This window comes from Polypterus senegalus, chromosome 3 (assembly GCF_016835505.1).
Source record: "Polypterus senegalus isolate Bchr_013 chromosome 3, ASM1683550v1, whole genome shotgun sequence".
NCBI lineage: Eukaryota > Metazoa > Chordata > Cladistia > Polypteriformes > Polypteridae > Polypterus > Polypterus senegalus.
Genome location: NC_053156.1, coordinates 22,101,826 through 22,173,907, shown reverse-complemented (window position 1 = coordinate 22,173,907; position 72,082 = coordinate 22,101,826). Strand labels below are relative to the sequence as shown.

At 44.5% G+C, this 72,082-nt stretch overlaps 1 protein-coding gene across 1 annotated transcript; it reads left to right on the top strand.

Annotated features, from left to right (window-relative positions):
- Window positions 1-11,402: 11,402 nt before the first annotated feature.
- Window positions 11,403-60,059, top strand: gpd1b (glycerol-3-phosphate dehydrogenase 1b). Its single transcript, XM_039746781.1, has 8 exons — window positions 11,403-11,548; window positions 37,949-38,126; window positions 43,014-43,154; window positions 43,241-43,379; window positions 43,499-43,611; window positions 43,687-43,923; window positions 56,906-57,012; window positions 59,465-60,059. The coding sequence occupies exons 1-8, from the start codon at window positions 11,505-11,507 to the stop codon at window positions 59,559-59,561; spliced, it is 1,056 nt and encodes a 351-aa protein (XP_039602715.1). The 5' UTR covers window positions 11,403-11,504; the 3' UTR covers window positions 59,562-60,059.
- The last annotated feature ends 12,023 nt before the right edge of the window (window positions 60,060-72,082 follow it).

Below are 72,082 nucleotides of genomic sequence, written 5' to 3'. Positions count from 1 at the left end.
TGGTTCGCTGGAGTCCCAAAGCTTTAGAAATGGCTTTATAACCTTTACCAGACTGATAGATCTCAATTACTTCTGTTCTCATTTGTTCCTGAATTTCTTTGGATCTTGGCATGATGTCTAGCTTTTGAGGTGCTTTTGGTCGACTTCTCTGTGTCAGGCAGCTCCTATTGAAGTGATTTCTTGATTGAAACAGGTGTGGCAGTAATCAGGCCTGGGGTGGCTGAAATTGAACTCAGGTGTGATACACCACAGTTAGGTTTTTTTGAACAAGGGGCAATTACTTTTTCACACAGGGCCATGTAGGTTTGGATTTTTTCTCCCTAAATAATAAAACCATCATTTAAAAACTGCATTTTGTGTTTACTTGTGTTATATTTGACTAATGGTTAAATGTGTTTGATGATCAGAAACATTTTGTGTGACAAACATGCAAAAGAATAAGAAATCAAGAAGGGGGCAAATAGTTTTTCACACCACTGTATATATATAGTGACAGATTGGGTCCGCTATCGCTCCCTTAAACCCTTGTCTTATAGTTTGATTTAGTTAATTCAGAAAATGAATGGGGGCGGCGCAGTGGATGAGTAGGCAAACTCAGGTTTGCTTCCCGGGTCCTCCCTGTGTGGAGTTTGCATGTTCTCCCCGTGTCTGTGTGGGTTTCCTCTCACAGTCGAAAGACATGCAGGTTAGGTGCATTGGCGATTCTAAATTGTCCCTGGTGTGAGCTTGGTATGTGGATGTGCCCTGCGGTGGGCTGGCACCCTACCCGGGGTTTGTTTCCTGCCTTGCGCCCTGTGTTGGCTGGGATTGGCTCCAGCAGACCCCCATGACCCTGTAGTTAGGATATAGCGGGTTGGATAATGGATGGATTTAAAATGAATGGAGGGTATTATTTCACTTTGATCTCCATCCAGTTTTAAACCAACCTGAACCCATGTCCGGGTTCGCTGTATGTATTCGCTGCATGTCGCGTAGTGTGAATGGCGCTGTACAGAGTGATCTACTGATTGAAAATGTTTAAGCGACTCGCTTAGGAAGCGACGCAGACACAGAACGGGCGGCTTATGACGGCTCAAGCCCCGCCCCTTCACCCTCATTGGTTCAGGCGCCCCGTTCTCTCGTTAGAAACTAATTAATCACTTCTGATGACGTCCGTTAAAGCTCGTTAGTTGGCACTGATTGTTATTGCTGTTTATTCCACTGAATGCAAAATAAATATTAGTGTGTATAGTGTTTGATGTTATGACATGGAAGACAGAGAGCTGTAATGTCCGCCCAGATCAATGTGGTAGCTTCTCTAGTTGTCTTTTTATGGCTATGGCTATTCGCTGCTGCAGATTCAAGATTTACAGCAGTAGAGTATTGTACCGTGTTAGCCATAGATTGATACAGGAGAAAGTAGGTTGAAATGACACCTTTTATTGGCGAACTAAATAGATTGCAAATGCAAGCTTTCGAGGGCAGCTTCAGGTCACACCTTGCCTGATGAAGGGGCCATAGCTGCCATGAAAGCTTGCATTCGTAATCTATTTAGTTAGCCAATAAAACGTGTCATTTCACCCTACTTTCTCACGATTCCGGATTTAAAAAGTGAACGTTTCTCGCAGTGCAAAGCATTTCTCAGCCCAAGCGCATTGCCGCAAAGCCGCGGGTCCGTCTGTAAGGGCGCAGCTCCTGGAGAGCTCACGGAGTTTCGTTCTGCACGCACCTGCCCGAGGGACAGCAATGGTGGGATATTCGAAGAGTTTGCCGCTAGCCGAGTGTTTCCATCTGCTGATGACCTGGCACAATGAAGATTTTGCTTCCTAAAGACCTTCGGGTGCATCTTATGGGTTATCTGACGTGTGTGGTGATATTATTAGGTTCGTAGTTTAATTATTATACAGGACTGAAAGAGATTCAAAGTTTTAATAAACGGTCCTTGGACGTATTACCTTTAATAGAAGCTCTTTGGTCAAACACTACTGATCTCTCTTACTTTTGCGTCTGCACGCCAAGGTATTACTAATCATATTGTACGTGTTCATTAATAGACCTTGCTAATCAACTACCATTACATCGTGCTGATTACAAGAATCGCCTTTAAGGTTTCTTGTCACGTACCGATTTATTATTTTCTCGCCATATTATAAGCATATATTTACAGCACAGGAACTGCAACTGGAACATCTGTGGTGACTTGAAAGTAGGAGATGGGTCCAGCTGCAGACCACCGCGATTCAGTAGCTCCACTGGACATCCCATTGGATTGCAGGCTTTTGTCACTTGGTGGATTTGACTTGACCCCAATCCTAATCTTAACCATGTAGTCAGGTGTCATCACTGCCGTTTAACAAAATGCGACAACCTCCTCAAAAGAGTGGAAATCTAAAGGGTCTGCAGCTTAAAGTCTATTGAAAAGTACAGGGTGAGCCAGAAAGGAGTGCCACATTTCAAACGTTTATTCTACAAAACCGCTACAAGAAAAAATAAAATTCATTACGACACAAGAAAGGGCATACAAAATAGATTTTTTTTCACTGTGTTTTAAAAATGCTATCTTCATTAGCGATACACTCTTCGAGACAATTTCTGAATGCTCGCCTGACTCGTTTGGCCATTTCAAGGAGAGTAGCGGCGATTTCATGGTGAATAGCCTCACTGAGGGCTTCAAGGTTTTCAGGTCGGTGCCTGTGTATCTCTTCAACTTGAGAAGAAATTGCACAGAGCAAGATCAGGTGAACGTGAAGGCCACCCGACATTGTTTCCCCGCTACACTTGCATGGATCTCCGTGCAGGCAATATGAGCTGTTGCTCTATCCTGTTGCTCCAGGCATCCACCACATCAATTTCTTCCAGTTCTCTGGCATTTCAATGGAGCGTTGTGATGTGATGCTGACTGTTGCTCCCTCCTAGGGGCCTACAATGCCAAATTCTGCAATGACGCACCAAACTGTAACACACTTACTGTGCGCGGGTCTCTCATGAACTTCATGAGGGTTGGTTTCAGCCCAATAGCGAAAGTTTGGCTTATTTACGCAACCATTCAAATGGAAAGGTGCCTCGTCACTGACGTCACATGACAATGGCCTCTCGATGAACGGTTTGCTGAATGTTGGCGCACAAACTCTCTTGCGGACTCCCAGTCTCTCTCAATGAGTTCCTGTACTGCCATCATTCTGTGTGGATGGAAATTAAGGTCCTCATGCAAAATCAAAGACGTATTGGAAATGCAGAAGCTCACTGAACATCTAGGAGACTGCAAAACTGATGGCCTTGGATGTTTTCAGGCATTCATACCGTCCAAGGATGGCCTGGAGATTTTCTCTCCAATGTTGTACCCGTCTGTCTAAATTTAGCCACCCACTGAAGAATTATGTTCTGATTTTAACATCATTATTCAGAAGTGAAATTGGTCTGTATGATGCACATTGTAATAAATCCTTATTTTGTTTAGGACAGATGGTGATTAATGCTTGGTGAAAAGTCTGAGGTAGAATTTGATTGTCTCTAGCTTCTGTGAATGCTCGTAATAAAAGGGGAGCTAGCTGAGTTGAGAATTTCTTATAAAATTCGGCAGGGTAGCCATCAGGGCCTGCTGCTTTCCCACTCTTAAGTCACTGGGAATGGGCTTCCAATTAAGAAACTGTTTGGAGTGAAAATGGTTGCAGTCTGTTGGTCACCTGATGGCTTACTTCACATCTCTTCTCTGGTTGGCTGTCATTTAATGAAGAAAATATTCAGAGGACTGAATAATTAAAAACATGGCAATTAAAATGAAGGGAAAATGAGTTAATTAGCAGGGAAAACTGCTCACAGATTAGGAAAAGGGTTAGAATGAAAACCTGCAGCCACTGTAGTCCACCAGGACCGGAGTTGGACACCCCTGCCGTATGGCATCGCTCTGAAGAACCACTCTGGCACTTTAATTTTCAAGAGTGCAGTCGCTCTTCTCCGGACCTTTTCTAGCGCAATTATATCCTTTTTGTAGCCTCAAAACCAAAACTGCACCCAGGACTCCAGATGAGGCCTCACCAGTGTGTTATAAAGCAGAACCTCCTGTGACTTGTACTGCACATATCAAGGCGCTATATAACCTGACATTATGTTAGCCTTCTTAATGGCTTCTGAACACTGTCTGCCAGTTGATAGTGTCGAGTCCACTACGACTCCTAATTCCTCTCATAAGGTGTACTCTCGATTTTTCCGACTGCCCATTGTATATTCAAACCTAACATTTTTACTTCCTTTACATTTACTGACATTAAATTTCATCTGCCATGAATGAGCCCAAGCCTGTGTGTTGTCCAAGTCCTTCTGTGATGATTTAACAAATTCCAAATGATCTGCTGATCCACCTAACTTGGTATCATCTGCAAACTTCACCAGCTTGTTCTTTCTATTCCTATCCAAATCATTTCTATATATTAAAAATAGCTCCGGCCCCAGTACTGCCTCCTGCTGTACGCCACTCTTGACGTCAGCCAGTTCTGATAAGTTCAGTCAGTCTGTTTCTGACCTGCTTTATCCTGAGCAGGGTCACCAGGGGGTGCTGGAGCCTCACCCAGCTAGCTTAGGGCCAACCTTGGGCAGGGCGCCAGTCCATCTCAGATTCAGATAAGGTTCCCCTTGCCATCACCCTCTGAATTCTTGTGTTTGACCCAATTCTGCCCTCCACCTACACACCACGCCCTGCACTCCCACTTCTTTCCATCTGATCACTGATTGACTATTCTTGTGGTATGTTATCAAGAGCCTCCTGAGGATCGAGATAATTATTATCATATGCCCCTCTCTTATCGTATCCTTTTGTTACTTCCTCATAGAATTGCAGCATCAGAGAAGCAACGACAGGACAGGTAAGGCAGGCAATCACCTGGAGCCCCCAACTGGTTTCTGCTACCCCCCAAAGAGAAGTGTGCCCACTTACAATAGTACTTAGTGCAATGACAAATCTGTCGGTCGGAACTCCTCTTGAAGCCTAGCAATCGACACTGCACAACAAATTCAGAAAATCCATTGTGTATGTGACTGGGGGCAGGAACAAAAATGATTTACCTGTCTGGGAGCCAAAACTGGATTGTCTCTGTTTATTTAGACAATTCGGCCATTTTTGACTCAGCTTCAGTCAGTCTCCCACTGAAGTCAGGGCACCAATTCAGCCACAAGGTGAGGGAAACACTTTTAAAAATGAAGCTGGCCTTTATGAGTCTTCAGAGTGATGCCATAGGGCAAGGGTGTCCAACTCCGGCCCTGGTGGGCCGCAGAGGCTGCAGGATTTCATTCTCACCCTTTTCTTAATCGGTTTTCACTGCTAATGAACTCCTTTCCCTTCACTTTAATAGCCATGCTTTAAAGGATTCAGTCCTCTGAATTGATTCCTTTCTTCATTAAATGGCAGCCAAACAGAAATGAGATGTGAAATAACCAACAGATGGCCAGCTAAACTGGAACATCAAACTCCAGCCAATTTCACTCCAACCAGTTCCTTAATGAGAAGCCAATTCTTGCTGTTAAGTAAAATATCCTAACTTGTTGCTGCTCTCGTTCTGCCACAGCAGACTGTTGGTTTTCTGTTTTTCTAAGACCACCGTCAAGATGTTTTGGTGACCTGAGCAGATCAACATGACCGAGACCTTCACCATTCTTTATTTTCAGGTCAGCTGATCTTGTTTTGTGTCTCGTTATTGTTTGGCTGCTCATTAAGGAAAAAGAAACAACTAAGGGGTCCGAGTCACCAAAACCAAGGTAAAACTAGTTCATCAGCAGCAAAAACAGCTCACTGATTAAGAGGATGGTTAGAATGAAAACCTGCAGCCCCTGTGGCTCACCAGGACTGGAGTTGAACACCACCTATGGTCTAGCGACCCACGTCCTGCTTACAGAGGAACTGAAGCATTACGCACATCCGAATCTGTTCCTCGGAGAGTTGCAGTCAGGGCGGCTGATGGAACGGTCCTTACGGATGACACTGCAGTTGCACCCGCTGGGCTGGCTACTTTGTTCAAAGCTGATCCCCCGTCTAGGATGTTGGACATCTCTGAGTCTGCAGTTCTTGAGACGGATCCTCCAATTAGCTGTGAACCACCCAATCTCACTGAGACTGCACAGGCTGGTGGCACAGCTGTCTGCCTGGCATTGTAAGCAATCTCTGTCTCCATTTGGGAGACTGGCATCATCCCATCTGACTGGGAAGTGGGAATTGTCCCTATCTGGTGAGGGAAAGGTGATCACCTGGATTGGGGGAGCAACAGGGGGGTGACACTGCTCTCGGTGCTGGGTAGGGTCCTTGCTAGGGTCATCCTCAATTGGATCCGTGATCACTTGCTCACCTACCAGTCTGGTTTTACACCTAAGAGGTCTACCATCGACCACATCCTGGCACTGAGGTTTCTCATGGAGCGCAAACGCGAATATCGGCAGAGTTTCTTTGCAGCCTTTGTCGATTTTCATAGAGGGTTCGACTCAGTTGATCAAGCTGCCCTGTGGGACATCCTGAGGATTCACAGGATCCCCTCGAGGTTACTGGATATCATGGCCAGCCTGTCTACTGGTACTGTGAGTGCTGTGCAGAGTGGAGGCAGACCCTCTGCGTCTTTCCCAGTTGACTCTGGGGTTCGTCAGGGGTCTGTTTTTGCTCCTATTCTGTTCATTGCTTGTATGGAGTGGGTGTTGGGCAGGGTCATGGGGTCCTGCGACTGTGGCACATCTGTTGGCAAAGTCAATGGAGGCTCTGATCAGGGTTCTTGAGAGACTGAGTGAGGTGTCTGAGGGTCTGGGCTTGTGAGGGTCCTGATAAAAACCAACATCCAGGCCTTTAATGACCTCTTAGACACTTCAGCAGTGTGTCTGTCTGTGGAGAGAGTGTCGACCTCGTCGAGAGGTTTACTTACCTCGGCAGTGACATTCCTGTGAAGTCAGTAGATGGTTTGGGAGAGCATGAGGAGTCATGAGGTGGCTGTAAAGGAGGGTGTGGTGCTCCTGATATCTCTATTAAAGGAAGAAGGTCCAAGTCTTTAGAGTCCTGGTGCTTCCTGTTTGTGAGACATGGACGCTATCCAGTGACCTGAGATGAAGACTGGACTCCTTGTGTCTCTTCAGAGAATCCTTGGGTACCGTTGGTTTGACTTTGTGTTGCTCACGGAGTCCTGAATGAGGTACATGACCTGCATTGTGAGGGGCACTAAAGACATGTGGCGCGATTCCCAGAGGGTGATGCAGCTCATTGTTGAGGACCTGAGTGGCTGGACCAGGCCAAGGGGAAGCCCACTTAACACCTGGCTGTGGCAAATAAATGGCCACTTCCAGAGAGTGGGACTGGACCATGTGTCTGCCAACCAGGATCCTGAACTGGTTTGTCGTTTGGTGTGTACTGGTTGTACCAGTGGCTGCTCCCCAACCTGACCTGACCTGTATCACTTGTTTATCATCTTTCATGTTACATTTTTATAGATTCGGGTTAAGTAACACGCCAAAATCACAAATGAACTCATTCCCAGGGAGTGGGCGTCCCCTCTTGGACAACCTTTGCTGCATACAATCACACAGACTAAGTTGAGGTCTTCTTGATCTGATTGTGTCCTGCTAGGTAGTCTTCCATACATTAAACATGTCAGGTTTTTCTACATATTAGGAAGTTTTTCAAAGCACAAAGAACCAACTTCACATGCGGAAGACCCTTCCCAGAAGTCAAGCACTGGAGCGACAAGGGACCACACAACCCAGTAAAGAACCATAAAGTGCCATTAAAGAACCAGTATCTTTAAGAGTGTGGGTAACAGCAGAACTCAGAATGGAGTCCCTCAGCAGACCTGAGTGTTCTTATCACTGTTGCCTCTGGTGAGAGACGTTTTTCATCTTTAAAGTTGATTCAGTCACACTTGAGGTCTTTGGACCATGGAGGACTGTAGCCAAAGCTCACAGAGTGTGATTTTGAAGGTTTCAGCAATACCTTTATGAGCCATATGAGGTGAATGTATGAATAAAAAAAATAAAATGATTACAGTAAAATACACTTAATCCCCCTCAAAATCCTCCCACTCTCTTGAAACACACTTAGCCTATCATCCTTGCCGCTTTCTGAAGCCGTTCTGGAAGTCCTCTGTCATGAGTGTCTTTAGTTGTGGCTGTCATGGCTGCCTCGGTGTCCTGCGTGTCAATCAAGATCCAACATCAAGATGATAATGAATGTGTTTTATGACCTTGATGGAATTGTGAAAAGCTGGGTTTGTACCTGGGAACGCTACAGTGAACTCTGAATATTATAAGGGCTTGTAAGAGCGTTTAGGAAATTATGTGAGTAGAAAATGAGAAATGGGCAGACGCACTCATCCTCCATCGTGGCATCTCCGTGTCACACATTGCTTCTGGTACAGCAATTTCTGTCAAATAAAAACATCGGGAGTGGTCTCAGATATGGGGATGGATATTTGAGGAGTAAAACGCAAGACGATGATTATATTTTTACTAGCCATCTCCTGCGGCTCCAACCCGCGTATTAGTGAAAGGGGATAGTGAGGAGGCCCCGCCCAGCTCTCTACTCCTGACGTCACGCTTCCCCCTCCCCTCTCAACGGGAATGTTCAAGCAAATTATAAAAAAAAAAAAGATCTAAAACCATTAAGTTGTTCTCTCGTTTGCTAACTAAGCGGAGTTAACGTTACGCCCCGACGCGTGAGTGAGGAGGGCCCGCACCCCAATGAGTCTCTCTCGGATTCACGCTAATAAATCGGTACCGCAGTCCGCAAGCGAACTATGATACTTCATACAATGAGAGAAGTCGCAAAATCAACCGGAATGTTCAAGCAAATTAGAGAAGAAACCCAATCTAGATCCGTTAAGTAGGCCTAGTTCTCTCGTGAAAAGCGGACAGACAGACATAAAAATGGGTATAAAAAACTCGAACAAGAAATTTTTAAAACCGTTTCTTAGCGAGCAACAATGGGCCAAGGGTAACCTACATTCCAAATTACCCAAAAAAGTCCCAAGTCCTGAGAATTCGGGAGATCGCGTCACTCAGTGGTATTTGGCTTTATAGATACAGGGTGACTCAAATTTATGTTAACACTAATGGTGTATATACGTATATACAATTTTTGTGGGCAATTTTGTGTTGAATATGATGACGAACAGGTTGAGACATTCCTGTAAATCATCTTGCCCATATGAAGTATGTTTTTTGAATATTTATTTTTTTAAAGTAAATTTCCAGCATTCAAATGTTAACATAATTTTGAATCACCCAGTATTATGTACATTAAAGGACCATCAACAACAAAGCGAATGGAATTAATAATATATTGAACAATTATTATAAAAGTAAAGTTGAATAAACCGGACTCTGAAGCTGCATGACTAAAACAACTTGCCATGATAATTGTTTTTTGGCGAACCACTTTCAGTAAGCGGAAGGTGGTCAAAAGTTGCAGGAGACGTTAGTAACGCGTGTAATACTTGTACACAAAATTTCGTTTACGGAAAGCAAAAACGTTCTCAAATATGTATGGAGCAACATCCATCCATCCATCCATCCATTTTCTAACCCGCTGAATCCGAACACAGGGTCACGGGGGTCTGCTTGAGCCAATCCCAGCCAACACAGAGCACAAGGCAGGAACCAATCCTGGGCAGGGTGCCAACCCACCGCAGGACGCACACAAACACACCCACACACTTGGGCCAATTTAGAATCGCCAATCCACCTAAAACATTTAAACGTCAAACGGAAAGTTGCGATTATCTCGAAAACCGGTCTTTTTTTTTTTGAAAAAATGCGTAGAATATGGTGGTTTATCATAATACGGTGTTAAATTATGAAGATTTTAATATTTTGGGGAAAATGCTTCGGGTAAAGTACCTCTCCCGGTTAGCGGACCGAAGTGAAAGCGCACGAAAGTTATCGTGTTTACACACGCACAGACACAATTCCAAAAATTGTATTTTCGGACTCCAGGAGGTCTAAAACGTCGGGATTCATCAAAATCTCGAAATCGAATTTTTGGACGATTCCAATACTTTCCTTGTATTGTAAACGAGAAAGTAAAAACATGACGGTGTGTCCTCATCCACCTTATTCTCCGGATCCGGTGCTGCGTGCGACTTCTGGCTCCTCCCCAAAGTCAAAATGACCAGGAAAGGTAAACGTTTATCAATGAATTTAAGACATGGAGGAGATCACGACAGCGCCACTAAAGACACTGGCAAGGAATTTGTGTGTTCAAAATGAGGGGGAGTATTTTGAGGGGGATTAAGTCTTTTACTGTAATATATATATATTTTTTACTTAAACTTGTACCGTATTTCTGATCGCACCCCATATTTCTATTGTCTTCAATTTTTACTTCTTATTTAAAATATTGCAATGTATGGTTTGTATTTATTTTATATTACCATGTGCACCTTACATTATTTGCATTTTATTTACTTTTTCACTCATTTTGATTTTTAAAATTGATTTTATTATGATTGTTTTCTATTTCTATACACACGTGGTTTTATTTATATAATAGGTGGTTGTTAGATTTTCCCCGTTGATCTTACTACTTTGCCCTAAAATAATGGCAATAAATTTGAACACGTCGGGACTCGGGGGACGGTGAGTTGGGGGATCCTCTTGGACGTTTTTGTCACAGGCCCCAGCAGAATCGCCAATGTGACCAGCATATTAGTGAAACATGACTCACCTCATGTGAACCCAGCCCCCTAAAACTTCTCTTCTTCACGTATGCTGCTCCATCTTTTCCTTAATAATTCCTCCAATGAATTGTGGCTGTATTTTTTTTTTTTGTCCATCCAACATGATCAAACAACGTAGACAAAAGTCTGCCCCTGAAGTTACATACAAAATAAATAAAAATCACACAAGTAAAATTATAAGGCGCACATTTGAGTCCAGCATCAAAATGTAACAAATGCTGCCCCCGTATAGTACCGCAGCCCACCAGAAGGTCTGTGCCAGTCACTGTGACCCATCGACAGAGACATTGAACTCTCGAGCTCGTGGTCTGCAGTCACTTTTAGTCCCTATGACATTACGTACCTCATTACTAAGACTTATAATTGTTTTCTCCTTTCTCTGCTATTCTATTCATCCATTCTTTCGCGAGTTCAACGTGTGCACGTTGCATGTTTCACTGTCGGTCGATTTCAGTTTTGCACCCATTCATACAATTAAATTTACCGTAATGATTCGAAGCAATCATTGCATGGCATACTAACACACATTTATTTGCCGGCTTTTTGTTTTTAATGATTTTTTTTCGTCAGCGTTTTCCATTTCCCTCGGCTGAAGTTCCCTTTAACAGAAGCAGGTTGCCGTTCTCGGCGCCTCTGTCGGGGGCGTGCGTCCAAACAACTCGACAGCCAATCATACGCTGGGAGGCGTGGCCACCGCCCGCCCCACGTGTTGATTAAATAGCCGCGACTGCAGTCCAGGCGCTGCACTCACTGGGATCGCTTTCGCCAGCCTTTCTGGTCTTCCCAAAAAGTGAGTGACCACGAAGGCGGGCAATCTTGGCACCTGTAAGGATGGCAACGCCGAAGAAAGTGTGCATTGTCGGCTCCGGGAACTGGTGAGTAGAGATCGGCCTTCGGCGGGACGTGCAAGAAGGACGAGCGGCGATCTCCTTGGCCACTGGGGCGCTTGTGACAGTCTGTATCTGCTGGTGTAAAAGTTGATTGCACTTGGCGGTGAAAGAAAAAGCTGCGTGGTGCAGATCCTCGGCGCTGGCCACCTACTTACCAAGCAGCTGACATTTAAACGCTGCCAGCGGCTTCCCCTTATAGACACTGTCCATTTATAGGGCCTAGGCGAAACATATTTAATGATTAACAAGAACCCTCGCCCTCCACCCTGCGATCTTCTGTGATCCGATTATTTATTGCACTCAAATCAGCTGTCCAGCGAACGTGTGACTGCGAATATGACGAGGCGTGCGGGAGTGAGCGCCTGTCACCTCATCCTCTCTCTCAGTTTCTGTGACTTCTGGTGTCGAAACGCTGCGGCTCCCTCAGGAAATCTGCTGATCGGCATTTCTTGTTTGGGAGAAATGTCAAGTATGTCAACAAACACTTTTGTTTCAGAGGTCCTTGTGTTAAAGAATACAATCGGGCGAGGTTGTTTGTCTTGGCTGACGGGGGAGGTCCAGTCCTGACGGGAATAAACCAGAACCGTCACGTGCTGCCCTCCAGGTGGCAAGCGCCCACCAGCTCCACAACTGGAATGCCAGTCCTGACTTTTCAAGGTGGCAGTCGACAGGGAGTCATTATATAGCGCCCTTTGCTGCGCATGGTCGGCACCATGCTCTTAATAAAACACTCTCTCTCCAATATTGTATATACTGTATACTGTATGTATGACATGTGTCTGTTGGGTGTAAATTTTATTTCAAGGGGAAGACCACCTTTTCAGGAGTCTCAGTAGGTGAAAGGTGTCCAGGTTCATGTCCTCCATACTTCCCATGGCCGTTAGTCAGTCAGATTAGGAATTTGTGTCAACAAGATCACAGGAGCAATAAGGGGCACAGATGAACATTTATTAAGGAGACATTTCCCCACAAATAAGAATTTGCATGGAGAACCACAGAAACATGGAATGCGGTTTATGGAGTAGAATGTACTTTTGGGGGCGGCATGGTTGCACAGTGGGTGACGTTTGTATGTTCTCCCCGTGGCTGTGTGGGTTTGCTCCCACAGTCCAAAGACATGCAGGTTAGGTGCATTGGTGATCCTAAATTGTCCCTGATGTGTGTGGGTGTTGGTGTGTGTGCCCTGCGCCCGGGGGTTTTGTTTCCTGCCTTGCACCCTGTGTTGGCTGGGATTAGCTCCAGCAGACCCCCATGACCCTGTAGTTAGGATATAGCGAGTTGGATAATGGCTGGATGGATGGATGTACTTTTGGAGACGTTAGACAAGTCGGATTGACGTGCTTGTTGGGCTCCATGGTTTGTTCTCATTTAAAGTGGTCTGAAGTTTTAATGTCCTGTCCAATTTAATAACAATAATATATTTTAATGTAGCACACAAAGCACTTCACAATGCACAGTACCTTCAGAACAGTACAATAAGAAGAAAAGAGCAGAAAAAGATCAAAGGAGAAACACAAGATAAAAATGAGTATCAACCACTAAACACCAAATACAGAAAGAGAATAAAGAACAATAAACAAGAATAAAAATACAAAATGTGGGAAGACCATGGAAAATAAGGAAGTTTGTGAGCACCTGGACTGAGAGAAAGGCTGAGAATGTCAGCAGATGTTAAATACCACGTCCACACCATTAAATAAATCTAATAAATAAGTAAAGTATATAGTCGGAACCCACAGGGCATGTGCAAACCAGTGTGTTCTTTGTGCTGGTCCCAAGCCTGGATAAATGGGGAGGGTTACGTCAGGAAGGGCACCCGGTGTAAAATTTTGCCAAGTCAATATGTGGACAACGTAGATGATCCTCTGTGGCAACCCCTAATGGGAGCAGCCGAAAGAAGAAGAAGAAGAAAGTGTATAGTCGGACTGTGGCCTTCAGGTGCCCAAGGGCAAACCGCGACACATTTCAGGACTTTTGTATTCCCAGTGTGATAAGCATTTTGTATTCAAGTCGTTGTGGTGATCCTGCTGAATTATTACTGTGTGCTGTTAAAGGTCTTTATTGATACTTGCAGCCTCACGGAGATGTTGGTACTGATCGTAACAGTTACTGTCATACAGTATATTGTGCCTTGGGTTGTTTTCTTGCATCTACAGGGTCCAGGGTTTGTTGTACTTTTCTACTGCAAACACATTTTCCTCTTGGATTATAAAGTCTACATGAAATGATATCATATGGTATTATATTTATATAATGCATTACTAGAAAAGTTTGTAATGCACCATTTGTTGGAATGAGAAACACAATGCATATATCTCTTTTTAATGCCATTTGGTGTGGGATATGGAAAAGCAATGTCAATGTTTGTGATGCACCATCTGTTGGAATGAGAGATGCAATGCATTTTATCATTGCATGCATTAAAAAATACATCCCAGTAGATGGGGCACTGCAAACATTAATGCTGCTAAATCTAAGTAATCTTTTAATGACCTCAGCATTAATATTAAAATGCATTAGTAGAAATGTTTGTGATGCTCCACTTATTGGGATGACAAGTGCAATGCATATGTTTCTTATCAATGCCATTTGGTATGAGATATGTAGAAACAGTGTTAATGTTTCTGATGCGCCATCTGTTGGAATATGCAATGCATTTTATTACTACAAATGTTTGTGATGTTGCACCTGCTAGAATGACAAATGCAATTCATTTTATCACTACGTGCATTACAAAATACATTGCAAACGTGAATGCTGCTAAATCTACATCCTGAAATTGACCTCCACATTAGTATTAACATGCATTACTAGAAATATTTATGATGCACCAATTGTTGGATTAACAAATGCAATGCATATGTCTCTTTTCAGTACCATTTGGTATAGGATACAGTATGGAAAAACAGTGTTAATGTTTCTGATACGCCATCTGTTGGAGTAACAAATGTAATGCATTTTATTAATAAAAAATATTTTACCGCTTTATTCTTTTGGAGCCTAAAGGGTTTGAACACTTGTGAAAACAGGGGTTTTCTCTTTCATTTCTTTAGAAACTTTTAACAGATTGTAACCTTTTGTACTTTTCGTGCCCAACATCCTCAAGTGGGCACCGTGGAACTCGATTGCCATTTTCCATAGAATACCAGAATTGGCAGGTCCACCATTGGCACCCTGTGCTTTTCACAAATGTCAATTGTTCAGCATGACCAGTGGTGGGTCAGTGATGGTCTGGGGAGGCGTATCCATGGTGGGACACATAGACCTCTACAGGCTAGACAACGGCACCTTGATTACCATTAGGTATCATGATTAAATCCTTTGACCCATTGTCAGACCCTATGCTGGTGCAGTTGCTCCTGGGTTCCTCCTGACACATGACAATGCCCGGCCTCATGTGGCGAAAGGATGAAGGAATTGATCCCATTGACTGGCATCCCCTCACGCTCACTCGCATGACTTCAGTCCAATAGAACACCTCTGGGTGGGACATTATGTTTCTGGCCATCCGATGCCTCAGCCTGTTCAGGAGATCAGTGATGCCCTGGTCCAGATCTAGGAGGAGATCCCCCAGGAAAAAATCCGTTGTCTCATTAGGATGTTGTCAGGCAATTTTTGGGCTTACAAACTACTGAGTATGATTTGGAGTTGCTGCAGTGGTATTTTGGCCAAATGGACTCACCTGCCTGCCCCATCATTTTGTTCCCTTTGATTTTCGGGGTGTCTTTGAGTTCAGCCCTCTGTAGGTTCATCATTTTCATTTCCATCCTTTCATTCCTAACACATCACCATATCAGTCCATAGCAGTAGAGACAGCCAACAGGATTTGTTATCCCATTGAGATCTGATGTGTTTTCAAAGTGTTTCTTTAATTTTTTTGAGCAGTTTATATATATATGTCCTGCGGTGGGTTAGCCTTGTGCCCTGTGTTGGCTGGGATTGGCTCAGCAGACCCCGCTGACCCTGTGTTCGGATTCAGCGGGTTGGAAAATGGATGGATGGAAATATATACATATATATATATATATGTGTGTGCGTGTGTGTATATATATATATGTGTGTGTGTGTGTTGTGTGTATATATATATATATACAGTGGTGTGAAAACTATTTGCCCCTTCTTGATTTCTTATTCTTTTGCATGTTTGTCACACAAAATGTTTCTGATCATCAAACACATTTAACCATTAGTCAAATATAACACAAGTAAACACAAAATGCAGATTTTAAATGATGGTTTTTATTATTTAGGGAGAAAAAAAATCCAAACCTACATGGCCCTGTGTGAAAAAGTAATTGCCCCTTGTTCAAAAATAACCTAACTGTGGTGTATCACACCTGAGTTCAATTTCCGTAGCCACCCCAGACCTGATTACTGCCACACCTGTTTCAATCAAGAAATCACTTCAATAGGAGCTGCCTGACACAGAGAAGTCGACCAAAAGCACCTCAAAAGCTAGACATCATACAAAGATCCAAAGAAATTCAGGAACAATTGAGAACAGAAGTCATTGAGATCTATCAGTCTGGTAAAGGTTAGAAAGCCATTTCTAAAGCTTTGGGACTCCAGCGAACCACAGTGAGAGCCATTATCCACAAATGGCAAAACATGGAACAGTGGTGAACCTTCCCAGGAGTGGCCGGCCGACCAAAATTACCCCAAGAGCGCAGAGGCGAGTCATCCGAGAGGTCACAAAGACCCCAGGACAACGTCTAAAGAACTGCAGGCCTCACTTGCCTCAATTAAGGTCAGTGTTCACGACTCCACCATAACAAAGAGACTGGGCAAAACGGCCTGCATGGCAGATTTCCAAGGCAAAACCACTGTTAAGCAAAAGAACATTAGGGCTCGTCTCAATTTTGTTAAGAAACATCTCAATGATTGCCAAGACTTTTGGGAAAATACCTTGTGGACTGATGAGACAAAAGTTGAACTTTTGGAAGGCAAATGTCCCGTTACATCTGGCGTAAAAGGAACACAGCATTTCAGAAAAGAACATCATACCAACAGTAAAATATGGTGGTGGTAGTGTGATGGTCTGGGGTTGTTTTGCTGCTTCAGGACCTGGAAGGCTTGCTGTGATAGATGGAACCATGAATTCTACTGTCTACCAAAAAATCCTGAAGGAGAATGTCCGGCCATCTGTTCGTCAACTCAAGCTGAAGCGATCTTGGGTGCTGCAACAGGACAATGACCCAAAACACACCAGCAAATCCACCTCTGAATGGCTGAAGAAAAACAAAATGAAGACTTTGGAGTGGCCTAGTCAAAGTCCTGACCTGAATCCAATTGAGATGCTATGGCATGACCTTCAAAAGGCGGTTCATGCTAGAAAACCCTCAAATAAAGCTGAATTACAACAATTCTGCAAAGATGAGTGGGCCAAAATTCCTCCAGAGCTGTAAAAGACTCATTGCAAGTTATACATAAACGCTTGATTGCAGTTATTGCTGCTAAGGGTGGCCCAACCAGTTATTAGGTTCTGGGGCAATTACTTTTCACACAGGGCCATGTAGGTTTGGATTTTTTCTCCTAAATAATAAAACCATCATTTAAAACTGCATTTTGTGTTTACTTGTGTTATATTTGACTAATGGTTAAATGTGTTTGATGGTCAGAAACATTTTGTGTGACAAACATGCAAAAGAATAAGAAATCAGGAAGGGGCAAATAGTTTTCACACCACTGTATATGTGTGTGTGTGTGTGTATATATATATGTGTGTGTGTGTGTGTGTATATATATATATATATGTGTGTGTGTGTGTGTGTGTGTCTACACCCCCCATTGTGTGTGTGTGTAGGTCTCCTCGCCCAGTGTGTGTGACTGGATTGAGCCGTCTAATGGCCTGGTCTCTCATACACAATCAGTTAGTGTCTTTCTCCCTAAAATGGATTCTCATTAACACCGAGGCAGATAAAGCAGACTTTGTGTTTGTGTGCGCAATCAGATTCTTGCCTGTTCATTTTCAAAGCCCACTTACTCCATTTGGGGGCCAAACACTGGCGGTAAAGCAGGAGGGGGGCTGTTACCAGCCATCTTCCCAATCTCGCCAATGCCCTCAAATTCTGGCCGACTTTGTGTTGAGAAAGTGAGAGAAGATCTAGAAAAAGGAGAAAAGCTCATGCGGACCCCATGACCAGGCTTCTGGAGCTGTGACACTGCTGTCCCCCTTGTCTCCCTCTGCCTTGGCATTTGTCCCAATAATCCATTTCTTTGGTTTTTGCCTTCTGCCTTTGCCCCTGCGTATCTGGTGGTCTCTGTCTTTACTGCCCGGATGGCATATTGTAGTTAATGGGCGTCCCACTTGTCTAGTGGGCATTTTTAAGAGAATTTTTGACAACACGTTTCTGGTTTCCTCTTTCCCCCCACCATCGGTTTGGCACTGACCTAGCTGTCCCTGGTGTTTCAATGGGCTCATTTGGATGCGTTTTACTTCAACCACCTAAGATAAAAGTGATGATGTGGCTTAAAGTGCCAGCGGACGGTCGGCCTGCTGGTCAGGAGTCTGTGAGGCTCATTAAACACAGACAGTGGCCTTCACTTCACGGCCGCGACTCGCTGGGCAGACGCTTACTCGGCAACCTCACGCCTGAAAAGAATAAATCTGAGCAGCCACGACAATGGCCACCCGGTCACAGGGTACCCCCTGTACGTGGCACATGGCACGAGGCTCTTCTGTCATGTGACTGATGACTCCACAGTTTGATTAGCAGTCTGTGCAACTTTCAGAGGGAGAAAAGGCCAACGGCTTGGAAGAACAAAGCCGTCTTGTGTGGCTGTCTACACAGAATGTTCTAGAAACCTTTGTTTGGTGTGCCCAGTCAGCCACTTCAGAAAATGAGAAGTGACTGACTGGGAGATTTGTGCAGCTCGGCGCTCACGGTCCATATGGCATTGAAAGCGAGATGGGCACATGGAGCTGAAAGGGAGGATACGACAGGGAGCAGAGAATGGACAAAACTCAGTGCAGCATAGGGCTGGGAATCGGGAACGAGAAGTGAGGACCACCAAGCAGGTGGTGTTTGGAGTCTACTGTAGACGTGATGAACAATCTGCATATGGCGTGGGCTAAGAGAATGGACAAGTGTGAAGTGGTCTCAGCTGAGAACTGGTAACCTCAATGCAGCTGAGAACCATCAGAGTAAACGTAATGGAGGGCTGTGAGAGATCAGAGGAGGAATGGGCGCCACCTGTTAGAAATACATAAGGCTGAGAATGCAACACAGAGCTCACAATCAGGAAAGAGAAGTGAGGACCACTGAGCAGGAGGTGTTTGGAGTCAAGAAGTGATGAATTATTTGCATATGGTGTGGGCTAAGAGAATGGACAAGTGTGGAGTGATCTGAGAGGAGAACTGGAGGGCTGTGGGACATCAGAGCAGGAAGTTAGAAGTACATAAGGCCAAGAATGCAGCATGGAGAATTCACAAACACAACACAGGGCTGATGGCAGAGTCAGAAACGAGATATGAAGAGCGTGGGGTTGGTGGTGTTTGGAGTCTAGACACGATGGACAACCACCAAGCGTGAAGAGCTTTGAACCATCAGAGCAAACATAATGGAGGGCTACGAGACTGCAGAGAAGGACTGGGAACCACTTGAGAGATGTACATAAGGCCGAGAGCACAGAATGAAACAAAGAATGGGCAACCACCGTGCAGCATAGAGCTCAGAATCAGGAAAGAGAAGTGAGGACCACCGGGTAGGTGGTGTTTAGAGTCAAGAAGTGATGAACAATCTGTATATGCTGTGAATTAAAAGAATGGAGAAGTCTGGGACGGTCTGAGCTGAGGACCGATAACCTCAATGTAATCCAGGGCTGTGAACCATCAGACCAATCACAACAATGGGGGGGGCGAGATAGCAGAGAATGAATGGGAACCACCTGACATGGAGCAGACACTGGACAATCTCAGTGCAGAACTGAGCTGAGAACCATCAAAGTGTATTTGACGCAGGGCTGGGAAACATCAAGGAAGAAATGGGAAGCACTTCCTAGAAGTATGTAGGGCCAGGGCGTGACAAATGATCTGAGGACAATGTGGATTAGGAAATGGACACATTGAACAAGGCCTGAGAAATGACAACCTCAATGCAGTCTGAGCTGACCACCATCAGAGTGAACAGAATGGGGGCGGCCTGTGAGACATCGGTAAAGGAATCAGACCCACTTGGAGAACACAACACAGAGCAGAAAATGGACAATGTAGACTGAGGTAAGAAATGATGACCTCAATACAGAGCAGGACTGGGCAACATCAAAGTAACACAAGAGAAAAGGAATTGGAATCAAGGTATCACCAGTGGAGAACAGTGATGGACAATGTCAGTAGAGCATGGGGTGGAGGACGGACAAACATGCAAACTGAGCTGAGAAGTGATAAGCTCGATACAGTCCAGGATGGAGCACCATCAAAGCGAACTTAATACAGGACTATGAAATGGCAGTTGAGGATTGGCAGCCACGGGATCAAATGTTTAAAGGGGAGAAGGAATGGACAACCAGAACACAGCATGGAAGCAGAGAATGGACAGTGGAGTCTGAGCTGAGAACTGATGACTGGGCACCAGCAAAGTGAACATAATGGAGGGACGTGGAACAGCAGAGAAGGAATGGAACCCAAGGGATCAACAGTAGAGTGGAGAAGTGATGGACAACCTGAACAGCGCATGGAGCAGAGAACGGACAAACGGATTATTCTGAGCTGGAAGCTGCTAACATCAATCCAGTGCAGAGATGAGAACACGATGAGGGACTATGAGACCACAGTGAAGAAACTGGACCCACAGGACCAATGGTGTTTAGAGTGTCGAAGTTATGTGTGATCTGAACGGAGAATGGAGTGAAGGTCTGACCAGACTGATTTGTTGTGGTCTGAGCCAACTCAGTCTGACAAAAGAAACTGCAAAGTCGATGGAAATGCAACCGTGAAACCTCAGGGAGGAAACAGAAAGCAGCTGAGTAGGGGAACTGTGAGCCAGAACGTGACAGATGACGTGAACACACTCTGGGAGGCCGAGAACGGACAAATTCAATGTCATCTGAGCCGAGAACTGAAACCTCAATGGCGTGCAGGGCTGAGCTCCATCAAAGAGAGTGCAAATGTGAAACAGCAGAGATGAAATAGGGGCCACTTGAGTAGGGCCGAGAAGTCGTAACATATTATACATAGCAGGAAAATCTATGAATGTCTGTCCTTGTTCACGGCCTTCAGAAAGTCTTCAGACGCCTTCACGTTTTGTCACATTGCGGACCGTTCCGGCCTTGTGCTCAAGTCATTTTTTTTCCCTCATCAGGCAACACTCAACAACCCAGAATGACGAACCAAAAACAGGATTGTTGGAATTTTTAAAAAACTCGTATTACAGTCATATGAAAAAGTTTGGGAGCCCCTCTTAATTCTTTGGATTTTTGTTTGTCATTGGCTGAACTTCCTTTGAATATCTGACATGTCTTATGGACACAGTAGGATTTCAGCAGTGACATTAAGTTTATTGGATTAACAGAAAATATGCAATATGCATCATAACAGAATTAGACAGGTCTATAAATCTGGGCACCCCAACAGAGATATGACATCGATACTTAGCTGAGCCTCCTTTTGCTCCTTTGAGCCTCTCGACGCTGTCCTCCTGTAGCCTGTGATGAGTGTCTGGATTCTGGATGGAGGTATTGTTGACCATTCTTCATGCTAAATCTCTCCAGTTCAGTTCAATTTGGTGGCTGCCGAGCATGCCGAGCTCAAACTGTGGGAGGCTCTTGACACAAGTTAAAAGCACCAAGAAGTATTTTAATTTTCTTCTTCTTCTCAGACCGTGCCTCCAAAGCACCACAGCCACAATAAACACAATAAAAACATCAATAAACACAACATTCTTCTCCTCCATACCTCCCAGCAAGTGCTGTCCTCCTCCTCCTCTTCCTAACTCAGGCTCCCCTCCTAGGTCCCCAGTAGTCCTTTAAATAGTTCATTGACCTACAAATCGGATTCCAAAAAAGTTGGGACACTATACAAATCGTGAATAAAAACTGAATGCAATGATGTGGAGGTGCCAACTTCTAATATTTTATTCAGAATAGAACATAAATCACGGAACAAAAGTTTAAACTGAGAAAATGTATCATTTTAAGGGAAAAATATGTTGATTCAGAATTTCATGGTGTCAACAAATCCCAAAAAAGTTGGGACAAGGCCATTTTCCCCACTGTGTGGCATCTCCCCTTCTTCTTACAACACTCAACAGACGTCTGGGGACCGAGGAGACCAGTTTCTCAAGTTCAGAAATAGGAATGCTCTCCCATTCTTGTCTAATACAGGCCTCTAACTGTTCAATCGTCTTGGGCCTTCTTTGTCGCACCTTCCTCTTTATGATGCGCCAAATGTTCTCTATAGGTGAAAGATCTGGACTGCAGACTGGCCATTTCAGTACCGGATCCTTCTCCTGCGCAGCCATGATGTTGTGATTGATGCAGAATGTGGTCTGGCATTATCTGGTTGAAAAATGCAGGGTCTTCCCTGAAAGAGATGACGCCTGGATGGGAGCATATGTTGTTCTAGAACCTGAATATATTTTTCTGCATTGATGGTGCCTTTCCAGACATGCAAGCTGCCCATGCCACACGCACTCATGCAACCCCATACCATCAGAGATGCAGGCTCCTGAACTGAGCGTTGATAACAACTTGGGTTGTCCTTGTCCTCTTTGGTCCGGATGACATGGCGTCCCAGATTTCCAAAAGAACTTGAATCGTGACTCGTCTGACCACAGAACAGTCTTCCATTTTGCCACACTCCATTTTAAATGATCCCTGGCCCAGTGACAACGCCTGAGCTTGTGGATCTTGCTTAGAAATGGCTTCTTCTTTGCACTGTAGAGTTTCAGCTGGCAACGGCGGATGGCACGGTGGATTGTGTTCACTGACAATGGTTTCTGGAAGTATTCCTGAGCCCATTCTGTGATTTCCTTTACAGTAGCATTCCTGTTTGTGGTGCAGTGTCGTTTAAGGGCCCGGAGATCACGGGCATCCAGTATGGTTTTACGGCCTTGACCCTTACACACAGAGATTGTTCCAGATTCTCTGAATCTTCGGATGATGTTATGCACAGTTGATGATGATAGATGCAAAGTCTTTGCAATTTTTGCTGGGTAACACCTTTCTGATATTGCTCCACTATCTTTCTGCGCAACATTGTGGGAATTGGTGATCCTCTACCCATCTTGGCTTCTGAGAGACACTGCCACTCTGAGAAGCTCTTTTTATACCCAATCATGTTGCCAATTGACCTAATTAGTGTTTATTGGTCTTCCAGCTCTTCGTTATGCTCAAATTTACTTTTTCCAGCCTCTTATTGCTATTTGTCCCAACTTTTTTGGGATTTGTTGACACCATGAAATTTTGAATCAACATATTTTTCCTTTAAAATGATACATTTACTCGGATTAAACGTTTGATCTGTCATCTACGTTCTATTACAAATAAAATATTGACATTTGCCATCTCCACATCATTGCATTCAGTTTTTATTCCCAATTTGTTTAGTGTCCCAACCTTTTTGGAATCCGGTTTGTAGAAGGGCTTCTGTCCTTCCGTCCCCGTGACTTTGGAGTATTTCTGAGCTATGTAAACAGTAGCGTCTCCTGGTGGCACCCACGGTACCCAGCAGGGCTGTGCTGCCGAACTCCAAGTCCCATAGTGCCTTGCGGGGATCCAGGGCACCGCTGCAATCTAGGGAAGCTACCGTCTATCATCCTGGGGGAGGCAGTGTCCTTGATAAGTTGCCTTCCCCCATCTTTCCATTACTGGGGCATCTTGGCCAGGGTAAACTACTGGCCGTCCCTTACAAGACATACAAAATATTTATTAACTTATATACAAAATTTCACACCACAACACACGGCGTTTCGTGTCGTCTGCGTGATGATTGCATGGTTGTCGTTATGTTCAGATGTTTATGAGCGAGTGTTACTGAGATGAGCCGTGCTGGAGTAGACCTTTTCTGAGGTGGAGGGTGGTGACCGGTGCCCTGGTTGAACAGTACTGGCATACAGACGCTCTTGTGAACAAGTGTAGTAAAAGCAGGAATGCGCCCCAAGATAATGTCATGAGTAGTTTTGATCCATCAGTAAACTTTCTAGAAAGTGCAGTAATCAGAAACAAAACCATCGGTGAGCTTCATCTTTGGTGTGCCCACCTCGGCCTCCTCCTCTTTCCACTGTCATGGCATCTCAGCAGATCTTCTTTGCATTCCTCTTGTTCGCTCACCTCAGCTCCACTGCACACTTTGGCCATCTGACTTGTAATGTCAGACTGTCATGATGTTCTGGAGATCGGTACACCTTCTGGTGTGTTTTGGCCGTGCATTTGGGGGTCTTCATGATGGTATGGCACGATGCCCGGACTTCTCAGCAGTGCAGAGTCCATCATGTGTGATCAAGTCAGCGCAAAACCTACGAGGAACTTCCAGCGCACTCCACTGTTATCTGTGGTAGATGTTCATCCGTGCCTTGATCTCCAGATGTTTGGTGGACAAACCACCTTCTGTGAGAGTCAAATATTCCAGTCCAGAGCGCCTACTGCCCGCTTTCTGCACCTCAGTTCCTTGTGTTTTTCTGTTTGGCTTTATTTAAAAGTCAGTTTTCAGTCACACTTCTGATTGAGCCAGACTATAGATGGCTGTACCTGAGTGTCCTAGTGGCTCCTACAAATTCTGCACCAGTGCCGGAGATCTTTAAATTCAAAATGGAAGTCGGCTTGACATATTGGTCATTTGGAGAAGGTGTATGATAGAGCAACACGTCAAGAAGTCTGGAGGTGAATGAGAGAGGAAGGAGGACCAGAGAAGTGTGTGACGATTATCCAGGATATGTGTGAGGGAGTGAGGACTCGGGTTGGGTTAACAGACAAGAGGAGGTCTGCACCAGGGGACTTCTTGAAGTCCTTTCCTCTTTGATTGGGTTATGGAGGTGTTGACTCGTGGGATTAAAAGACCAATCCCTGTGGTGCAGGCTTTGTGCTGATGTCATTGTCCAGAAAAGAGGAAGTGGAGAGGAAGTTGGAAGAATGGAGCAGGGCTTTGGAAGGTAGAGGATTGAAGATAAATAGGAAGAAGAAGACAGAATATGTGATGTTTAGTGATGATCAGGATTCAGATGTTAGCCTGCAGGCAGAGCCACTGAAAAAAGTGGATGAGTTTAAATATCTGGGATCAGTGGTAGACCAAGATGGACAATTAGACGAAGAGATAACTCCTCGAGTGCAATGTGGATGAAACAATTAAAGAAGCTATCAGGAGGATTGTGTGATTGAAGACTTAAGGTGAAGGCTAAAGGTGAGGTTTTTGAGGCATTGGTGAGACTAGCAATGATGGAGGGAGCTGAGACATGAGCAGTAAAGGGGGAGAAGAAGTTGGATGTGGAAAAGATGAGAATGTGGAGATGGAATTGTGGAGTTACAAAATAAGGACAAAATGAGAAATGAGACCATCAGAGGTACAACAAGAGTGGATGAGACCTCCAAGAAAGGACAGGAAAGGATGTGTGATGAGAAGAGACATGGAATATGTGGGCAAAAGAGTGATGAGAATGGTCAAGAAAAGGCAAGGGAGGATGAAGAGCAGGTGGATGGTAAAGGAAAAGGAGGAGTGGCGAGAAGGTGCAGTTGTAGGGAGAAGGCTGATCAGGAGTATGAACCCCACATAGAAGTGGGAAAAGATGAAGTTAGAAGAAGTTGTATGGACCTGTGATGAGGACAGACAACGAATAGGTGGGCAAAAGAATGATGGGAATGGAAGTCCAGGGGAAGAGAATGGCGAGGGAGGCCAAAGCACAGTTGAATGGATAAAATCAAAGAAGGGAAAGGGTCTGACTAGGTAGGAGGTGGAGGACCAAACTGTTTGGAGAAGGTTGATCAGGAACATCGAGCCCACAAAGAAAAGGGAAAAGAGGAAGAGGAAGAAGAACACCCTTGCATTTCCAGTCCTCTTCCTTCTGAGGTTCTGAATAAAAAGCAGAGACAAAGATCACATAAAATATAAATAATAGAGGATACAAACTAATATCAAACATTAAACATAAAAGTCAAACACAATCCAACAATCAATAAAAAAAACTGAAGAAACCTGTGAATAAAACAAGTGTGTCACCCACAATGATAAAGAACAATGAACAGCCATCGTTTTTTTTTCAGCGGCTGTTTGTTTGATGTTCTCATAAGATCTGTCATTTCCTTCCAGACCGCTGCTCTAAGATAAACACACCCAGATGGAGGCGCCTCACTGACACTCGGTCAGTTGTTTTTTTTTTTCTTTCCATGTTTGCTTATCACATCAAGATTGCAGTCCTCAATGAATCAGGCTTTTCTTGTGCTTCATCAGCGATGGGGAAGGAGTACGTTATTGTTGCCTGCAGATCCATCTCCAGAGTTTATTCACCTGCAGCACAGGTTTGGTATATTGACACTTATGAGAGATCATAAGCTCGGAGCCGAATAGCGTACTTCAGAATTTACAGCGCTGATGAGCACCAAAGCACAGTCTTCATGAACCCCATGTGACTACATGGAACATAGTGTAGTAATATGCTGTAACCAGTAGGGGGGACCACCGAGCCCCAAACACAATAATGCCCAGCACAGTCATGGATTCAAATAGTAGATTTTTAACCCAACAAGCACTTTCTATAATGAACACAACCAATAATCAGACAAAACAATGAACCTCCTTCCTCTCCTCCCTCCTCCAGTTGAGTGTCACCCGCAGCCCCCCGACTCTGACTCCCTCAGGTAATGCAGTGGGCACCTTTAATGCTGGACCGGGAATGGCTTCCGCTGACCTGGCACGAATTGTGGGGAGCAGTGCAGGGTTGTTTGGGGAATCGGGACACAACTGATAGGATCATTCACATGAAAGGTCTTAATGAGTAATGAGCTGATATGAGGGAGGTAAAGCCAAACTGAGGGTCTCAGAAGAGTTTTCAGGCAGTTTGAGATGTCAGTTAGGTTATCCGCATTCATGCCAGTTTGTCTGGACCTTATTTTTAAATCGTGACTTGACTGTGACATTAGAGTCATGTGTGCAGCCGTGCCGTCGGATGTATAGAGGAGGTACAATGGAGGACTTGGCACACAGCCTTGTGGAGCCCCTTTGTTGAGAATGAGGGATTAGAGGTGTGTGGCCACCCACTCGAACCACCTGGGGTCTGCCTGACAGGAAGTTAAAAATTCAGATGTACTGTGGGGTGTTCAGACGCAGGTCCCTGAGCCTCGTGATGAGCTTAGAGTGGTTTGTTGTGTTAAATGCTGTATAGTCTAGAAATGGCATTCGCACAGAACCCCCTTTCCCATTGTCCAGACGGGTGAGTACTGTCTGTAGGATCAAGGTGATGGCAACCTCTGTGGATCTACTGGTGGGATATGTAAACCGTAGTGGATCCAGTCAACCTCTGGGATCTACTGGAGTAATATATGAACTGTAATGGATCTGGTCAACCTCTGTGGCTTGGCTAATCTGGCTGGTGATTTTGGTGGTCCATGCCAATTTTCGCTCCTGGACCGGTGATCCAAGGCACTTAAATTCTTTGACCTGTTTGACCTGAATGGACACTGGCTATTGAGCCATCGGTTGTCAAGATTTTGGTCTCCTCCACATTAATCATCATGCTGTAGGACTGAGCAACATGGGCAATATTTTAAAGGATGTCAGTAGCTTCGACGTCGGTCATGGCGAAGATGACGCTGTCATCGACGAACATGAGATTAGTGTCGTATTGGGCCCCTCGTTTGCCATTGAAAGCTTTCTTCATAATGCCATTGATCACGATGACTTTTATTAGTCCTAAAGCCAAGTACAGTCACGACTCAGTTAGCAACATCATGCTTTAATGATGGAGCTTCCTTAGAGATACAATAAATGAAATTGAATAGCATTGAAACGCTGGTGGAAGCGGTCGTATGCAGTATTATTACTGGATTTCAATAATTATTATTAATTGATATGATGTATGTATTAGGCTAATGTTAGATAAGCTTAGCTTAGGGTAGGTTACGTCTGGTCAAATGTACTGTATATTTGATGTGTCATCCCGGTGAAAATGACACAAAGGCACCTCCATGCGTGCTTCTGGCACACATTTAGGTTTTCTCCAGAATGCAGCGATGACAATCAAATGACACAGAGGCAGAACCGTTAACATACATCAACGTGCTTAATGACAAAATTGACTAACGACGCTCTAGACTGACCCATATGCCGTCATTAAGCGAGACACAACTGTAGATGTGACAGATGTATTATCTTTAGAGATGTTTTTGGAGAGGACCCTGGTGGCAAATCTATTCAGATGTAGGCCATCACATCTCAAGAAACGTGCTTTGAATTTTGGCTGGAAAATCTCTATTTTGGTTTCATCAGACCTCTGAACCTTTCCCCCCATGTCCTATCTGCGTCCCTTCGTCTGCGTATGTTCTGTTCTTCGATATGACCTAATCCTTGGACTCATCTTTAGAAACTAAAAGACTATTCTATATATAAGGACTCTATCTTTCTATCTCTCTGTTACAAAAAAAAAAAATCTTGTGACGAGACGTCATCTGGATGAGAGACAGAGAGGCAGCCACACTTTCACGTCCCACGACACGGTCAAGTCACAATCAAGTCACGTCATACTGACATCTATTGGAATCATGTTCCCGTGAGATGGTGACCTAGGCAAGGAAAGTAATAATCAGCCCGGAACAAGTGGAATCGAAAACCTTGAAGGTCCGAACGGGCTCAGAAATAAAAGACAAAGTCAGGTCCAAACATACACATGCAGAGCAGTTGGCAGATTATGAGAGCAGTGGAATTCGAAAGGCTCAAAAATAACCTTGGCGAGATACACACCTAGAGAAAGTTCAAAAATATTACAGTATTACAATTCAAAAGTGTCAAACTACTGAGAGGACAGATCGCATTCGCGCAAATAAATGGAAATTATTACTCGGTGAAATAACGGAACAGCAAAAAGAGATTGACTATATGGACATAGGTGATATGTCGGAAGTATGTAGTTATTGTAAGGCAGTACAGTTTACGTTGGGGACTTGTAGATCGTCTAATTCGTGTTGCCATCAGGGAAAGTACCATACACTATGAGAATCTGTGTTCCCGCAACAATTACAGCTATGACGAGTTTAATTTCGAAAAAAACGCAATTTGCTCAGGTGTATCTTTATGATCATGGAAAAACGATGCAACATAAAATCGAAAGAGTTAAACGATCTGACGTGACAGAAATTATACAGACAATAATGGATACAAATCCATACGTCCAAAAGTATCGCACTTTACAAGAAAGTTATCAGCAAAACACGGACAAAGAAATTATCTTGGATGTCTGTATGGATCTGAAAGATGACACATATGACAAATTGTCAGTGATAATACTTCGAAAAACAGAGATATATCCAAGACAGAGTTGATATTCGTGTATATCCAAAGACAACGAATGATTCGTCTTTTACAGTAGAAACTCAGGTCACGAACGTACAAATCGGGTGACGACTAAAACGTTAGCCAAGCTTTTGCGTCTGTTCACGACCACACACTGGTGACGAACAAGCCAGTTAGTTTCCCTTCCGGTTTGTACGCGCCGATGATTTCCGCACGTGTTCAGTCACTCCCTGTACAGTACATCGTTCTCGGTCAGACGTGCGTGCATGCAAGGTTAGTTTTCTTGGTTGTTTATGGTTAGTTTTTGTATAAATTACGGATTTTTGAAATGTTTGTTTTTTTCACCTGTGCTTAAAACTCATTAAAAAAAAGTGTTTACAGCGAGCGGTTCGTAAGGCTGTAGCGTGAACTCCTGTAATGTTAGTTTTCTCTGTTCAAGGTTTTCTCAGTGTTATTGAATGTTTTTACTATTACACTGCATTCTATGGTATAATTAACTATTTTTGTGCTTAAAAATCTTTAAAAAAATATTTTTACATACAGTCTGGAACGGATTAATTGTATTTACATACAATCCTATGGGAGAAATGAGTTCGGGTCACGACCAAATCGGGTTGCGACCAGAGTTTTGGAACGAATTACAGTCGTGACTGCATGTCAAATACATCGCCACATTCCAACCCTGCACTCTTTCCTTTGCTTTTCCCAGATGGCGAAACAGGATGCTCGTACAATATGAAACAAACGCATTCAGAAAAACGAATAACACCCACACAATATTTTCGGGTAAAAGTCGCACCTAATTGTCTCTTCTTTATCAAATCAAATCACGCTAAACTTAGAACAGAACATATGCAAGGTCTCATTGATTGAAATTCAAATATCAATAGTTCAGACAAGTTCAAAATAGGTAAAGCAGTAATATTGCCATCAGCATATCAAGGTTGTCCAAGAGCATTGCAACAGTTATATCTTGATGCAAACAGAACTATCAGTCGGCCAGATTTATTTCTTACAATGATGTGTGATCCACAATGGCCAGAAATCCGCAGCTTCTTGAGAACAATGCTACCGGCTACCTCAGCTCTGGATATTCCCACTTTCGTAAGTACTGTAGATTGTTTTATCAGAAAGTCTTATTTTTATTGAGTGAACTCGAAACGAGAATATGCCATTCGTATTAAAACGTTTACAGTTTCCCGTGAGATTATACATTGTATTATCACGCTGTAAGACCAAACAAGGAATCAGAACTCATTGCGATCTTGAAGAACAGTTCATTCCAAATATTGTTAAATAAAAAATGAACATAATGCATACAGTATGTAACAATTGCCATGAAAAACAAAAACTCTTTAAATTGTATTTCCACAGGACCAAACCTGGGGGCTGGCGAGCAAAGCAAGCAGGGGGCGCAGCCCCCTAATTAATTATATGTCTATTTTAGTTAAGCATGTATTGAGACGAAGACTGGACTCCTTCAGTTCTGTGTCTCTTCGGAGAATCCTTGGGTCCCGCTGGTTTGACTTTGTGTTGCTCATGGAGTCCCAGATGAAGCACATGACCTGCATTGTGAGGGAGCGTCAGTTACGGCACTATGGCCACGTGGCGCGATTACCCGAGGGTGATGTGGTTCAATCTTGAGGACCTGAATGGCTGGACCAGGCCAAGGGGACACCCACATAACACCTGGCTGTGGCAGATAGAAGGTCATTTACGTAGGGTGTCTGCCAGGGGGGTTGCCAACCAGGATCCTGTGGTGTTTCATCGTATGGTGGGGGCAGCAACACGATGTACCAGTGCCTGCTCCCCAACCTGACCTGACCTGTTTAGACCAAGGAGTGGAGTCTGCAGTCAAGAATCGACTGACTTATCGCAGTGTGGAGTTACGACTCGCTACATCAGCTACACAGCAGCTTGGACCGGAGAACAGACCAACTCCTGATGATGATGAGCTCAAAATCGGTATTCAGCAGGAAGCAAAGAGCGGACCAACTCGGCACAATGAACTAACTTAGTACATCATCTGAGAGCCACATGGTCAGTGCTCTTCAGACCAAGGAGTGGATTATCTTAGTGGAGTCTTCACTCAAGAACCAGCTGACTTATCGCAGTGTGGAATTGAGACTCACAACATCGGCCAACAAGCAGTGTGGACCTAAGACCAGACAAACTTATTACATTAACTCTTTCAGGGTTGATGTCAACTTTTGTCAAAATTCAGGGGTAGAGGATGGTAATCAGCTGTAAACTGCGACAAAACTCGCCCATTTTAGTTTGACTCTCTTTGCTAGAAGGAAACCACAATTCCCTAGGCGTGCATGAGTAGCGAAGAGCAAACAACCTCTAAAATGGCATCGGCATCTGGCAAGAGTTCAAGACTATGGTGAGCTGGGCACCGGCCTAAACAACAAGCGAATGTGCAAAGCAAAATACTCCATGGACATTTGAATTCATAATCTCATTGAATAGGACTCTGACCTTTCGGACTCCGAGTTTGATGCAAGTGATCTGGAGATGGATATCAAAACGAAAGTGAGGTACCGGCATCATCTGATTGGTCCGCAGCTGATCGTGGTGCTGAACACTTTCGTGTAGCTGATGTGCCTACAGCAGCGTTCACCTCGGAGGACCACAACATGATGACAAGAGGTATAAACCATATTGTGTCACACTGAGACCACTACCACCACCCTCTTGCTGTGATGCCGAACATGCACAGCCACAGCACATAGCAACAGATGTTTTATGTTGATGTATGTGAGAAACCATTGCCTTGTGTGCTTTACAGAAAACTGGATTTTTTTGGAAAAATAATTCAGCCCTTACAGGATTAATGATGAACTGGCAGACACAATAGAAAGTATGGAGGTGGGATACAGCCTGAAGTAAAGAGCGGACCTACTCGTCACACTGAGGAGCTAGCACATCGTGTAATCTGAGAACCACGTTGTCAGAGTTGTTTAGAGCAGAGATGAGCTCGGGAATGGCAGACATGATAGGAAGTATGGTAGCGGGGAGCAGCATGAAGCAAGGAACCGCTAACTTAGCATATCATGTAATCCGGAAGCCTCTTCATCGGTGCTGTTGGAGCAGAGAATGATTTCATTAACCCTTTCTGCCCTGGATTTTCTGTTTCTATGGGAACAATTATTTTGTGACATATTCTACCTTTGGGGTGTCAAGGAAGCTCTAAAATGAAAAAAAAAAAAAAAAAGATCACTATTATTATAGAATAAGCTGTCAAATACGTCAGTCTTCTTGAGGAAACAAAACTGAAGGTGGAGCGCACAGTCCAGAAGCGTCCATTTTCACGGCCGTGTTTCGCGGACTGTATGCCAGTCTCTCCAGTCTGCGCTAACAGTTGTGCGCCCGGTTCCAACGGCTGCAAACGTACCTGTGCTTTGCGTATCTCTGTACTAATAATAGGGTGCCAGGCCTGAAAGGGTTAAGTTCCTGGGGGCTGCAGCCGAGAACCACCTGACCAACCCGGCGTGGAGTTGTTACCCACAAGACCGGCCAGCAAGCAGCATGGAGCTGGGATTACCATGAGGACCTGGAAACTGGCAAACACAATTCTAAGCACAGAGTGTTGAGTAAAATAAGACCCCCGTCAAACTGTATTGAGTGTGGAGCAGAGAGCGGACCGGCTAACTTACTCCGTTGTGTATCTGACTGCCTCCTCTTCCTCATTAGAGCCATCTGTGTCTGAGAACTGACCAGCTCATCACGGTGTGGGGGCTGACTCAAGACTATGGTGAGCTGGGCACCGGCCTAAACAACAGGAAGTATGGAGTCGGTAGTCCATGCTGCTGATCTTGTGGTCGCGTGGCAGTAGCCAGTCGGTAGACACTGTGACTATTCTGCCCTCTAAACTGCCTCGAGGGTGGTGGTCGGAAGGCCGGCAGATCGGCGGGCAGCTGTCTACATAGTAGCTTATCTCACCAGCGTGAATGGGTGAGGAGTTGGCCCGGGGTTCCCTGTTCCTATATCAAATACAGGCCATCAGTTCAATCTCAGCTGCTTTCTTCCCGTTGTGTTCCGCTGCTTTCTTCCCGTTGTGTCCGTCAGTGGGTAGTCATCACTGTAATGAGTCGGTCTGCTCTCTGCTCCACGCTGTGGCGAGCTGGTCATGACTGCAGTAAGCTAATCGATTATCTGATGAGGAGAAGGCAGTCAGACGCACGTTGAGCTAAGTTAGCCCGTTCCCTACTCCGCGATTTGTACGTTTCACTCGCGACTCCATACTTCCCACTGTGTCTGCCAGTTCCCATTATGATGGCGTTGTCTGTTCTCATGCTGCTTCTTGGGTTTGGACAGCCGTCATGCCGGGGCTCAAGATGCTCCGTATGCCACGCTGTGATGAGAAGTTCAGCTCTCCGCTCCACACCGTATACGGACGGCTCACACTCAGTCCCGTATGTCCATTTGTGTCTGCCAGTTCTGTGTTCTTTATCGTAATGAGTTACGTTGTGTTCTCCATTCCATGCTCCTTGTTGGCCCTGAACCCTGCTGGTCTGCTGGTTCTCAGTTCCACGTTCTGATGAGCTAGTCCATTCTCGGCTGTGGTGGTCTCCACTAACAGCTTGCATGATGTACTAAGCTAGCTCGCTGCTTCATGCTGTACACAAATAGACCACTAAGGGGCCCCAGATTCCAGACACAACTGCACAACAGTCCTGGGTTCAAATGTAAGGTGTTTATTCGACACAATACCTCCACAGGGTTCCAGTTTCCTCTTTTTCGGGCTGCACAACAAAGTAATAATTTTCCTTCTCCTTCCACACCTCCCACGTGGTCTCATCCAACCCCTCATGCAGGAAACCCAACTTCTCTTCTGTCGGACCTTGGAGTACGAATTCCTCAGAATTGCACACTGGAAAAACTTCCAGTTCAGATGGAAAACCCTTCAAAGAGGGAGTAATGATCCCCTGCAGCTCCCCCTAGTGACACCAGAAAAAAAAAAAACAAAAAGGTTGTCACATGTGACTGGAATTCCCAGTCGGCTCTTTGGGAATCCATCATATGGGTGTTGGACCAGTGGGATGCTGCCACTGTATTTACAGGGGAACACGGCACTGGGAAGCAGGCATCCTCTGTCCTTCCAGGAGGGACACCCTGCACCCATCCTGGTCGGGATGCCAGTCCACCCCAGTCCTTCTACTGTATTATGGCTTCTCATCCTGGCATGGAGCCAGCTCCTATTCTGGTCGGGATGCTGGGCCTTCCAGCATAGCACTCGCATCATGTGACCTGTGGACCAGCGTAACTGAGCATAGTGGGCAGTAGAGTGTGTCACATCATCGTCCATTCAGAGCTGACGTAGTGAGCAGCTCATCACCATGTGGTGCTTGTTGGAGTGACAAATAAGAAACCATCAGGAGCTGAGGATGAGCAGAGTGAATACAGTAGTGGGGCAGACGTAGATGAGGCACTAAGAGGCACATCATCGGAGCTACTGAGTGGAGAGGACAGGACAGTTGAGTGGCCACCAGACTTGAGGACCGTTAATGTCCTGATGGTGTGCTGTTGAGAACTTGCAACAGATTAGTCTGAAGGGGGGAACAGACGATCGCAATTGAGTGTGCAACCGAAGTGACCCACGTGACTGACCGGAGACACCAGATGCAGGCCTCTTCAGAGTAGTGCGCCTCTCAGAGGAGCTGGGAAGTGCACATGAGGCCTAATACACACTCCGCTGTCTGAGAAAAGAATGCATAGACATGATAAGCCTAGTGAAATAAAGTAGGGCACCAGCACGCCCTCTGCCAGTGCCATCCAAGCCTTGCCAGGAGAAGCTGTGAGTGTCCATGTGGGGAGGCCCGCCGTTGAGCTCTCTGGCAGCTGTGCTGTGAAGACGTTCGCACTCCAGGAGTGACTCATCAGGCTTTCAAAATGCCAGCCTGTAACCCAATCTTCAGCTCAGATGAAGGAGGCTAATTATCTCTGCTGTACGCAGTCGAGCCAGTGACGCCCAGAGGACACCAGCCCACCCTTTCAGTGCACATCTGTGTGTAACCATTCTCTGTTTATAATTATTAAATGAATTTGGAGGTCACTGTCTAGAATTTGGGTCCAAATACATCAGTCGTGTGTTATGAAAGGAAAATGTGGCATCTACTAGACTCAGGATTGTGCGCCGGGGCTTAACAAGATGGTTAGTCTCTGCTTTATTGATTAAACGTCACTCAGTCTCCTCCAGTTCAGTTCACAGGCAGATTGCTAGTTGACAAGAATCCACTATGGAATTCTGGGATTGATGTCAACAGAGCCTGTCACTGGTGACGGTGTTAGTGTCAGAAGATCCATTCAATGACAGGGAGGCTCATCCAAATGGATTCTTGGGCTCATTGTGTGTCTTTAGTCAGACCCCTAAAGTGTTCAGAGGGGTGAGGCACACCAGAGGGTCAGTCACAAATTGTGGCTTTCATTCACCACGTTCGGTCATCATTCAAAGAGGGCATCACAGTGCTCAGTTCTGGCTGTGGAGGCGAGTCTCACCTAAACTGACCAAGTCCTGTCTTTGATACAAGTGCCTAATCTGGTTTGTGATGGGAGGGTCCACTTCACCTGATCCAATTAATGAGCTGTATGCAAATTAGTCCCTATCAGTTGCAGCAGACTTAGTTTGTGGTTGGAGGGGGTTATCTTGCACAATCCAATCATTGGGCTGTATGTAAAGGAGTCCAAATTAGTTGCAGCAGAACTAGTTTGTGATTGGATGGGTCATCTCGTCTGATCCATTTAGTGAGCTGTATGTAAATGAGTCCAAATCAATTTTCAGCAGACTTCATTTGTGATTGGAGGGGGTCATCTTGTCCAATCCGATCACTGAGCTGTATGCAAATGAATCCAAACCAGCTGCACCAGACCTAGGTTGTGACTGGATGGTTCATCTCACCAGATCCAATCATTGAGATGTACTGTATGCAGATGAGCCAGACCTTATTTCATTAAATCCAGCCAGTGGGTGGTGACCAGTTCTGACCAATACAGACTGTGATTGGAAAGAGAGAGAGAAAGAGAGACACACACACGCACACACACACACTCTGCCATTCCATTCTTGTTCCATAAATCTTCCACCCCTGGTCACTGATGGACATGTTCTTTTCAACTTGTCTACTCTCTGATCCTCAGATCTTTTCAGTAAGTCTGTGCATATGCACTGGCTCTGTGGGTGGGTGCCCTAGAGCTGAAACCCCCATGAATTCTGACTTAAAAATACCACACAGCCTATACGTACCCAGGGTCTTCTAGTGTAATGTGACTTTTAGAAATACTTACTTGCTTCCCATTTGAAAAATAAATAAATAAGTGAAGTCTTCTAGTTCATCTCACAGGAAAGACCCCCAATCAGCTGGCGTTACACATTTTTACTCCTTCTATTTCTGTGCTACCCTAAGTTGTGACACAAGCCCAATTCGACTGAGAAGTTTAGCTAATAGTGAAGGGCATCTCCATTCACTCCAATTCGTCTGTGAGAATCAATTCACTTCATGGTCCTTACAGGTGGTGCAGTGGTAGTGCTGCTGCTTTGCAGTAAGGAGACTGTAGAAGATAGTGGGTCCGCTTCCCGGTTCTTCCCTGTGTGGATAGCACTTTGAGTACTGAGAAAAGCGCTATATAAATGTAATTAATTATTATTATTCATTCTTTGGATTCCTCAACAAGAAGTTTATTGTGATGCCGTACCGCTGTGGTGCTCAGCCTGCTTGTTCAAATCCCACCACTATTGACTATTACAGTGAATGTGATGAACAACAGCAAAGCAAAAAACAAAAAAACATTGATTTCTTGTCGTACAACTAAAAAAAAATTTTTCATCGGCACTGCCATCCAACCTAAAAAATAATGCAGAAAAATATAAATTTAGGAAGAGTGACTACAAGGAAAAGAGCCAAAGTGTGGGGTACTGCAACGGTAGGGGCTTGAAAAACAAGGAGATACACTGCAGTAGGCTGTGTGACATTTACATATGTAGGCTACTGAAAAATGAGTGCCCACCCAGTCCTTCTTAAAAGTTGGCACTTATGAGCCTGCATTACTCTGAGAAGATCCAGTCTTTGATTAATCTCAAAGTCCAACCGTCCAGGAGTCCACTTTCAACGCCCCTTACTTCAGGCTCACAGGAACAGGGGCTGATGTTGGGGTCAAAGTAGGACCCCAACATTGATGGGGCACAGGGCTCTAAATTAACCTAACCTACATACATTTGGATGGTGGGCACAGACTCCACGCAACTCCACAGCAAGCACACCAGGGTTTGCATGCAGTTCTTCAAGTTTCAGGGAATTCAGCCAATGATCAATCAACCATCTGCCAAATCCAGCTTGAAACATCATTTTTGCCAGTCAAGAGTTAATCGAATTGGATCCAAGGCCGTCCTGCCAGCATCACAGGCCCCCTGGGCAAAGTAGAGTGCTGGGGTCCCTGTTTGGACAGCAAAACAGAAACATACATTGACATCAGAAACAATGTGGGCCCCAGTGCCCGTTGAGCCTATATGTTAAGATGGCCCTGGGCGGATCTAATCATTAAGGAGTGAGTGCCAGGGGTGGGAGTGTTGGTGTCTGCAGATCAAGTCCCCTACTAGACGGTTGGTCTTGGCACAGCCTGTCATTAACTTAAAGCACTGGTGCCAAAGGCAAAATGCTTCTCTTGTGAGACCCTCAGTGTGGAGTCTTGGCAGGTCAGGTCGGTGATTTGGTTTCAAGACCCCCTGCATGTCTCATGTTGTATTCCTACCCGGCTGCTCTTGGAGGGTCCCGTCATGTGGCCCCTGCTCACAGTCCTCTTGTTGACCACATTACCGCCATTCCCTCCTTCCTGTAGCTGTTCGTGTTGTGTCCCCAGCATATCCCACAATATCCTCTTAGGAAGGGGTGCAGGTTGCCATAGCTGCCAGGGCTCAAACTCTTAACCGGATTTTTTTTTCCTTTCCTGGCATACAGGGGTTCGGCGATCGCAAAGATCATTGGTGCCAATGCAGCCAAGTTGGACAAGTTTGACGGCACGGTCAAGATGTGGGTTTTTGAGGAGACGGTCAACAATCGGAAACTCACCGAAATCATTAACACTGACCATGAGAACGTCAAGTATCTGCCCGGGCACAAGCTACCCCCCAATGTGGTGAGTATGGCTGACCCCCCACCTGGCTTTGTTTTACCTCAGCAGCTCTTGTGCAAAGCGGTCCAGAGTCCCAGGATGGCTGTTAATCACTGACAGTGTGCCAAAGACCTTTGAACTCTGTGTTGTCATCTACAGGGATCAGAGGTCAGGGTGTGAGTGCCCGTCAACATGTGCTTGTGTGCCCGAGTGCCACTCACACCTCCCAAGGCCTTTGGTCTCAGCACTGGCATGCAGGTTAATTCCTATTCCAGTAGAGGGCAGTGTTAAGTTACCAGTGAAACTACTGGTGTGATCCTCATGAAAGGAAGTGAACCGCCAAAAGGACCCCCATTGCACAGCCACACCAGCTTGCCATTATTACTGCTCGTTACAGATTGAAACACCTGGGTTCAAATCCCACACCCTTGTTTGCCCCTCTCATCACGTGAGACCCTCTTTTTTTAGGTAGGTGTACCTACCTATTGAGACCCTCTCTTTTTAAGACTCAGTGGCTACCATTTACATTAAAATAATTTGATCCACCAGAATAAATAAAACCAAATGTGGGCTCAGAGTTTTCACAAACGGGGTCAGTACTGCGGTGCTATGGCTGCTGCCACACTCTCCGACATTCCAGGGTTCAAATCCCCACCTGTGTGCGTTTCCCTCGGGGTGCTTTCACTTTCCTCTCCCATCCCAAAGATGTGCACAGTGGGACTGCAGATTGCCCCCATTTTAATAGCTGCGTCCCCTCCTAGGGTTAGTTCATGACTTGTGCCCCATGCTGCCCCCTGGTGACCATAAAATGGATTATGGTTTGACAATGTCCTGTTCTGTTATTTAATGTACTGTACTATTCCAGTCACCTGCAAGTGAGGATTTCGGGTGGTTGAAGGATTGTCTGAATTCTAGAGATCATGATCTTGGTGCTTTGGCATCCCTAAGGGGGGCACAACGCAGCCGTCTGCAGCCTTACCATTTTCACTGCTGGTCTGGCCATCCTCTAGAAGGTAATATCCTTCATTTTCTGTGATTCTGTCTGTAACTTACTTGCACCTACGTGATCTTCATTATCACTTTTAGGGAGGATGGCGACTTTTGTCAACACAAAAGGTTGAGGGAGGACGTCGACTTAAGTGGGCATCCATGGGTAGAGGGTGATAATCAGTTGTATACGCTGACAAAGCTCTCCATTTCTTTATAGGTAGGCCCTCTTTGCTAGGAGGAATGTTAGACTCCTTGACTTGACGTTAAATCGAATCCCTGTATGTGCGTGAGGAGCGTAAAGAACGTCTAGAATGGCATCGAAATCCAGTGAGAGAGCAAAGCAAATACTCAATGGATGACATTTTGCGTATATTTTATTATTTTGAATTGGACTCTGACTTGTCGGACTCCGGTTTTAGTGCGAGTGGTCTGCAGATTGAGACCTAAAGTGAAGGTGAGGTACGGTACCAGCATCAACTGCTAGGTCCCCTGCTGATTGGTTCCCAGCTGATCTTCAGCCACCGCCGTAACCGTCGCCCCTGCCCTCGCACAGCAGCCAGAGATGGCTCACATGTGGTGACAGGGCACTGCATGCAGCAACAGATGTTTAATGTTCACTAATGTGAAAAACTTTGTGAACTTTTCAGAAAACTGAGATTTTTAGAAAAATATTCAACCCTGGGAGATAAGAAAAAAAAAATTAGCCATTAAAGAGTTCAAAAGCACCTGTGATGAGGCGTGTTGGGGGTCCGTGGCCGTGCGCTGCCCTCCGGCTCCAGGTCGTGTAAACGAGCAGCTCTGTTGTGATGATGGGGAGATCGACTGAACCAGCATTCACGTGCGGACATGTGCGGTGCAGACGGCTTCCTCAAAAGCAGTCTGGGGTTGGCCAATTAGGGGCCTGTGCCCACTTAAACATTAAGAAGCCTGAGAGGAAGTCGTGATCGGAAAAGAAAGGCGAAGACAGAGGATTAAAAAAAAAAAAAAATCAGCGTCAAGGTTTATGTTGTAGAGTTGTAGAGATCGGGAGTGGAAGAGGTGGACGGGAGGCACGACGGTCAGGAGCGAGGGGATGGCGGGATTCAGGGGGCAGGAATGACCCCGTGGCTTTGGATGATGGAGCCGGGTTTGGGTGGCCCATAGGTGACAGGCTGAGGTGGCTTTGGGCGTAAGCCATTTTTAAAAGGTTGACTGAGGAGCATTGCAGGGCTGAGTGAAGATAGGTGGGCACTCAGAGGGAAAGAAGAGTTTAACCTTAGTGGATATTTATGCTGTCACTTAAAGCATTGTTTGTTTTATTGAAGATTATTTATTGGTAAGAAGATTCTACATCTCACTTTCTTTATTGTGTGAACGCTGTTTAGGAGAGAAATAAAAGCACAAGGCCCTCCTGTTGTTATGTGTCCTCATTTGCTGTAGCTATGTCTACCGGTATCCTGGGTTTGAGGGAGTGATGCCAGCTGCAGCCAACCTTGCCATCACAGCAGCACTGGCCTTTAGCACAGCCTGTGCAGTTCAGATCCTCTAGAGCGGGGCTTCTTAAACTTTATTCTTCACTGCAAACCAGTCTTTTCCACTGTAGTGTCTTCATGACAATCATCGGTGCAGCTGGAGATCTCCCTTTGAGAGTCATGGAGGGTGGGTGGCAGGGCTGAGGTACCAAGGATAATCATCTGAGTAATGTCGATTGCTTAATCAACCCACGGCGACCCACCACAACCCACTTCTCAAACCATCCGTGACCCGTTACCTTTAACATAAGAGTAGCTCTTGACGTGACAGACCGTGACCCAAAATCCCATCCCACAGTTTAAGAAACCCTCCTGTAGAGCCCAGTTTTGTGAACTATTGGGTCTCAGGGGTGCTGCCATTGGGCCGTTGTATTTAATGTGAACGGGTCACATATTTTTGCAGAATGTCCACTGTGACTGGGACCCCCTCCCATGCTATGACTTAGTGTCTCCAAGAAACTAAGAAGGGTAAGATTTAGTAACTAGAAAAGAAAGTTTAGGAAACCCTCCTCTAGATGGCAGTGTTTCAGTTGCTCTCAGCCTTATAGATGTCCTTTTTTTTGCCACTACAGAGGCAGAATTTTGAGTATCTGTGGGATCATCTGAGTAGTTCCGATGTGACATTCCTCTAGAGGGCAGTGTTGCAGGTGTCTACAGCATCATTGGTGTGTTTTGGGCTTCCAGCTGAAACCTCTAGGGGGCAAAGTGTCAAACAGCTCTAAAATTATCAGATATCATTCCCGTCCCCTAGAGCAAAGTGTCTCCTCTATAGTAATATTGGTGTTAAATCTTAGCACTACACCCTCATTTAGAGGGTACCATGCCAAGTATGTGGGATATCATCAGAATAATTCAGATGTAATTCCTTAAGAGGATTGTGTTTAAGTGGTATGGAGCATTATTAAGTGTAATTGTTCTTTTATGTCTCTGCAGCGTGGAGCCTCTACCCTGGAGCTAAAAATATGCAGAGTTGCCTCCAATGGGCGCCAATAGAGTCTAGCTGCAGACCCCCAGAGCTCCACCCAGTAACACTGTGGTTAAGATTAGGGCTGTGTGGGGGGCTATCTGACTCAGATAATGGTCACAGGGTGGAGGCTCCAGGCTGCAGAGAGGTCACACCGGGGGGTGTCAGTAGCTTCAACACTTATTAAGGGTATCTGATAAATTAGATGGAAAAGTGGAGCTTTTCACAGTGGCAAAGAGCCCAGGGCTGGGGTGTTTAAAGCGAAATTTTAGGGTAAGGGGTCTCCCTTTGAGTTTTTTCAGTGTCGATGAGACTGTAAACATCGGGGGCTAGAAGCCCAAGTGCCTTGGACAGGTAAGGGAATCTCTCATTGATGAAGGGTTGGACACCTGAAGTCAGGGGCTAAAGTCCCAGAAGCCCCCAACCCCAAATGATGCCACTGTGCCAGTCAAATTTTTTTTTTAATTTTTTTGCACTACAACCTTTTCTAGAGGGCAGCTTTTGAAGCATGTGAGGTACCACCTAATAATAATAATAATAATAATAATAATAATAACAACACTTTTCTGTGTAATTTAAATGTGTTTCCTCAAGTGGGCAATATTCTAACTTTGCACAATATTATTTTTTGCCACCACAGCCTCCTCTAGAGGGCAGTTTTTCAATACTTAATGTGTCATTTTTACAGTTAATTTCCCCATGGGATTAATAAAGTTTATCTAATCTAATTGAATTAATGTCCTTCAAGTATTTGAGGCATGATCTGTGTAATTACAATGCTACTCCCCTAGATGGCACCATTTAAATTGTTAAAGGTGTTCACTATCTTTAGCACTACAGCCTCCTCTACAGGGCAGCATTTCAAGCACTGGCAGTACCACTGGTGTAATTTCAATAGGCTTCCTCAAGAGGGCACTATTTAAACTGTTTAGAATATTGAAAGTTTAATTATTTTAGCGCTAGTTTGTGAGACATCATCTAAACAGCATTTTAGGTACATTGAGCCTCACTGGGGTAATTCAGAACTATCCTGCCCCCTAGATGGCAGTGTTACAGTGGTTTGTAGTTTGATTGTTGTGAATTTTGTACCGCTGCAAGTTCCTCCTAGAGGGCAGCGTTTCAGACATGTGTGGCATCACCCATGAGATTCAGGTTTGGATTTGCCAGCTTTATTCTAGCGCAGCTTCATACCTTCCTATTAGGGGCGTCACGTCCAGCTTTTACCTCTAGGTGGCAGTGCCTCTGGTGTCTACAAGTTCAGTTGTGTCTTCACCACTTATTTCACAGATCATCCATATAATTATATCACCCTGCAGAGACGAAATAACCTGCTTTGGGATTTTGAATCTAGTATATATATTATTTAATTTCTTTTTTATCAAAACCTTTGCCCATACGGTCTGTTGCTGGAGTGACCGTCGTGCACTTTTCCCTCCTCTCCTGCAGGTGGCAGTACCAGATGTGGTGGAGGCGGCCACAGGGGCCGACATCCTAGTATTTGTGGTCCCTCATCAGTTTATCGGAAAACTCTGTGACACACTGAAGAGCCACATCAAGAAAGATGCCATTGGGATCTCTCTGATTAAGGTGGGCACCACAGGGGCAGGGGTGTAGGTGATGCCAGTGTGGATGAGGTTGATGCTCAGTCACTCTCCTCATGTTTTCTGCTGCAGGGTGTGGATGAGGGACCTGATGGATTGCGACTGATTTCAGATATCATCCGAGAGAAACTGGGCATAGAAGTCAGCGTTCTGATGGGTGCCAACATTGCCAATGAGGTGGCTGATGAGAAGTTCTGTGAGACCACCATTGGTGAGGAGCTGGCAAGCGTCATGGGTTACAGATGTCAATCCAGGACAAGCCCATTCAGTGGGCCCATTCCTTCATCTCCCACTCCTAAATAAATGTCTGACTGTGTTGTCTTCTTGTAGGCTGCAAGGTCAAGGAGCATGGAGTGCTGCTGAAGGAGCTCATGCAGACATGCAACTTCCGTATCACGGTGGTGGAGGAGGCAGACGTGGTGGAGATCTGTGGGGCGCTCAAGGTGAGCCATCTGCTGTGCCCGCCTTCTGGCACCCAGTTTAGTCCAAGTTTAATGTTCTCCATTTTCTTGGTACAGAACGTGGTTGCCGTGGGCGCCGGATTCTGCGATGGCCTGGGCTTTGGTGACAACACCAAGGCAGCAGTGATCCGTCTGGGATTGATGGAGATGATCGCCTTCGCCAAGCTGTTCTGCACCACCGGGACCGTCTCCTCGGCCACTTTCCTGGAGAGCTGTGGCGTGGCTGACCTCATCACCACATGCTATGGAGGCCGCAACCGCAAGGTGGCTGAGGCGTTCGCAAAGACTGGCAAGGTGAGAGTGGCAGATGGGTATCATTCCTTTAGGGGATAACCTGGTGTTGGGGGGTGAAGTTTAGTTGAGTGTGGTGGGCAGGGAAGACAGGGTGTCCCAATTTAAGCATCCCGGGATCACATGAACAAAAATTAAAAAGGTGCTGAGAAGGCAGGGGTCTCCTGACATGGAGCAGGAGAATAAAGAGTTGAGCGAGGGGATCATCCAAAAACTCTGAGAAAGATCATTGGTGGCAAACTCACGATGGCGTGGAGGGGAAATAAGGCAGCAGGAGGTTAAAAAAGCCCATAAGCGAGCAGGTGGAGGTGTGTGTGGAAATCCAAATGCCTGAATGCCCACAGCAGGGCTGTGCCAGGGCTGAATTTAGCATCTGTGCTGCCCCAGGTGAAGCTGTAAATGGCAGCCCCTATGCCACAAGTCCAATTGAATGACATTCAGAATTTTACAAATGTAGGAAGGACAATTTCTCCTTGGAGATTAATACAATGTACATTTATTTATTTAATTATTTTTATTATTATTATTGCTGTTATACTCACACATTGTTGCAGTGTGGTGCTGAGCTGTCAATCATTGCACAGCTGCACTCGCGTCCAATCCCGATGGTTTGTTATGTGGTGGGTGTGGCAACTCAATGGAAATCAGTGAAGGCTCCCAACCTCCCTCTCTCTCTCTCTCTCTTTTCCTCCCTCTCTCTTTCTGTCTCACTCTCTCTTTCTCTCTCACTCTCTCTCTTTCTCTCTCTCTGTTTCTCTCTTTTCCTCTCTCTCTCTCTCTTCCCCCTCTCTCCCCCTCTCTCTCTTCCCCCTCTCTCTCTCTCTCTCTTTCTCTCTTTTTTCTCCCTCTCTCTCTCTCCCTCTCTCTTTCTTTCTGTTTCTCTCTCTTTCTCTCTCTGTCTGTCTCTCTCCCTCACTCTCTCTTTTTTCTCCTTCTCTCTCTCTCCCTATCTCTTTCTTTCTCTCTCTCACTCTCTCTCTCTTTCTCTCTCTCTCTCTCTCTCTCTGTCTCTCCATCTCTCTTTCTCTCTCTGTCTCTCTCTCCCCCTCTCTCTGTCTCTCCATCTCTCTTTCTCTGTTATACCCTTTGATATCTAACGTTACCCATAGGACATTGTGTTTGTAATCTCATTTTACAAACTAATTTATATGTTCACATTGATGTGTGCTTTTCATGTGGACCAGAGGTGGATATCAGTTTTAATAAATTTTATTATTCTTGGTTAAGAAAAGCAAAGAAATCAGCAGTTTACTTCAGATTTTAGGTAAATGAAGGTCAATTTTCCTGCGCATTTTAAAATGCAATATAAAACATAATAATATATACAGTGGTTCTAGACAGTATGTGATTTTCTGTTTCTGACTAAACAAGACATAAAACCCGGTCAGATTGACTAGGACTGATTAGGAACTCCTGTACTGTACAGCCGCTGATCCAGACAATTATCTAGTCAGCCAATCATGTGGCAGGATGCATCAAATCAGGCCCTTCAGTTGACGTTCACGCCAAACGCCGTGATGTGATCTTGACTGTCACATGATTGTTGATGTTAGACGGGTCGGTTTGAGTTTTTCTGTAGCTGCTGATCTCCAGGCATTTTCACACCCAACCATCTTCAAGAGTTCTTTTTCAGAATGGTGGGACAAACATCCAGTAGGTGGCAGTGCTGCGGAGAGAAACACCTGAGAGGTCGGAGGAGAATGGGCAGACTGGCACAAGCTGCGGAAAGCTCTATGGTAACTCCGATTAGCACTCCGTACAATTATGGTGAGCAGAAAAGCATTTCAGAATGTGTCAAATATTGAGGCGGATGGACTACCACAGCAGAAGACCACGTCAGCAAAGATCAGAAAGCTGAGGCAGCAGAGGCCACAGGGTAACCAAAACTGGACAGCTGAAGACTGGAAAAAACGTAGCTCGGTGGGATGAATCTCCATTTCTACTGAGACACACAGATGGCAGTTACCAACAGCAGCCCGCCTTGTTTCAACAGTCCAGACTGGTGCTGGTGGTCCTGTAACTTTGTAGGGAATGTTTGCTTGGCACACTTTGGACCAGTTAACACTAGAATTACCAAAGCCTTCGAAAAAACTCGTAAACACGGCCCACTTTTGGTGGCATTACACGTGTAATTTGTGAACAAGTCCGTGTCGATGACACACAGGAAGCTCTGCAGTCTACTTGTGACTTCACGCTGTAGGAAGATAAGTAAATAAATCGGGATAAGTAACATTCGATCTGGCTTTTATATAAGTAACATATAAATGTTTCCTATGTAAAGACCATCACAAAACATAATCACAAACAGGAGGTTGCACGATACGTTGGCAAGCTCTGTAAGCCATGCTGCTTTGTTGAAGGACAGGTGTGGGGCAGATTGACTGGCAGGGTGACGCCCAAACGGTGCCATCTTTCACTTTTACACCTGGCGCAGCTGTTTTGTTCTTATATGTGAGTGAACGTTTCTGGCGTTATTCTGTTCTCTTTCTCCGATGTAGAGCCCTCATCCTCATCAGAGTTCACCTCACGTCTTTATTTGAAAACAGCAGTGTCAGATCAGGGCAGCGCGAACGTGACTGAAAGAATGAAACTGAATTAAAAAATAAACGCTAACTGTTACAAGTACCATACATTTACACCGGCTGTTGCAGACTCAAATCCAATGTATGTTTTTATTGTATAATAGTAAGATAAGAGCAGCTCACTACTCAAAATATTTATTTTGGGAAACGTTAAGACTCGAACCGGCGACCCTTTGAATAGGAGTGAGCAGTTCTTACCACTGTACTACCAAAGAAGTCTCGATAACAAGCCACACTAACCCGATTTCTTTTTCTTCGGTTCTATCTATCTATCTATCTATCTATCTATCTATCTATCTATCTATCTATCTATCTATCTATCTATCTATCTATCTATCTATCTATCTATCTATCAATCATATAGTGCCTTTCACATCTATCTATCTATCTATCTATCTATCTATCTATCTATCTATCTATCTATCTATCTATCTATCTATCTATCTATCTATCTATCTATCTATCTATCATATAGTGCCTTTCATATCTATATAGTATTATATAGTGCCTTTCATATCTATCTATCTATTATATAGTGCCTTTCATATCTATCTATCTATCTATAGTCTTGAATAAAAGCGCACTTCTTCTGTTATAATTATACCTTTTGAGAAAGTGCTTACTTGATATTTGGACTTCAGTCTTCACACATTATACACTTCATGTCAAACTTGAAAAAACAACATGAAAAAAGTTTGACTTTCAGGTATGTGTTGAACATTTCTGTCATCCAACACTTACATAGACACGTGAAATGCCTGCGTTCCAAATAACGATCTATTATTTACCCTGTGCAGCTCCAGGTACCTCACTCCCTGATAAACAAGGCTTGAGCTGGGAGAGATTTTAGCCCTTCCTGCAGCAGTGGGCCGATGGGATAGCAGGCTGCTTGCTGCTTGTGCTGATCGACACATTTACAAGACAAAAGACGCTGTCAGAGAGGTGCAAACAGATTTAAGATGGGCCAGGCTTACGAGTTTTTTCGTAGGCTTTGGTAATTCTAGTGTTACTATCAATCCATCATCACTTGAATGCCATGGTGTAATTGAGTGACTCTCATGGCCAACATCTTCTAATGGCTCATCCCTGCATGATAGTACACCACGTCACAAAGCTAAAGTGGCCTGGTTTCATGAACATGACAAGGAGCTCCGTGTTCTTCAGTGGTCTTCCCAGTCACCTGATCTGAATCCAGCAGAACACTTTTGGGCTGTGGTGGAACAGGAGAGATGAGTGTGCAGCTGACAAATCTGCAGAAACTGTGTGATGCAATCCTGTCAATGTGGAGCAGAATCTCAAAGGAATGTTTGCAACATCTTGTGGAATCCATGACAGGAAGAAATGAGGCTCTTTGGAGAGCAAAAGCAGGCCCTGCCCAGGATTAGTATGGTGGTCCTAAAAGTTTGCTCAGTGAGTGTTAAGTCCTAAAATGTATAAAGAGAACCAAACTGAAACATGTGACACAAAACAATTCTACTTGTTCATTTCTTTTTTGAGGACAATGGCCCAGAGTTACATATTTGTGTCTGAACCTCTGCCTTCAGTTAGAGCTGGGACCCCCCAAATTGTGTAGCCTCAACTACGACTCTTGATCCACCCTGCACGTTGGCTTAGTGAAGGTTTAGTCCACTGCTTCCTGTAAAAACTGCTTCATCTCTGGGATGTCGGTGGCCATCCTTGCATGAACTGCTTGTTACAATGTTTCTACAGGATTGGGGTCAGGACTTTGATTTGGAATTTCCAAACCATGACACTTCTTCTGCTTTACCCATTGCTTGGAAGAAGGACTTGTGTGTTTAGACTCGTTTGTCTTGCTGCACAACCCACATTCTCTTGAGCCTCACTTCACAGATGGATACTCAAACATTTTCCTGTAGGTTTTATGGTACAATTCAGAATTCATAGTTCCATCAATGATGGCGAGCCATCCTGGTCCAGGTGCATCCCAGAAGGCCTAAATGAGCATGTTTCACAGATGGGATGAGGTGCTTATGCTGGAATGCAGTGTTTGCTTTTCACCAAACCTAATGCTTCTCATTCAAGCCAAAAAGTTCATCTGTCCACAGAAGAATCTGCCGATAGCCTTTGTGGTCTTTAGCAGACCTTAGATGGGCAGCAATGTTCTTCTTGGAGAGCAGTGGCATTCTCCTTGCAACCCTGTCATGCCCACCACTGATTGTGGGCTCAGGAACAATGGCATTAACCAAAGCAAGAGAGCCCTTTAGATCCTTAGACATTACCCTGAGGGTCTTCGTAACCTCCTGGAATATTCCACGCCTTGCTCTTGGAGTGGTCTTTGTTGGTCGACCACTCGTAGGGAGGGTAGCAATGGCTTTGAATTCCCCACATTTGTCAGTGATCTGCCTGACAGTGGACTGGAGATGTCCAAACTCTTTACAAATGGCTCTGTAACCTCTTCCAGCCTGGTGAACACAGAGGGCATTCTGGGAACTCGGTGGGCCCTTAGCAGAAAACCAATGGGGGCCTCCAACTCACCTTCCCTCAAGTCCCGATATAGTAAAAACATTTTTTACCTTCATCTTAGCACAAAGTCTAAACTAATAAGAATTTAGTAAACACAAGTACTTTATTTTAAATTAGTGAAAAACTGATTTTATATATATATAAACTGCTCAAAAAAATTAAAGGAACACTTTGAAAACACATTAGATCTCAATGGGAAAAAGAAATCCTCCTGGATATCTATACTGATATAGACTGGGTAATGTGTTAGGAACGAAAGGATGCCACATCGTTTGATGGAAATGAAAATGATCAACCTACAGAGCCCTGAATTCAAAGACGCCCCAAAAATCAGAGTGAAAAAATTATGTGGCAGGCTAGTCCATTTTGCCAAAATTTAATTGCAGCAACTCAAAATTGTACGCAGCACTTTGTATGGCCCCTGTGTTCTTGTATACATGCCTGACAACATCGGTGCATGCTTCTAATGAGATGACAGATGGTGTTGTGGGGGATCTCCTCCCAGATCTGGACCAGGGCATCACTGAGCTCCTGGACAGTCTGAGGTGCAACCTGGTGGCATTGGATGGACCAAAACATAATGTCCCAGAGGTGTTCTATTGGATTTAGGTCAGGAAAGTGTGGTGGCCAGTCAATGGTATCAATTCCTTCATCCTCCAGGAACTGCCTGCATACTCTCACCACATGAGGCCAGGAATTGTCGTGCACCAGGAGCCACTGTACCAGCATAGGGTCTGACAATGGGTCCAAAGATTTCATCCTGATACCTAATGGCAGCCAAGGTGCCTTTGTCAAGCCTGTAGCGGTCTGTGTGACCCTCCATGGATATGCCTCCCCAGACAATCATTAACCCACCACCAAACTGCTCATGCTGAATGATGTTACAGGCAGCATAATGTTCTCCATGGCTTCTCCAGACCCTTTCACTTCTGTCACGTGCTCAGGGTGAACCTGCTCTCATCTGTAAAAGCACAGGGCACCAGTGGTGCATCTGCCAATTCTGGTATTCTATGGCGAATGCCAATCGAGCTGCATGCTGCTGGGCAGTGAGCTCAGAGCCCATTAGAGGACATGGGGCCCTTGGGTCACCCTCATGAAGTCTTTCTGGTTGTTTGGTCAGAGACATTCACACCAGTGGCCTGCTGGAGGTCATTTTGTAGGGCTCTGGCAGTGCTCATCCTGTTCCTCCTTGCCCAAAGGAGCAGATACTGGTCCTGCTGATGGGTTATGGACCTTCTATGGCCCTCTCCAGCTCTCCTAGAGTAACTGCTTGTCTCCTAGAATCTCCTCCATGCCCTTGAGACTGTGCAGGGAGACACAGCAAACCTTCGGGCAATGCCACGTATTGATGTGCCATCCTGGAGAAGTTGGACTACCTGTGCAACCTCTGTAAGGTCCAGGTATCACCTCATGCTACCAGTAGTGACACTGACTGTAGCCAAATGCAAAACTAGTGAAGAAACAGTCAGAAAAGATGAGGAGGGAAAAATGTCAGTGGCCTCCACCTGTTAAACCATTCCTGTTTTGGGGGTCATCTCATTGTTGCCCCTCTAGGTCATCTGTTGTTAATTTCATTAACACCACAGCAGCTGAAACTGATTAACAACCCCCTCTGCTACTTAACTGACCAGATTAATATCCCATAAGTTTCATTGACTTTATGCTATACTCTGATTAAAAAGTGTTCCTTTAATTCTTTTGAGCAGTATATATATAAAAATGCTACACTGTGGTACAATGGTAGCGCTGGTGCCTCGCAGTTAGGAGACCCAGGTTCACGTTTCTCATCCTCCCTGTGTGGAATTTGCATGTTCTCCCCGTGTCTGTGTGGCTTTCCTCTCGGTGCTCCGGTTTGCTGCCACAGTATAAAGACATGCAGCTGAGGTGAGCTGGTGACGCTAAAACTGGCCTGTGCGTGTGCGAGTGTAAGTGTGTGAGTGTGTGAGTGAGTGTGTGAGTGTGTGCGTGTGAGTGTGTTTGCGTGTGTGAGTGTGTGTGTGTGAGTGTGTCTGTGTGTGAGTGTGAGTGTGTGCGTGTGTGAGTGTGAGTGTGTGCATGTGTGTGTGCGTGTGTGAGTGTGTGTGTATGTGTGTGTGCATGAGTGTGAGTGTGCGTGTGTGAGTGTGTGCGTGTGTAATTGTGTGAGTGTGTGTGTGTTTGAGTGTGTGAGTGTGTGTGTTTGAGTGTGTCTGTGTGTGCGTGTGTGTGTGAGTGTATGTGAGTGTGAGTGTGAGTGTGTGCGTGTGTGTGTGAGTGTGTGTGTTCACCCTGCGATGGCCTGGCATCCCGTCCAAGACTTGTTCCTGCTTTGTGCTCTTTGTTAGCTTGGATAGGCTCCACACCCCACCTCAGCCCCCCGAAACCCTCCATGTCACCCTGGTCTGGTTTAGGCAGGTTAGAAAATGACATGACAATAAATACATTTGTACAGACAACAGAAGAACAATAATAATAGAATAAAGAACATGTTAAAAGTCTAAATAAGTGGAAAAAGTAAATAAAATGCAAATTAATGTAAGATGCATATTGTAAAAAAATATATTTCTATATATAGAAAATCCAATGTCTGTCTGTCATCTGTCTGTCTGTCTGTCCGCTTTTCATGAGAGAACTACTTAACTGATTTAGATCGAGTTTGTTTCTAGAATTTGCTTGAACATTCCGGTTGATTTTGCGACTTCTCTCATTGCGCTAAGTATCATAGTTCACTTGCGGAACCGATTTATTTGAGAGAAATTCAAGAGAGAGGCTGCAGGCCGAGAAGAGGAGGAGGTGGGACCTCCTCACTCACGCGCCAGCCTCCGTTCCAGTCACTCTATCTCGCGCCACGTGTTGGAGTGCACCTTGCCTATATATATATCTATAGTAAGAAAGGCGCTATATTGCACCCGACCCAACACAGATTTGACACGGGAGGCACGTATAAAATAAAGACTTTTTTATTTTTCTTCACCTGTGGGGTACGTCTTCCCATGAAATCCACGGACACAACACAGTCCCAAGCACCAAAACCACACTGAGACCCTCCTTTTCTCTCTTCCACCACCACTCCTCCACAAGCTTTGTCCTCCTCCTCCTCCTGACTCTGGCTGTTGAGTGGTGGTTGCTGGCTCCTTTTACGGCCCACCCAGGCTTGATCACCTGTTTCTGGTTGCACCCCAGTGGGGCTGAAGATTAGTCCAGCTGGGCTCAGGGACTCATGCCACGTCCCCTGGCGGCCACCCCAGATCCCAACAGGGCTGTGAAGGACTCCATCTCTCATGAAGCCCTGCGTGAGACTGAGGCACCGCTCCAACCCAGGGGTGCAGCCATCCAGTGTCCAGGGGGAGGTACTGCACCGTCCAGGGCTGCTCCCCCTGAATACCCATTGAAGGGGCGTCACGGCCGTCCACCACAATATATATATATATGTAACTTTTTTTTTTTTTGCACATAATGTAGCCATGTTTATCCAAAGTTAACAAAGTTCTGCAGCTTTTAGTTTGCTTCCAAGGATGATTCAAGCAACAGTGTGACGCATGTTCAAATAATATCTTTGTTTTAAAAGTTTTAGTAAAACTTCAATGCAAAACAGTTCACACAAAATAGAGAAAAAGTTGATTTTAAATAAAAGTAAAAATTCTGTTTCAAGCTTATATATCTTGTTTCACTTCTTTAAGTTTGGTCATACACTCGTATTAAACACTGTGAAAGGACCACACAGCAAAAAGGTTTTGGGGGCAGCCACCCATATACTGCACTTGAAATTGGTTGTCAAAATCGAGGAGTTGGTATTGCAAGTCTTTACAGACATCAGTCCAAAACAGAACTGGTGGCCAGACAAAAATAGGGCGGCAGGGGAAATGACGTCATCCGGACAGGAAGTGGAAGTGATGTCATCGAGCCCAGGAGGAATTTCCCATGTTCGGTCTGGAGAGGAAAAAGAGAAAGGATCAGTGCAGTCTGCCATCCCCTGGTCCGGCGTGGAATTATTATTATTTGCGCCCTTTAGCTGCCACCCGTGCACACATGCGTGACAACACGTTAAACACATAAGCATTTTGTCTAACAGACCACAATATACAGTTAGGTCCATAAATATTTGGATAGAGACAACTTTTCTAATTTTGGTTCTGTACATTAGCACAATGAATTTGAAATGAAACAACTCCGATGCAGTTGAAGTGCAGACTTTCAGCGTTAATTCAGTGGGGTGAACAAAAGATTGCATAAAAATGTGAGGCAACTAAAGTATTTTTAACACAATCCCTTCATTTCAGGGGCTCAAAAGTAATTGGACAAATTAAATAACTGGAATTAAAATGTTCATTTCTAATACTTGGTTGAAAACCCTTTGCTGGCAATGCCAGCCTGAAGTCTTGAACTCCTGGACATCACCAGATGCTGGGTTTCCTCCTATTTAATGCTCTGCCAGGCCTTTACTGCAGCGGCTTTCAGTTGCTGTTTGTTTGTGGGCCTTTCTGTCTGAAGTTTAGTCTTCAACAAGTGAAATGCCTGCTCAATTGGGTTAAGATCAGGTGACTGACTTGGCCATTCAAGAATTTTCCACTTCTTTGCTTTAATAAACTCCTGGGTTGCTTTGGCTGTATGTTTTGGGTCATTGTCCATCTGTATCATGAAACACCCGCCGCCCAATCAATTTGACTGCATTTAGCTGGATTTGAGCAGACAGTATGTCTCTGAACACCTCAGAATTCATTCGGCTGCTTCTGTCCTGTGTCACATCATCAATAAACACTAGTGTCCCAGTGCCACTGGCAGCCATCACACTGACTCCACCGTGTTTTACAGATGATGTGCTATGCTTTGGATAATGAGCTGTTCCACGCCTTCTCCATACTTTTTCTTGCCATCATTCTGGTAGAGGTTGATCTTGGTTTCATGTGTCCAAAGAATGTTTTTCTAGAACTGTGCTGGCTTTTTAGATGTTCTTTAGCAAAGTCCAATCTAGCCTTTCTATTCTTGAGGCTTATGAGTGGCTTGCACCTTGCAGTGCACCCTCTGTATTTACTTTCATGCAGTCTTCTCTTTATGGTAGACTTGGATATCGATACCCCCTGGAGAGTGTTGTTCACTTGGTTGGCTGTTGTGAAGGGGTTTCTCTTCACCATGGAAATGATTCTGTGATCATCCACCACTGTTGTCTTCCGTGGACGTCCAGGTCTTTTTGCTGCTGAGTTCACCAGTGCTTGCTTTCTTTCTCAGGATGTACCAAATTGTAGATTTTGCCACTCGTAATATTGTAGCAGTTTCTCGGATGGGTTTTTCTGTTTTGCAGCTTAAGGATGGCTTCTTTCACCTGCATGGAGAGCTCCTTTGACCGCATGTTGTCTGTTCACAGCAAAATCTTCCACATGCAAGCACCACACCTCAAATCAACTCCAGGCCTTTTATCTGCTTAATTGATAAGACATAACGACGGACTTGAACACACCTGCCCATGAAATAGCCTTTGAGTCAATTGTCCAATTACTTTTGAGCCCCTGAAATGAAGGGATTGTGTTAAAAATGCTTTAGTTGCCTCACATTTTTATGCAATCGTTTTGTTCAACCCACTGAATTAAAGCTGAAAGTCTGCACTTCAACTGCATCTGAGTTGTTTCATTTAAAATTTATTGTGGTAATGTACAGAACCAAAATTAGAAAAAAGCTGTCTGTCCAAATATTTATGGACCTAACTGTATATATATATATATATATATACCTGTATATACATATACATACATTTATACATACATGTTTTAAGCTTAGTTCACTCCGGTTATCAATTATCCCTCTTAAAACAAGGAGTCTCAGAGACGCGTGTTTTCTCGTGCTGATTTCTTTACTTCACTCGCGCATCTCGATGATGTCACACACTCAAATTACAATTCGACCAAATATGGTCTGTCACATCCTGCTGACCATATATAACATATTGTAACAGACCACTATATACAATATTTACAGACTTTAGTGCACGTCCCTGTGCCTCCCGCACCGATCCCCCAAAAGTCCGGGCCTTTCACAGTTTCTTATGCCTTTCTTCTGGCCGCCTCCAGTCCTCTCTCCAGCTCCGTCCTCTTCCACCCGACTTCCGCTCTCGAATGCAGGGAGGCGGCCCCTTTTATCACACCCCGGATGGGCTCCAGCTGCTTCCCGGCATTCCTCCGCAGACATGCCCCAGTGTGGCGGAAGTGCCAGCTGCGCACCCGGAAGCCCTCCGGGTGTCTCCTGTCTTCTTCCCCCCCAGCACTTCCTGGTGTGGCAGAAGTGCTGGGCTCCAGGTTTCTTCAGGCACCGGGGTGCCGCCTGGCAGTGGCCACGGGCCCCTACAGGGTTGGGCTTCCAAGCCCCTTACCCGAGGCCACCAACAAAACCAAGGCGGTCGCCCCCTCATGGTCGGGAGGAGGCACCAGCCCTCCTCTGGTCCCCTCGGGCGTCCCAGCTGGGCTCCACCCCCAGCCGCCTGTGACAATATATACATATATATATATATAGTACAAACATATATGGCTGGGATGCTTCATAGATTATTACCCGGCTGGGAGGCCAGTTTAATTGAAGAACAGTTACACAGTCTATTTACCTCCTTGACACAATAGGAGGGAGTCCTCTTGGACGACGGTACCTACATGGATACCCACAGGGCAGGCTGGGAGTTGTAGTCTGGTAGTGCAGCCCTGCAGTGTTACATCCATGTCACCAGAGAGAGCTGTAGAGACAAATCGTCCTCATTTCAGGGAGCTACAGTCTGAACCAGAAGTACCTCCAGTCAGTAGTTTTGTGACGCCTGAAGTGCTCCTTGGTCTGGAATAAAAGAGGCAGAGTTTCCTGCATGGGTGGTCTGAGTGGGGAGGCAGTGGACAAAGATCACCAGGAGGAAAGAGTAAAAAGGAAGAACTGTGTTGTGAAATTGTCATGTTATGTGTGTTGATTGGTGTTATAATAAATCATCCTTTGAGTTTATATTTACATGGGTGTTGGTGTACTGGAGGGGTTTGGAGCCCAGTGGTGCCCCCTACAGGTCACAATGGTAGTAAACAAGTACATTGCTTCAGTGAAGTTTCATTTTACAAATGAAATACCAGTTTGAAAAAGTAAGTAATATTAATGTTGAAGCAGAGTGTGGTGCATCCTGGGATTGTGTGGAGCATCAGACATTAAGATCCATCCATCCATCCATTGTCTAACACGCAGAATCCGAATACAGGGTCACGGGGGCTGCTGGAGCCAATCCCAGCCAACACAGGGCACAAGGCAGGAACCAATCCTGGGCAGGGTGCCAACCCACCGCAGGACACACACAAACACACCCACACACCAAGCACACACTAGGGCCAATTTAGAATCGCCAATCCACCTAACCTGCATGCCTTTGGACTGTGGGAGGAAACCGGAGCGCCCGGAGGAAACCCACGCAGACACGGGGAGAACATGCAAACTCCACGCAGGGAGGACCTGGGAAGCGAACCCGGGGACATTAAGATTTGAATGTAAAATGTTTTGTTTTTTTTTTTTGTTTTCGCCATATGAAGAGTTAGGTTGAAGGATTGTGTTTACATTCACATATTTTCATTAATTGCAATTATTATTTAGTGTTTAAATTCTTTTGTGTTGGACTGGGACCGCTGGTGGTCTTGGCTCTCCTTCAGTGAAGTTCGTCAGTCACTTGAGTACCTGTCATGAGAGTCCATAGCAAACGGCCAAGAACGTTTGACTGCTACAGTGTTCTGTTCTTTAATGTCATGTCATACATTTATGTTACGTTGTTACATTATTATATCACGTTCTGTACTGTTCTGTTCCCTTTACGTCATTTGACTTGTTGGGCAGATTATAAAATGTACCTCCACTTCAAGTTGAGTGCTGCCTTTCGGTGGATGGGTGATGTAACTAACAATTTCTTCATGGCACTCTTCTCTTCCCCACTGCTGCAGTCCATTGAACAACTGGAAAAGGAGATGCTGAACGGCCAGAAGCTGCAGGGACCCCAAACCTCAGCTGAGCTCAACCACATCCTGAAGCACAAAAACCTGGCAGACAAGTAAGGGACATGAGATAAACCGGGGGGGCCGGGGTCGGTCACTCTGATTCTGTGCATCCATTCATGAATCCTTAGTTGTCCCACCCTGTGATTGAACATCTCCTCAATCTGAACCTTCCACTCATCCCCCTTACATGTGTTCTTTGCACTCAATGTGAAGTCCTAATGTGTTGCTTACTAATGGCCCCCTGAACCTCTAATTTTACTTCTCCTCTAAATTCTCTGTTGTGTTTCTCCATTTCCTATTAACTAACTCAAGAACTGTTTGTTTGCCTTCTTCTCTCTCTCTGAATGTTTTGCTGAACTCCCATTTTGCCCCCCAGCTCACCACAGACTCCATTATGTCTCCCTGTGCTCCCAGTTTGCCTCACCCACTCTTTCTAAACTCCCACTTTGCTAATCCTCCTCCCTTCCCACTCCTGCCCCACACTAACACTCTTAATTTTTGACCCCCATTCCACTGTCTCATCTAAACCCCCACTCTTTCTGAATTCCCAATGTGTCCCTTCCACTCTCCTTAAGTCTGTGTCACATGACTTTTCCCATTGTTTTTTGGCCTTAGGCTTCATCTTCATAATCTTAGTGACTCCGGGTCAGCTGTGACCTGACAAACAAAGCGACTGAGGCCAAGCAGTCCGTGAGTCACCCTGAATCATAGGGGTGGCTCTGTGTATGCAAGAGCTGGCAACCAATGAGCACCCACCCGAATATTAAACACATATAATGCAGCCAATAAGGTTAAAGGCGAGGTGGGGGTGGGTTGGACCTTGCAAACAGGCACTTGTCTAATCTGATGTCTAGTGGCTGTCACACCACGACAGAATGGAAAAAGGAAAAACAAAAGGGCTGTGATTGTTGCTGAAAGCCTTTGTGCACCACTGGTGTTGTCAGACAGAACAATGTCAATGGATTGTGAGCCTGCAGCAACCTCACAATACTGCGGAAATTTGAAACTGTGCTGGACAGCGCTGTCACTTACGCATGTCACTTCTCATCCCCTGCAATATCTAGTCGTGTAATCTGACATCCTAAAGCAACAAGATCAGCAGCCCCAGTTGTCATATTTGATATCTCCTCCGGCTGGAAGTTGTGTATTGTGTCACTGGCGTTAAGTCAGTGTGCCCTTCCCATTCTTTCTGACTTTCTAACTCCTGCCCCTTTGCTTTTGAACCTCTAATATTCTCTATCCTTTTATTCTCTAAACTTCTAATTGGCCCCTCCCACTCCTTCTAACTTCCTATTTTGCTGTGTCTTTAAGTTACAATTGCTCCTCTCACTCCTAATTTGCCCTTTCTTTAGGTCATAATTGGCCCCTCCCACTTCTTCTCACCTCATAGTTTCCCTGTTATTTAGGGTTAGTGGAGGATGACAATCCCAAAAGACTAAGGCACTGGCACACTCCTCCCAGGCAATTTTTAAATTATTGTTGGCTCCTCCCACTCCTAGTTTTCCTTTTATTTAGCTCATAGTTTGTCCTTCCCACTTCTTCTGACCCCCTCATTTGCTGTGCCTTTTGGTCACAGTTTGCTCCTCCCACTTGTAGTTTGCCTGTTATTTAGGTTATAGTTGGCTCCTCCTACTCCTAGTTTAACCTTTCTTTAGGTCATAGTTGGTCCTTGCCACTCCTTCTAACTTCCTATTTTTCTGTATCTTTAAGTCACAATTAGCTCCTCCCACTTCTAGTTTGTCTGTTATTTAGGTTACAGTTTGCTCCTCCCTCTCCTAGTTTGGTTTTCTTTAGCTCACAGTTCACCCCTCCCTCTTGATCACAGTTTCCTCCTCCTACTTCTAGTTTGCCTGTAATTTAGGTTACAGTTGGCTCCTCCCACTCCTAGGTTTCCCTTTCTTTATCTTATGGTTGTCCCCTCCCACTTCTTTTGACCTCCTCATTTGCTGTGTCTTTTGGTCACCGTTTTCTCCTCCCACTTCTAGTTTGCCTGTTATTTAGGCTGTGGTTGGCTCCTCCCACTTCTAGTTTGCCCTTTCTTTATCTTATACTTGCCCCCTCCCACTTCTTCTGACTTCCCAGGTTGCCTTGTCATTAGGTTGCGGTTGTCTCCCCCCACTCCTAGTTTGCGCTTTCTTTAGCTCATAGTTCATCCCTCCCTCTTGGTTACAATTTGCTCCTCCCACTCCTAGTTTGCCAATTCTGTAGGCCATAGTTGGCCCCTCCCACTTACACTCTGACCTCGTAATGCACTTGCCACTTATTCTCACCTGCCACATTGCCCTGTCAAACTCTTTGATTTACCTTTCAATTCTTTTTGAACTTCTAATTTGCCCTCCCATTATTTTGGAACTCTCAGTTACCTTTTTGCTCCTTCCAGTCATGATGAGCTCCTGTTTGCCCCTCTCACTCTCCCATCTGGTGTCTCAACTGCCCCAGGACAGCTCAATGTGACTGTGGTCCCCACTTCTGCTCCTCTAACTCTGTCCCTTTACTCATTCCCAGGTTTCCCCTCTTCATGGCCGTGTACGAGATCTGCTACGAGGGACGTCCTGTGACCGAGTTCATCAAGTGCCTGCAGAACCATCCGGAACACATGTGACGTGTTGCCAGACTAGAGGCAGTCGGCAGGGCTCTGTGGTCAAATTGGGGATTAGAGATGGGTAATTTGTCATGCCAACCAGAAGAAAAGGAAGCTATGGCAAGTCCAATGGGAGAAGTCGCTTGTTAGAAGACCTGCTGGGAGTATTGCATTATGGGTGACTGGGGAGGGGGTTGAGAAACAAAGATTTGACCACATTTTGGCGAGGGCTAGTTTGCAGATAAAGGCCCCCAAAGGAGGCAGTGAAGGGACATCGTATGTACCCTGAGCAGACGGTAGGGCCTCCCGGTGGCAAAGTGGGGGGATGTGGGGGGGGGGCACCTCAGCCTTTCTCCTTGCCACACGTGATTTCTCATTTCTAGGTCCTCTTTTTTTAAAATAAAACTTGAACGCTGACACTTTTTTGTGAGAATATGATACAAAATACTAAATAACCAAACAATAATCATGGAGCAGTGATTTAATGAAGACACAAAATAAATTATTTTAAAGTAAATAGTTGTGTTTCAGGATGTGCATTCTGTTCTCTTGCCACCCCATTTCTTGTTTCCCTAGTGAAAGGCGCTATATCAGATACAACAAACCTCTGCTGCTCTTCTACTTCACAAAGATCATGGCCTGGCACCCACAGGTTCAGCTGGGCAGAATGTTCTCAGCATGTAATCCAAACCTTTGGCCTTAATTTACCCCGTGACCCCTCTCGGACCCCCGTCCATACGGGAGATGATATTCCAAATCTCTGACCTTTAGCATTTCAGCTACACAGAGGCGTGTCTATGAAGAGGCAGAGGGGGATATCGGTGTCCTCAGATGGGCCGTAAGGGGGGTGAGCCTGACAGACGCGCTCCGTTTCGCCAGCCTGCTGGATTGCTGAGCAGCCTCCAAGTGCTGCCATCTCTTGTGCTAATAAAAGACCCTGTCAATCGGTCAGGGGTCAGTCCAAAATTAAACCATCTTGGAGTAACTGTTTAAATGCCAGGGCAGTATAGCCATCCAGCATGCCAGCTCTGCTCATTAACTTTCAGTCACAAACAATGAAGAGTAGCAATGGGCACAAGGAAGGAACTCGCCAAGGTTTACAGTAAAGCACATTCAGAAGAGTATCACTATGAAAGGCGCTATATAAATGCACACAAAACAATGGCTGGAATTGTATTTGTTTGAGTTCCTGTTCCTTGCCATCACAAGCTGACAAATTCATAAACATCCTGCCCTGAAGTAGCACAGTAGCCAACTGGCATTTATGGTGGTCTATTCAGTCACACTTGTCTGAAGTCTTTGTTTCCATTAAATCTGCACACGCGAGGCGCAATTAGAATCTCTTCACACTCCTCTTGAATTTGGATTTCTTACAAATTTCAATTTCAACAGTCAAATGCAAGAATCAAATGAAACCAAATCACTTTGAGCCCGCAGTGTGAACACAACTGTTGGGTTTTAGCAATGAAATGGAAAACAAATGTTAAATCGCACGAGAAAGGTTACTTTTTGTTTTGTCGGTTTCAGTGCCTTCACAAAGTCCCCCTTTACTTTTGTCACATTTTGTTTTCTTGGACCCTTATGTTAAAATCTTTTAAAAATTGTTTTTCACCTCATCAAGCAACACTCAATACCTCAGGATGACAAAGCAAAAACAAAATCTTAGAACTTTTTGCATATTTATTAAAAATTTAAAAACTGAATTCTCCCATTGATACTGGTATCTGTCTTCAGTACTTAGGCAGCAATGGGGCTTCTTGGGCTTGACACAACAAGCTTGGCACACCTGAATTTGGGGATTTTTCTTCTCTGAAGATCCTCTCCAGGTCTGTCAGGATGGATGGAGACCACTGATGGATAGCTACTTTGAGGTCTCTCTAGACTATGGGTTCAAGTCCGGGTTCCCCAAACATTCACAGAGTTGTTCCTCAGCCACTCCAGTGTTGTCTTTCTTTGGTGAACCTTTGGTCCAGTCTGATGTCCACAGCTTTCTGAGCAGATTTTCATTAAGGATATCTCTGTACTTTGCTCCTTTCAGCTTCCCCTCAACCCTGTGACTGGTATCTCAGTTCCTAGTGCTGCCACCACCAGGCTTTACAATCTGAATGAAATTTCATAGGTGACGAGTGGTGCCCGGTTTCCTTCAGACGTGACACTTAGAGTTGAGGCCGCAACAGTTCCATCTTGGTTTTCATCAGTTCAGTGGGCTCCTCCTACTCCTAGTTTACCCTTTCTTTAGGTCAAAGTTGGCCCCTCCCACTCCTTCTAATTTACTGTTTTGCTGTATCTTTAAGCCACAATTTGCTCCTCCCCTTCCTAGTTTGCCTTTTAGTTCATAGTTTGCCCCTCCCACTCATTCTGTCCTCCTCGTTTGCCATGCCTTTTGGTCACGGTTTGCTCCTCCCACTTCTAGATTGCCTGTTATTTAGGTTACAGATGGCACCTCCTACTCCTAGTTTACCCTTTCTTTAGGTCATAGTTGGCCCCTCCCACTCCTTCTGACCATCTAGTTTGCTGTATCTTTTGGTCACAGTTTGCTCCTCCCACTTGTAGTTTGCCTGTTATTTAGGTTACAGTTTGCTCCTCCTACTCCTAGTTTAACCTTTCTCAGAATGACAAAGCAAAAACAAGGTCTTAGAACTTTTTGCATATTTATTAAAAATTACTTTGACGTCTCTCTAGACTCTGGGTTCACCACCAGCTTCACCATGTGAATGGTATTGCACGGGTGACGAGCGGTGCCCAGTTTCCTTCAGACGTGACACTTACAGTTGAGGCCGAACAGTTCCATCTTGGTTTCATCAGACCAGAGGATCTCATTTCTCACAGTCTGAGAGTCCTTTGGGTGCAAACTCCAAGCAGGCTTCTATGTGTCGTCCAGCCACTTTGTCATAAAGCCCAGATCGGTGCTTGGAGTGTTACAGTGACGGTGGCCCTTCTGACTAGTCTCTTAGTCCCTGTTGCTTCACCATTGCATGAGTGATGAGCAGTGCCTGATTTTTAAATTTTTTAAAAGATAAAAGAAAATTGAACTATCAGATTGAGTCAAGTCTTCAGACCCTTTGCTGAAGCTTATGCATCTCATTCTACTGATGGTCATTGAGATGTTTGGAGTTCTGCTGTTGGTCAATTCAGTTGACCGGACCTGATAAGGAAAGGCACAGAAATGTATAAAAGACCCCATAATTGACAATGACCAAGCCATGAGGTCGAAGGATTTGCCTACAGACCTTACAGAGGAAGTTTGTGTCAAGTCACACATCTGGGGTTGGTTACAGTGAGGAAGGTTTCCCAAGAGCACATTTGCTTTCACAATTCATAAATGGAATTTTCTAGAGCTGACCACCTGGCCAAACTGAGCAACAGTCAGAGAAGTGCTTTCATAAAACCTGATGGCTACTCTGACTGAGCTCAGCAGAATATACTTTACAGTTACGGCAATACACCTGTATACAGTAGTGCCGCACTGAGGCCGCCATGTTGGTTGTAGTTTCCTCGCCCGTTCCAGGCACGTGACAACCAGAGACGTCAGGTCGCCATACGTCACTACTTCCGGTATTTATACTCGTGCGCGCACATTTCACTTTGTCAAATGATTCATCCATCCATCCATTTTCCAACCCGCTGAATCCGAACACAGGGTCACGGGGGTCTGCTGGAGCCAATCCCAGCCAACACAGGGCACAAGGCAGGAACCAATCGGCAGGGTGCCAACCCACTGCAGGACGCACGCAAACACACTCACGCACCAAGCACACACTAGGGCCAATTTAGAATCACCAATCCACCTAACTGGCATGTCTTGGACTGTGGGAGGAAACCCACGTAGACAGAGAGGATGCAAACTCCACGCAGGGAGGACCCGGGAAGTGAACCTGAGTCTCCTAACTGAGAGGCAGCAACGCTACCACTGCACCACCGTGCTGCCACCTTGTCAAATGATTGGAAATCTGAAATGTGGCACTTTACTAAAAAATAAATAAATAAAAAATATTGTCACAATAGTTAGCTAAAGGATTTGTATATCCTGTTTTTAATCTCCGAGTTTTTGAACGGCGTTTTGACTTGTTTGGTGTGTCCTTCTGCGCTGTCCCACACTCGTTAGACAGCACACAGCGCCGGTCACTCCATTAAGCGACATTGACGGCCGCCTTTACCCGGGAGGCAGCGTTTAATAAAGTTAAAAGGCGCGCTCTCAGGGCACCGAGGGGCACCGTTTATGTAACTCAAACGGCGCGCATTCAGGCTCTTTAAGCAGACCCCCATGAACAACGAGAGGCGCCTTTTTGGTAAGTCAACGGGCGCGCGCTCCGCACACCAATTCAGCTACCGAGGGATCCATTTGAGCTTCGGCCGGCAATTAAACCACAGACTGCACTTTAGGCAGTTTATCTTCCAGTCTTTATGTCTGTTTTCGACCACATTATTCTTTTAGTAGTATTTGCATTATATTTTATGTTTTTAAATTTGTGTTAATATATTGTAACGTCGCTGACAAGTTGCATCAGCCAGGTTGGGTCACCCAAGAGGTAAGCAGCTTTCCACCATGCAAATAAGTAGCTTCAGAGCCAGCAGCAGGGGCGTCCATTAAAAAGACAATCCTGCAACACTTCAAACATAATGCCATTTAGTGTGGTCCTTTTATGGATAACGAGCCACCTTAAAGAGCCATCTATGTAAAGAGCAAAGGATCCATTAAGACACTCGGCGCTGGTTCTACAATGTAAGTCAAAGGGCACCTCATAACTGTTAAATATAATAACTGTAGCCAACTGTATCTAACTGGATAAGCGGATTCTATCTATCTATCTTTTTAATATTTAATATAAACCTTATTTTGCACAATATTAGAAAACATGAGCACATCAATATAATTTCTCAAGAAAATTAATATATTACATTGCTCATTCACTACTCCCCAGTGCACGCCTCCTACATCGCACACAAATTTAAATACTTTATCTTGTTAAGTAAATAGATACATATTTTAAACAAGAAAAAAAATCATAATCGTTTAAATCTTCCTCTACACGCCTCCTACCCCACACGCAAATTTAAATAATTTTCCTTGAAAATAGATGCACAAGGTAACGAAAAAACAAACATTTTTACTCCTCCACTACTCTCTTGTGTACGCCTCCTACACCACACATTAAGTCAAATGCACAAGTTTTAAGTAAATATTCAATACTCAGAACAATCCTTTTAACATTTAACATGACAATCATACACCAACCTGCTCATCATTATTACACAATACGTCCTTCATTCAGCACACTTTTTCAAATTCTTCGATATGAAACATTGTTTTATAATAAGTAAATTCCAGCTTTATTCTCGAAGTAACATAAAATTTGAAAATAAAGAGCACATCAATTGGTAACGTACCACTCTATTTGTCATTACAGCTTTTTAAAATGGCTAACTTTGCTTGCCCAAATAGATCATTTTAAAGTTGAAGTTTTGATTGTGTGTTATATTTCAAGCCCCAAACAAATCTCTGATCATTAAATGTAACAGTACATTTTTCACATAATTTCTGAAAATACAATAACAGATTTTTCAATCTCGTCCAATATAAGAATAAATGATAAACGGTTTATTTTCTACCCAACAGAAGGCACATTTGTCACACATATCACTTAAGTTAATTTAAGAACACATTTGTCGCAATGACCCCGTGTACCAATTCTTCAGTGTAAATCGCCCGCTCGCTTATTATTTGGGGATTTACAAAATTCTCTCCATGCTGGCCTGGCCTCTACTTCTTCATTTAATTTTACATTCCTGGGTGTCATGATGGTGTTTTTTAGATCTATCTATCTATCTATCTATCTATCTATCTATCTATCTATCTATCTATCTATCTATCTATCTATCTATCTATCTATCTATTATATAGTGCCTTTCATATCTATCTATCTATCTATCTATCTATCTATCTATCATATAGTGCCTTTCATATCTATCTATCTATCTATCTATCAATCATATAGTGCCTTTCATATCTATCTATCTATCTATCAATCATATAGTGCCTTTCATATCTATCTATCTATCTATCTATTATATAGTGCCTTTCATATCTATCTATCTATCTATCTATCTATCATATAGTGCCTTTCATATCTATCTATCTATCTATCTATCTATCTATCTATCTATCTATCTATCTATCTATCTGTCTATCTATCTATCTATCTATCTATCTATCTATCTATCTATCTATCTACTGTAGTCTCCGGCGCTATGATCAGTAGTATTTCTACTTTACTTCAGACCGTACGTATTCTTTACCTTATTCTGCACTTATGCTATACATTGACTTATGAAAGAACTCAAGTAAGAACTTTTTGAAAAATACGCCTCTGTGCCTATTCGCAAAATTCCAGTCACGTTTCACATACGAGAGACGTTCAAAACGTTTCCGCACTTTAATATTGTCGTTGGAAACGGTGAAGGCGGGAGGAGTAATAATTGGGCATTAAAACGTTGAAACGACGCTGGGAAAATTGCATCGCAAACGAAGGTGACTATGTAAAAATGTTATGTAATTTGTTTTTGAAGTTCTTAATAAACAGAGTTTTAAAAAGGGCGGAAACTTTTTGAACGTCCCTCGTAGGATCATTTATATTCTTTTAAAATGTTAAATCACGTTCCTCCAAGCACAAAACTCCACCTTAGTGATGCCACAAGCTAATTTCATGCTGGTTAGTTAAAAGGTAACGGCAGTGAAACAACAGAACCCCGACGATATCGTCCACCCTGGTGGGGATTCGATGTCTCTTAGCACTGACACGTATACTTCAGATTAGAAAATGCTGAGACGTTGCGTGTATTTGTAGGATGAGGAAGTCTCGCTCTCTTTCGCTGTATAAATAAAGCATACATGTAGGTCTTTACTTTATAGAAGTGACGTTTCTAAGGATTTCCTTTGAAGAAACGTCGAGTTTTAAGGTCAGTTGAACGGTTCAGTGCTGCCACATGCCGGTGAAGAGCTGCATCTGCACCTCAGCAGCCTCTCATGACACTCCAGACGTGATTCGCAGCAGCAACCCACCAGACAGCACACACTAAGATGCGAATGCATACGGTCAGCACGTAAAAGTCGACTCCATCCATCCATCTTTATTTGCCTTCTCAGTAGCATCCAAAAACAGACAAAAAAAAAAGTCAAACAGAGACTAGACAGATTACAACTTACATAGAAATTCTAAAATATTTACATCATTTGAAAAACAAATTCTTTGCTAGCTACTAGCAGCGTGATAGTACAATGTTACTTAGCATGGTTACGTGACAAATATGAAAAACTGTACACTTCTGGAATTTTTTTATTATCTCCGAAATTCCTCATTAAACAGACAAATGACGCTGAGAAGAAAGGAATTTCTGGAGCGGTTTGTCTGGGTGTCTGCCAAGGGCGGAGATGATTTCCAGTTTCTTCAGCACTGCACCCTGACGCACTCACCAAATCATCCACGTCGGCTCCAGTACTCTGACTGTTTAGTAACCTGCTTGAGCTCTTTGGTTTTTTTTTTTCTTTGCCTTGTCAGACATATAAAGTAAGCCTTGAAACTGAAAGTAATGACAGACTGGATCAGACTGCGATAAAAGTACAACATGAGAACAATCTGGACTGGCCTACCACAGCTCACTAGTCCACTTCCACTTAATTCTTCTAAATTAACATCAAGTCAAATTTTGAAAGTCCCTAAAGTCCTCCTGTCCACCATGCTACTTGATCATTTAGTCAAAGTGTCTTTGGTTCTCCATGTAAAGTAAAACTTCCTAATGTTTGTGGGAAATTTACACAAGTTTGTGTCCCCGTGTTCTCGATGAACTCATTTTAAAGTCAGTGTCTCGATCCACTGGACTCATTCTCTCCATCGTTTTAAATGCTTCAGTCAGGTCTCCTCTTAATCTTCTGTTGTTTAAACTGTAAAGGCTCAGCTCTTTTAATCTTTCCTTATAACTCATCCCCTGTAGCCCTCAATCAGCCTAGTTGCTCTTCTCTGGACCTTCTCTACTGCTGTTATGTCCATTTTGTAGTTTGGAAACCAAAACTGCACACAAGACTCCAGATGAGGCCTCACCAGTGTGTTATAAAGCTTGAGCAGAACCTCGTGTGACTTGTACTCCACATATCAAGGTGCTATATAACCTGACATTCTTTTTAATGGCTTCTAGCAGTTGACAGTGTCGAGTTCCCTATATGACTCCTAAATCTTTCTCATAAGGTGGACTCTCGATTTTCAGACCTCCCATTGTGTATTCAAACCTCACATTTTTACTTCCTCCATGTAATACTTCACATTTACTGTTGCTGAAGAAAGATTCACTGACCTCAACTTTTCTGTGACCTTCACTGAGTCAATGGAGGTTCTGATTGGGGCTCTCGAGAGACTGAGCGAGGAGTCTGAGGGTCTGGGCTTGTGAGGGTCCTGATAAAAACTAACATTCAGGCCTTTAATGAGCTCTTGGGCACATCATCAGTGTGTCTGTTTGCGGAGAGAGTGTCGACCTCATCGACTATGGTGACGGATTGGAAGAGCATGGGGGGGGGCGTGTCATGAGGTCACTGGAAAGGGGTGTGTGGTGCCCCCTGATGTCTGTGCAAAAGGACGAAGGTCCAAGTCTTTAGAGTCCTGCAGCTTCCTGTTTGTGAGACATGGACGCTATCCAGTGACCTGAGATGAAGATTGGACTCCTTCAGGTGAGTTTAGAGCATCCGCTATTTCATTGTCTGTATCTTTTAATTCTCCTTTACTGTTCCTTAAACACTTCACCTCCTCCTTCACTCTTCTTCTACTACTAAAATACTGTAAGAATCTCTTAGGGTCGTCTTTCGCCTTATCTGCTATATTCCTCTCCAACTGTCTTTTAGTCTCTCTGATATCCTTCTTAATGGTTGCCCTCATGTTCTCATACACTCTGCGATTCACTTTGGAGTTATCTCTATATATACTCTTCATTTGGATCTTGATCTTTGTTTGTCCGCGAATGAATTAGAAGAAGAAGCACTAGATGGCAGTAGAGAGACAGCTAAAACATACAGTAGGTATTGTATTAAGAATCTCCTCCAGGCTTATACTACTGAAGACTGTGGTACGCCAGTCACACCTCAAAACACAGACATTCAAATTAAATAAATTGTTGTGCTTTAAATTAACTAAAGAGATCTTCATTTAGATCTTGATCTTTGTTTGTCCACGAATTCCACGCACGCGTAGACCACCTTCCAGTTTAGTACGTTGTTCTTACTCACGGATGTCAACAATGTGCTGGAATAATGAAAGGGGTGGTGGACAGTGTTACGCTGGTTAGCTCCTGAGGCCTGGTTAGAGAATGAGATTGCCGAAGATAAAAGGTACGTGCCTACGTAACATATGAATGAAAGAAAGACAGTAAGTAAAATGAATGACAACGTAACAGCACATTCCGGAAATTATTATTGTTACGTTGTAGCCGGCGAGTGCTGTGTGTCTCACAGTTGTACCGTGGCTTGCTCACATGTCAGTGAAGTGATCCCTATTTATGCTTTAAAGAGCCCGGATACCTATGTGTCCCCCTTTTATAACCATTGCTCCGTGTATATTGCCTTACTCTTTGGATTGCCACAAAGCAACCTGCGAGACTGGAGAAAGGTTGAGAAGACATCGTGAGAGGAAACGACAGCATCGTGAAAACGAGACGGACTGTGAACGGCCAGAAGCAGAAATGCTCCCACACCACCACATAATTACTATTCGGACAGTGATTCCGAGTACGCCGTTCCTATCAAATCAATGTCCAAGGGTTTTCTTTTGTAATTTTGTTTCCCTTATAAAAAATCATAATGCTGTGCGATGAAGGGCCCAGTTCACGACTGGCAGCCGCGTTTAAACAGGGAGCCCTTCACAGACAACTTTAACACGCGTAACATAGTTGGGCACACATGGCTAGTTAGTCTTATATGCCTTATTCTTTTGTTTTTTTTTAACTCTTTATTAATCCACTGTGGAGATGTTTAAAATTTTATATTAATTAAAACACTGAGAACTGTATTATATTATGGTCACTTGACCCTAGTGGTTCAATCACCTCTACAACCTCAATTCTGTCCTGGTTTTTACAAAATACTAAATCCAGACAGGCTTCACCCAGCGTTGGTGCTTTAACCTACTGAGTTAAAAAACAGTCACTGGTTACTTCTAAGAACTCCTGCTCTTTTATGGGAACTATTAGGAGAAGGATGTTAAAGATGGAGCTGGCAGGCAAGAGGAGAAAAGGAAGGCCTAAGAGAAGGTTTAGGGATGTGGTGAGAGAGGACATGCACATGACGGGGGTAACAGAACAAGATGACGAGGACAGAAAGATATGGAAGAAGATGATCAGCTGTGGCACAACCCCTAACAGGAGCAGCCAAAAGAAGATATAGTTTCCCCCTTTACAGCAGTGTTTCCCAACTTTTTTTCTGCGGTGGCACGCTTTCTGTAACCAAAAACACCACAAGGCACACCACAGACTCCTTAAATCTCATACACCCGCTCAACTGTCCGAAGGGACGGGGCTACCGGAGAAGATGGTAAAAAAGAAAATCAGCAGGCATGGTTAATCGGCGTTCGCAGGCACAGCACTTAGTGAGCACTTTGGTGCCATCGCCCAGCTGCTTGGTCCCTTTGCCCATCACTCTCTGCCTCAGAGGCAACTTGTGCAGCATGCCTACTGTAGAAGAATAATTTTCGGGTAATAACGGGTTAATAAATCAATCAATCAATCAATCAACATTTATTTATATAGCACATATTCATACAAAAAAAATGTAGCTCAAAGTGCTTTACAAAATGAATAGAGAAATAGAAGACACAATAAAAAATAAACATAAGTCAACATTAATTAACATAGAATAAGTAAGGTCCGATGGCCAGGGTGGACAGAAAAAACAAACAAAAAAACTCCAAAAGCTGGAGAAAAAAAAAATCTGTAGGGGTTCCAGACCACGAGACCGCCCAGTCCCCTCTGGGCAATCTACCTAACATAAGTCAAACAGTCCTCTTTGTATTTAGGGTTTTCATGGAAGGACCTGATGATGATGGTCACGTAGACTTCTGGCTTTCAGTCCATCATTGTTGGAGCATCAGGATGCTTTGAGTAGGTGGTGGTGGCGCAGTCCGCCACCACAAAGAAACTGGAAAAAGAAACAGAAGAGAGAGTTGGGGTCAGTACGGATTTTAGAGCCACTGTGAATAGTTATTGTGATGAATTGAACATACAGAGTATCAGGATTAAGTTAAAGTGAAGTTATAAAAAGGCCATGTTAAAGTAATGTGTTTTCAGCAGTGTTTTAAACTGCTCTACTGTATCAGCCTGGTGAATTCCTATTGGCAGGCAATTCCAGATTTTAGGTGCATAACAGCAGAAGGCCGCCCGCCTCACCACTTCTTTTAAGTTTAGCTTTTGGAATTCTAAGGAGACACTCATTTGAAGATCTAAGGTTACGATTTGGAATATAACGTGTCAGTCAAAAATGTCAAAAACCTGTTGCTGGCATAACAGGAAACCAGATAAAGGTCAAGGGAACAACAAAATGGACTGAATGATGATGAAGAGATGATGAAGAAATCAGCAGACGTCCTGTAAAACAACCAGAATGGACAGTTGTTATATGCACAGCAATGTCAAGGGTAGTGGCTCAACTCAAAGGAATAAGAAGAACTAGAATATAATAAAATATAATAGATTTTAATGTTATACTAGTTGTGTAAGCCTGTGCTGTAAAAAGCCTGGGCTCCTAGAAACTATCAAAATCCTCAGAAAAAAAAAACTTAAATGCAGAGTCTGTGGTTTCGTTTTGCCGATGTGCTCGCCTCGCTTTTGTATCAGCGGCTAAGCGAGTTTGTCTTTCCTCGGCAGGCGGTTTCACTTTGGCGACTCGCTTTCTTTCAGCTTCATGCTGTAGCCTTGCACTTCATTCTTCTTCTGATTTGTTAACTTGGGGCCGTCTTTCTGGCCCTTTGAGCTTCATGCTGTAGCCTCGCACTTCAAGGCTGGACAGACAGACAGTCAGACACTTCCACGTGTAGACATTTATATATAAGATAAGTCATTTGGATGTAAACCAACGAACCAACCAAAGTAAATGTATGCATTGCATTGATTGATACTGTATGTAAATTCAATTGTCTCTATACAGTAGGTATAGAAAAGAATCGGCCCCTTTGAAATATTCCCATTTTTTTCTGCTTTACTGCCTTAAATGAAAACACACACAAAAAATATTTCTTCACAATGCAACTTATAACATCCAAGTGACAGATATCACAGCTATAGTTCAGAAAAATGATAAAAAATCAAAAACCAGACCAACTGAGATTAATAAAGGACCACCCCCCAATGCCAGTGTCATTTTGTTGACCCACCTTTTGCTTTAATGACAGCCTTGAGTCTGTTGGGCTCCTTCTCTATCAGCTTTGCACACCTAGATTGAGCCCACTCAATATTTGCCCCCCACTCTTCTTTACAGTTTAACTGTTCAAGGTCGGTCACATTGGATGGTGAGT

What these genes read in the sequence shown, in the direction of transcription:
- gpd1b (XM_039746781.1), top strand. Translation starts at nt 11,505, where the DNA reads ATGGCAACGCCGAAGAAAGTGTGCATTGTCGGCTCCGGGAACTG. An exon ending in ATTGTCGGCTCCGGGAACTG is followed by an intron (nt 11,549 to 37,948) that starts GTGAGTAGAGAT and finishes CCTGGCATACAG; the next exon opens with GGGTTCGGCGATCGCAAAGA. An exon ending in AGATCTGTGGGGCGCTCAAG is followed by an intron (nt 43,612 to 43,686) that starts GTGAGCCATCTG and finishes TTCTTGGTACAG; the next exon opens with AACGTGGTTGCCGTGGGCGC.